Source organism: Strongylocentrotus purpuratus, unplaced genomic scaffold, assembly GCF_000002235.5.
Source record: "Strongylocentrotus purpuratus isolate Spur 01 unplaced genomic scaffold, Spur_5.0 spur5_scaffold_4, whole genome shotgun sequence".
NCBI lineage: Eukaryota > Metazoa > Echinodermata > Echinoidea > Camarodonta > Strongylocentrotidae > Strongylocentrotus > Strongylocentrotus purpuratus.
In genome coordinates, this window is record NW_022145610.1 from 32,781,691 (window position 1) to 32,849,720 (window position 68,030).

A 68,030-nucleotide genomic window follows, 5' to 3' on the forward strand; every position below is an offset into this window, starting at 1 on the left:
TTAAATATCTTTTCATTGAATCTCAACTACTTTAGGATAGGTTGAACTGGTGATATAATTTCAGTATTTCACCAAATGTCTTTGATTATTGTTTCCAGATGACTGAAAGTTTTAGATACTTAATGTTCCACAAGAGTTGGCATAAAGTTCATGAAAGATATTAAAAAGAAGACTTCTTATATTAATCATTTTAAACAAGATGTACATTAAATAAAAATCGATTTGACTTACCACTCCCAATTGTTTCAAGGAATTCTATCTCATTAATGTCCAGATGAAAGTTCTTGGGTAGCGATGCTCTCAGTTGTAACACATTTATTTTCTCTGCAAAGAACCAATATGAAAGGAACATTAGTATTTCTACATTTTCTAGCTGACTTTCGTTAGTGATGTGCAAATACACTTTCAATATCAACCATGAGTTAAACCTTAGTGGTATATAAACAAATTAAAAACAAATAAAAAAACATCCACTATTATCATTGTGGTTCTGGATGTTATCATCCTTTTCATAAATATGTTTACAGGAAGGAAATACAAGGCAGATTTGGCAAGAGTTGCATACTAAAGTTATATTTTTAAATTAGTGTGACATTTCTTGAAAGATATGTTTCTAATGTTTTCTTCATTAAGTCTATTGTCTATGTTCACAATAATATCAGACAGTCATAGATGTATACGAATTTGGCCAAGGGGCTGATGTCTTTTCCAGTTTCTCAAAATTTGCAAGACATCAAAAGTTATGATACTTCATTATCGTGTAAATGTAACCTTGTCATCAAAATATACTACATAAGGTATGAATTTACAAAATAGATACCCTCAGTCCTCAAATATAAGATGACAACACCTGAATTCGGTGGTATTTTGGCATCTCAAGGGACTGCATCCCCCCCCCCCCCAACTCTCCGTCCCAATCTCTGTACAGTTAACACCTCCTACAAATATGATTACGATAATCACCTTTTGTAATACATCGTAGTCTGCCCAAGGGAGATGGAACAGACACATAGGAACCATCTACAAAGCAAAAGCAAAAGCAGCAAATAAATAGAACTCTTGTTACACATGTGCCTTCTAGGAGCAAATAAACATATCGAGCAAACTGCTGCAAAATACGGTGCTATTATACAAAATTGACTAAAGAAATTGCAATGAAAAGTCAACAGAGATACAACTACCGGGTAATATAAATAATGCACTGTTTGCAAAAACAAAAACAAAAGTAAGACAAATTCAAAAAACATAGTAAGATTCAAACCAAAATAAGGGTAGAACATTATCTCCAAACACACGCACACATAGTGAGATCATATTGCAAGATCTTTTAAAACAATTCATAATATAACCACAGATAAATACTTTTTAAATTACAAAGGATTACTATAAGTGATTAGCAAAAACAAAACAAAAATTCCTCAAATGTGAGGGGAAAGACAAAAGTGCATTAACCTCCACCTGGCTGTGAGTAGTCTCCACAAGCAGACTCATCTTGGGGTCTTTTGTGATGCTTCAGTAACGTCACAATGGCATCATGACCTACGGGTTACAAGTAGACAAACCAGCAAAGACTCATCAACATGAAAGCCAAACATAACTACACTGTGAAATACACATCGTAATTTAATTCAACTGTTGTAATGGATGATTTGTATACATTTCCTCAACTTCCTTGAAATTTATAGTTTCAAATAATTGAAGCCTATAATTTTCGCAGCTCTAGCTGAAGACAATGATGCCAATTCAATTGAGCAAATAATTGTGGTACATACACTTTTTATTTCCACCTTTCACATTTCACTTTCTCACTCAAAAACTCTAGATTCTTTTAGGAAGAAACCTTACTGCAATAAGGAAAGTTACACGGTCACAACTAGTTTCCAGGACAGGTATTCTATATGACCAAAATGCTCTCGAAAATAATTAGGTTTATTTCTATTATTCATTTCAACAGGGTAGACCTGTAGGTAGTTGAAATACTTTTTTACTTGGAGGCCCTGTACAACATTTCACTCATAAACTTTGATCATGTGATAATTTCATTCAGTCATTTTCAATTATGCATTTCCTAATTTGTGAAGAAGGTGTGATTGCGTACGACATATGCTCATCCAAAGAAAAGAACCATATACTCTGTTATTTATGAACTGTTGAGAATACTTGTATCATAGCTGCACTATATATACTTATCTATCATTATCCTTCTTTAATAAACAAATGTGTAATTCAAAATATTTCAATGTTGAACAAAGCCAGTGAATACCTCTTTGGTAAGCCCAGACTAAGCAGGTCTGTTCCTGGTCTTTCTCAGAGTCCCCATTCTGCTCCGTAGCGACTAGATTCATGTCTGCCCCTTGGTCTAATAGAAGCTGGACTAAATGGTAGTGCCCATGGTAACAGGCACTGTGAAGAGCTTTAAACGAATGAAAAACAATGATTTTTAAGGAGTTAATCAAGTAGTAGGTCCCACTGGGGTTCTGTGTGTGTAGTTTTATGCTATTCTCTATTTTCTCCACTCCTTATCTATTAGCCCATATTTTAACAAATGAGCAAAGTCTCATCTTACAAATGCTTTTAATTTTAGAGTAGTAAGGCCAAATAAAATAAAAAACATGTTTAGTGTCCTGCCTTTTTGAAAAGTAGGAAGGAGGAGGCCCTTTTTTTTCTTTCAAAATGGCCGCTCGGTAGATATTCCCTGACAGTCGGGCTATTTTTCAAGATGGCCGCCGGCAATTTTTTTTTTTTTTTTTTTTTTTTTAAATTCAGAATTAGATCCATTTTAGCAGTGTTTTTAATGTTTTTTCTTTAAATTAAAAAAAAGAAAAAAGAAAGGATAAGGAGGCGGCCCTAAACAAAAGGAAGCGGGCGGGGACGCTAAACATGTATATTTTTGTTAATGGCCTAAGGCCTATGTTTCCTCTCAATTACCTGTGTGTCCGTCTCTGCCTTGCGTGTTGATGTTCACACCTTCCTGACTCAACAGATACTTCACAAGCTCTATATTCTTGCCGTACGTACATGCGCTGTAAAGAAAGACAGAAGAAATCATACCATTAAAGAATTGAAGATATCATCTGTTTGGAGCCAGAAGAGCATTAACTTACATACTTTAATACAGAATTAACACCCTTCTGGCTCTGAGCAGATGATATGAAAAACACAAAAGATATCATAGTAAAGGCACAAACTCCACCCCCCCCCCCCTTATATAAATAATAACATTTTTTTGTTAAAGTAAAGGGGGATAACAATTCAGAATTATAATTAAGGTGAAATTTGTTTTTATGCATTATTAACAAGTTAATGAAGAATTCTTGAGAGTGAAAAGAAATATTCTCTATTGGATTAGGATGCAAAATTTTGTTTTAGTAGACACAAGTAATTAGGGGGGGGGAGGGATGGCACAATACTTTTTACATAATGCATTCATTTGGACTGTATCATTTTAGAATAGATTGAATGTACCATAAAATCATGAGATAAACAATGTTTTCTATCACAAAATTTAAACATAGTTCAAGCTATTCAAAGTTCAAATTAAATTTTAGTTCAGGAAAACTGCAGCTAAATAACAGTAGCAAATACATATCAAAATAGTAAGTGTAACATATAAATGCCATACCTGTGTAGAGGTGCTTCACTAAATATATTCTCCACCAGCAGACTGGTAGGTCCTGTCTTTGTGATTAATGACTTGACAATATCCAGTCTCCCTGTGTAGCATGCTCTGTGGAGAAAGGAACAGACTGGTAATCATTTAAATACAAAGTACATACTTGAATGGGTGTAATACACATCATATCATGCCTCTCCAGTACAACGTCAATGAAGTAGACGTCAGTTCACACTTGTCAGTTTTAGGAGCAGGGTAAAAAGAGGCAAAACGATGGATAAGTCGTCTTCAATATTGTTTTGAGAGTGGCATTGTGGTAAGAGATTAAGGTATCGCTGCAAAATGCTTTGTGGCCTTTGGGGCTTTGAGACCTGAATGTAATTATATTTTATCTACAGCACATAGACAATCATTTCATATCTTAGACTTTATAAGAAAGCTTTTCGAGTGATTGATACAACCCCATGAACTCCCCCCCAAAAAAAAAAAATAATAATAATAAATAAAATAATAATAATAATAATAATAATAATAATAATAATAATAATAATAAAATTAATGAATAAATTTTAAAAAATTAATAATAATAATAAATACAATATACAGAATAATTCTCTAAACACAGAGTAATGTTTGGGTACTGCACACAACAACAAATGGCACTTACAGGTGTAAGGGTGTATCCCCGTATATATTAACTTCATGGGCTTTGGTGCCTAGGTTAGGCTGAAGAAGATAATCGACTGTGGTCAGGTGACCTGCTCGGCAACTGAAGTGGAGCGGCATATGCTGCTCATTGTCTTGAGCATTCACTGGAAAAAAAAGTTTAAATATCAGATGCGATGACTCTCAGTCATGGTAAATTTAGCAAAGTGAGAAAAAGAGGGAAAGGGAACAAATCATTGAAAAACATTTTGTTAATTATAACAGAAAAAAGGTTCATTCCATGATGAAACTGTAATGAAACTAGGAAAGAAAAATATAATCTGGCAGTTCAAATCATATTGACTTGGGTATGATTAGATTTCGATATTATTTACATTTTTTATTCCACAGGCTTTGCATTAATAATAATAATAATAATATAATAATAATAATAATAATAATAATAATAATAATAATAATAATAAATAATATAATAATAATAATAATACATTATATTTATATAGCGCTTATTTCAATGTTCCTAAGCGCTTTACAAAGTTGTACTTATATAATAATACATTCAATAACTATAATTAATATATACTAATCAATCTACAATTAATTCATTCAACAAGTTAAGAGAGCCAAAAAGCATCGATCCCATCATAATAAGTGTAGAGGAACAGCATGCTATCTTACCATCAGCCTTGTTATTGCGACGACCTTTGACCAGAAGCTCTGTGATGCTCTGGTGACCTTTGACACAGGTCAAATGAAGGGGCACATCACCGACCTCACCAGACAGGTTGATGTCAGCACCGTGGTTTATAAGACATTTGACAACCTTCAAGAGGATGAGAGGGTTATTAAACTAGGTGCACACACTCTAACAAGCCACAAGCCTGGCTTTCATTGTGTTCACCATTTTCCAACTATCCAGTTGTGTTTTTTTTAATGTAGTTTGTCAATACTGAATTATGTATTATATACCGGTAGTATACTTTTCCCTTTTCTTCACCTTGTTTCTCATTGAATGCTTTACTTGTTTTGTTTTCTATCTTCTTAATCGTCTGATTGAAATGGCAGTTTTATGTTTTTATTGCCCATTGACTGTTTTTAACACACTCTTTTAGTTGATGTTGGAAATTGGAAATAAATGATTTGAATTGAAATTAGAAGGGTCACGTACTGCCTACATGGAGCTATCCTCATGGGTTCTATGTTCTTTATTGACAAACCAAAGTACAACAGAATAAAGCATACTGTACTATGATGCAAATCCAGGACAATTGTCTACATTTTGTGATATGGCTCAGTCACTCTTGATTCGGAGCCCTTCAAACTAAACCAGCTATATATAAAGCAAAAGAGTTTGAATTCTGCATACACTGCTAATATTACGGTACTTAAATATAACCAGCATACAAAACAAGCATGCACAATACATGTACATTTTCAGTAATGCTCCGAATCTTTTAGGTACTTGAAGCTGAGAAGACTAAGGGGTGTAATATTAACATTAGCTCATTAATTTGGCTTATGCCAGTTTGCTTAAAGGGAGTGTAGCATGACGAGACTACGTGTCTTTCCCGTGGCCAGACACTGGATCAATCAGGTATAATATGACTACAGACGAAGCTACCTCAGTATTCACGTGCATGCAACATACCCGAAATCGAAGCGTGAGGAAAACTTTGATCTGTTTCGCGAACGCTACCACGCGCTGACCGTTAGTCAAGTCCATTCGTTTCAGGCAGTTGTCCAAAAGAAATCGTACATGTAGATGGCGTTAACCAGTATTTGTAATGCTACACCCCCTGTAAATACAATCACTTGGATATTGCCATTGCCAAGCCAGGTAAATGTGGACTTACCAAGTACTAAATTGGGTACCAACCAAGAATAACAATTACATTAAAGAGGAACTTATCATTTTCACTTAACATTTTTATGAGGAAGAAAATGAGCACTCCTACCTTTTCATGGCCAAAGTAACATGCTATATGGAGCGGGGTGAACTTGACTGTGTCTCTGGCATGAATGTTTGCTCCACACTTAATCAGATGTTCCACAATCTGTTAAATAGAGAACAATTCAATTCCCTTACAATTTTAGTATCATTATGCACATGGAGATTTACATCATAATGCTCATTTCATATTGCCTCATCGATAGGGGTAGCTGGGTTATACTACATGTACATTTACCTAATATGCAGATGTAAAAAGTAATTCATTAACACTTATTTAAGGTCAAAGTGTAAACATGTAAACTTTACTAACGGATGCTGGAACTCTTCATTTGCCATGCAATAATCCCACTGTGCCTAAATACAAATAGCTCAATAAATTGATATACCAAAAGCTTTTAAATTGTTCAATGTTTTCAGAGTAAAACTAATCTCCTTACATGTTCCAATGATTATTATGTAAGTAATGGAGACCAGCAAGGGGTAATTAGGCAAGCTTTTTATCTTTCATAGAACTATTATTCTTTTAATTGGACCTTTTGTCTTGTACAGATTAGCATGTGTAGCAAGCAGACGACTGTGCAGAATTGGCACTGGTGGCATGTGAAAAGTTAAGAGGTCATAATACCTCTTCATTTCCATTCAAGCTTGCAATATGCAGGGCAGTAACTGAGCTGTAACCAATCACTGTAGGGTCTGCTTCCTCTAACAGTAAGTCCTTCACCAAGTCTACATCACCCTGTGAGCAAGAAAGAGAGATGGGGAGGGAGAGAGAACGAGAGAGATAAGGGGAGGGAAAGAGAGGAAGAGAGAGGGAAAGAGATGGAGAGAGATAAGGGGGAGATAAGGAGAGGGATGGAGTGAGAGGGGATAAAAAGATAGTAAGACATTGAGTGATGGAGGTAAAAAAAGAGGGGGGGGGAGAGATTGTGTGAGCTCCAGCATGGACCAACAACTTCACAATCTCCACTCCCTGGGGAGTATTCCAGCTAGCTAAACTAAACTATGAGTGACTATTGATGTAACATACCTGAAAGCAAGCTAGATGCAATGGTGAGAAGCCGTTCCTACTCAGACTACTGACCCTGGCTCCAGCATGGACCAACAACTTCACAATCTCCACTCCCAGGGGAGCATTCCAGCTAGCTAAACTAAACTATGAGTGACTATTGATGTAACATACCTGAAAGCAAGCTAGATGCAATGGTGAGAAGCCATTCCTACTCAGACTACTGACCCTGGCTCCAGCATGGACTAACAACTTCACAAACGGTTTCGACCCTGCAGTAACGAAAAAATCAAAAATTTGAGTCCTCATTTAATATAGCTTAGTAAGTAAAATGTACAATAAAACTAAACGTTTTCAGACATAAAACTTGTGAAAATTGGTAATGAAATACTGTTGGGAAACAAGATACTTTCGCAAAATGTACACATACTTTGATAGACTGCAGTTCAACTTTTTAAATGTCAAAACTGTCATGAATCGTAACAATTTGTGACATTCATGAAAATTCGATAATTTGTATGAGCAAAAGATTTTTTAATTTCATAGATGACTCACTTTTACAAAAAAGTATTTAATGTTTGAGGAACTAATCTCACACTGCAAAAACAATAAAAACACACAGTAAAAACCTCTAGAGTGCTCAAATGAAACAGTGACTATTATTTGTTATTCCATTTGTTTAAACAAAAATTGGAGATGGTCTTTGAAATCAATGAGAAGGCAAATGAAAAAAGATGTATAAAAGTAGATCAGATCATATCAATCCTTCATGTTTTCTCAGCCTTTGAGTTTAAGATTTAGATTCATTCATGCTTGATTGCCTTGGGTTTTTTTCTTGTTATTTACTTTTTTTTCTCCATATTTTGTTTATTACATAGGTATAAATGTTCATGTCTTGACAGAGAAAAGTTTGAACATCTAAGCTCCCTCAAAATGATCTCTCTACAAGAAAATAATCAACACTTGGAGACTGGTGCACACACTCTCCAGGATAACCATACCTGTTGATATACAGCTGAGATGTAAAAGAGTGAGTCCAGTCTCTGTTTTAGTGACCACACATCTCTCATCAGCTAGCTCAAGTACCCTGTCTGTATCACCAGAACTGCAATATAAATAATAGTCATATATTAATATGTGTTATACAAATTTAAATCTATTCTTAAAAGATACACAATGTAAATCTAATTTGTTTTCATTTTAACAGCCATGCCTAATTGTGTTCTGTGGCAATACTGCATACATGTTAATATCAAATTATGCATATATATACATGTATCATAATTTTAAAGATAAAGACCAGTTATGGTCATGCGATTGCATTGTGAAAGAAACGTTGTGGAATCGATCAGAAAAGGTTGATCATCCAGCATATAAGTATTGGTGTGTACTGCAAGGTTCTGGAATCATCAAAATGATAAGAAATTTGGCCAAGTCTTCGTAAAGTTACAAACACTGTACACAGAAAGATGTATATGGGACTACGCACACGTGCGCGACACGTGCGTTTATCTCTCACAGTCCAATAGATAAACTAATTTACCAAATATATCAATTAGTAGGCGGTTTCCCGGCAAAATTTTTATCATCATGTATTAGTCAAAACATATTCTTTCACATGATTGGTAATAAGAGCTTCCATTTCATTTTTTGAAATTGGGGCGTTTCTAATAATGGTCTTTACCTTTAAAACAAAAGAATTGTTTTTAAATGCTTTCTTTTTTCTTTTTCACAGCCTTCTGCCGAGCACACAATATGAGCTAATTTGTAGATACAATCTGCACAGGGCAGAATAATTGAAACTTGTATTGAATTGAATTGAAACAGAATTGTAAAACCTACCAAGTCGTCTAGACGAATAATGGAAACATGCTCGTGACTGTAACCATCATTTATAAATACACTGTTGGTACATTCTATGATACACAGGCGGAAGTATTCTTTTCAAGAGGGCAAACAAAAGGTATTCATGAAACACCTCCATGACTTTGCCTTTGGCATTAATATTTGTAAGTATTCAAAGTGGGACTTCTCCATGCTTGATCTGTGAATATTGGGGAATTTGTACTGTGTGCTACCTACAAACTGGTCTATTGTTAACTAATGACCTAAGGAAGTATGCCGAGCATATCTCACTCTTTTTTATTCTTTTCTTCCCTTCTCTCCATATGGAGACTCTATTACAGCACATAGACATAGAGACATATTTATAAGTACATGGCATATTAATATCATTATTATTGTCCTTGATGGTATCTAAGATGCAAAATAATGTTGATCTCAGTCTTACCAGCATGCCTTCTGGATCCCTGTGTATTGCTCAATGTCTTTGGGATCGAGATCCTCTTTCATTCGAGTTTCCAGCACGGCATAGCTTTCACTGATCTTCTTATGCCATTCCTCTGATGATAGCATTCAATGGAAAAGAATATTCACAATAATTATATTCAAGTTCAAACTTGTAACAATAATAGGCCACATATCTACCAAGTAAGGCCGGTGCTCAAGGCACTTTAATATCACCCCAGCTCCGGTACTACTGGTAGGCTACTGATTTTGGTGCTCACACTATTCAAGGAATTGCTACCTACCAGCACAAAGTTAATACCTCGGTGGGAAGAGGCAAATGTAGACTTAGATGTCTTGCCAAAGGACATTTGTGCTACGGCAGAACTCGAACTGACATATCTACTACGACTACGGCACCTCTACACACCTCTAATACATACATGTAAAGTGTGGCATTCTTACAAGTACTGTCAAACAAAAAAGACAGCAATTTTCCAAAGAGAAATTTCCAGTATGAATGTTTTACTTAATATAAATAATCATGCCCCCCCCCCCCTGCCCAACAGAAATGTTATAAAATATGCAATAATGGTTTTTATGTTAACAATACATCAATTAACTCTTCTCCATATTCTACTGACCTGCACAGGAAGAAGTGGGTCGTGACTTGTAAGCACCCATGGCATCATGGGAAAAAAATCTCCAACCGATACCGTCACTTCAAAGCACTTATGAGTCCATCTTTCACGTTCTGCATGCAAGAAAGAACACAAACATGAAATCATTGGTTGTATTGTCTACGTCTACGTCTATGCTGGTACTCGTCAAAAGCCTTTTCAGCAACTAAACGAGGATATTTTGGTGTGGTGTCTCTCATAGTGGTCATGATTGATTAGTGCATAGTGCGTATATACAAGTTGTGCGAGTAAAAACAGATCCTCCTATGATTTAGGCGCTGATGGCTCCCTTGAACTTCTCCACAGAGGGCAGTTCAATGAAGTTGGTAGGGAGCTCATCCCAGTCCCGGAGTGTTCTTGGGAAGAAACTTTGCCTGTAGCTGTCAGAGTTGGAGCTGGGTCTCATGAATCTGTGTCGGTGTTGCTGACGTGTTGAACGGAGTCTTGGTTGGATGTATGGCCATCTCATGAAATAAATCACTCATAAAAGGCGTGTTCAGATATGGCATGGTCAAGCACCTCAAAAATTGCGTTATTTTATGTGTCAATGATCGGCAACTGCATGCAAGAAAAACCTGTGCATATTCACTGTGTTATAAGATAAACAAAAAGTTAAGCTTTCATCATTTACAAAAAACGCTACCTTTTAGTACTACCTTTTACCTCCTCATATCTGAACGAGGCTCAAGTTTACAAGCGATTTGTCTGCGTTTACGAGGATATTCTCGGTTATGCTGACTATCATTATTCTCGGACCAGCGCCCCTACCGATCACTGGAGCTCATAGTGGCGCATGCATCGCAGCCGCTGAGCCGCCAGCTATAAATAAATATGTTATCGAAACAAATAATATTGGAAACTTGACTCGCGTTCCTTCGATGAAATCCGATGCATTGAATATGTAGGCAATCTTCAGTAAGGGCGCTGGTCCGAGAATAAGGATCATCTGCAAAAACAAGGATTGTCTTCGTTAACGCGGACAGACGTGTCCTCCCCCCCCCCCCCCCCAAAAAAGGATCTTTCGCATTTTCGCTGATGATTTTGATTTCCACGATGCATTTCTTACTTACGCAACACAGAGACTTTCATGTTATGAACAATAAATTCTCAGGAAGACGGACAACCCATACAAGAAGACGGTGAACCTGGGGTATTTTATTACTCGGCATCTATTTTTCGCATTGCTCGTGGCTCCGGTTTTGATTGTCATTAAAAAAAAATCAAGAACGAAACAAAGTTGAATTTGCCGTCTTCATTGATTCCCCTCTTTATGATTTGAATAATAAAAATAGCAGTGCTGGCCTATAGCGATTTAAACAAAGCCCTATCTGTGCACTCGAAATCGATCGTGAATTAAGAGCACGGTGCCCAAAGTTACACCGCCGATTGTCACTTACCTACATGAAGTGCATAGGCATAGCCATACCCATACTGCAATACCAATAGGTGGGACAATGTTAATTTTAACACATTCGAAACATGCATTGAAACTCAGACTTATTAATACTTGTTGGAGAATATTTTACCATAAAACTTAAGTTACGATTTCTTCAAATATCATAGCAAATATTTGCACTTTTACTGAATAAATAGGGTCTAAAGATCCGATTTTTTAATCAAAACTTAGAGCTTACCTCCCGAATTGCCAAAATTCAGTTACTACGGTATGGCTCAATAGACTAATTATAATTGGAAGAAAAAAAATCAAAGGCCGTGCGCGGTGTGACCGCGTAGAATGTTACACGCACCGATCGTCCGCCTATTAGAGATCGATCGAGAGCGGACGATCGGTGCGGATTTTATCCGCGCAGAATGTCCGTGTCGGACATTCCGTGCGCGCCTCAAATGTCCGACGGACAATCTGTGCGGAAGAGGTCTCGCACCAATAGTCCGCCTGCCGCACCGAATGTCCGTACTCTAGTCAATACAAGTATAAATATATGAAACGACTGGATAACCCATATTCAGCTTTGCCAGCTAGCTAGGGATGACACTACAGGTCTTCCCGGCGCGGATCAAGGGGGGGGGGGGGGGGAGGGCCTTGACCCCCAACCGCCAACAAAAAATGAAGAGAGAGAGAGGGAGAAGGTAAAGCGGAGAGTAAGGGAAAGGAAGAAGAGGAAGAAGAAAAGAAAATGGGGGAACAAAGGAGATCGGGGGCGAAAGGCCTTCGCCACCCCCCCCCCCCCCCCCTCAGCAAAAGAGAGAGAGAGAGAGAGAGAAGGAAGGAAAATAAGGGAAAGGGAAAGAAGAGACAAAGGGAAAGGAAGAAGAAGAAGAAAAAGGGGAAAGAAGAAGATCGGGGGGGGGGCGAAAGGGCTTTGCCTCCCAGGCTGTTGCCCCCCCCCCCCAGCAAAAAGAAAGAGAGAAGGAAGAGAAGGGAAAGAAAAAGGGGAAAAGACGAGATAAAGGGAAGAAAAGAAAAGAAGGAAGATATCAGTTGCAGTTTACCCGCCAACAAGTTGGGGATTGGGGGGGGGGGCAAATGGCCCTTGTCCCCCCCCCCCCTTCTACAGCAAACTTAAAAGAGAGAGAAAAGAAGAGAAGGGGAAGGGGAAAAAAAGAAAGGTACGGAGATCAATTGTGATTTTTCCCACCAACGCGGTGTGGATCGGGGGCGAAAGGCCTTCGCCTGCCCTCCCCTGGCCCCTCAGCAAACAAAAAGAGAGAGAGAGAGAGAAGGAAGGAAAAGAAGGGAAAGGGAAAGAAGAGAGAAGAGGAAAGGAAGAAGAAAAGAAAAAGGGGTCCGACAGGGCCTTGCCGCCCATGCTGTTGCCTCCCCCCCCCCCCCCCCCCGCAAAACAAGAGAGAAGGAAGGAAAGGGAAAGAAACAAAAGAAGAAAAGAAAAGAAGGGATATCAGTTGCAATTTTCCTGCAAACAAGATGTGGATCGCGGAGAAAGGCCTTTCCCTCTGCCCCCCCCCTCCCCGACCACCCCCTCCCCGCCAAAAAAAAAGAGAGAAAGAATGGAAAGGGAAAGAGGAGAGCCAAAATGGAACACAAAAGAGGAAGAAGAAAAGAAAAGGGTGAAAAGAGGCAGAGATCAGTTGCGATTAATCCCACTAACATCGTGTGGATCGGGGGGAGGGGGCGAAAGGCCCCTGCCTCCCTCAGCAAACTTAAATGAGAGAGAGAGAGAGCGAAGTAAGGGAAGGGAAAGGGGAGGGGGAAAGAGGAAGAAGAAAGGTAGGGGAGATCAGTTGCAATTTGTCCCGATTTGTACCCCTACCCCCCCCCCTTCAGCAAAGAGAGAGAGAGAGAGAGAGAGAGAGAGAGAGAGAGAGAGAGAAGGAGAAGGGAGGTGAAAGGGAAAGAGGAGAGAAAGGGACAGAAACCAAAGAGGAAGAAAAGAAAAGGAATTAAGGAAGATCAGTTGCGATTTTCATTGGCTCTTCTATCATCATTGTACAACTATCATTGTACAAATGTATTTATATATTCATTTATTTATTCCTGTTTGATAACAAAAATATGAATATAAACTCACAACAGCAACAAAATTAAATGTAGAAGGAAACTATCTTGCTGGGAGCAAGAAGCGCAAAAATGATCATGCATTTGCATGTACATGTAAGTGTATCATTAATATCATTCGTATTGTTTAATTACATCTTGTGAAATAGTATGCATTCAAGCTTTTGGGATTTTTTGTTGGTGTATTTGTATGAAAGAAAGCATTTTGAGCTTGTAATGCACATGTTGCAATTTCAGGTGCAACTTAGCGTTCAAATATTTATTTAAGGGAGGGGCGGTATTGGGCAAGCGAATCACTTAAAGAGCACGCAAAGCGCTCCCTAGGTGGGGTAGGGGTGGGTGAAAGGCCTCCCGCGCAAAGCGCGGTAGCTTAGACGTTTCATTAAATTATTATGAAAAGAAGACGATTTGTTGTACCGTTCTCGACTCTTAATCCTTGTCTGAATTCAGTTTCCCCGTCCCACGCGAAGCGCGGAAGCTTAGACGTTTCATTAAATTATTATAGAAAGAAGACGATTTGTTGTATACCGTTCTCTATACTCTTAACCCTAAGTGTCTGAATTCAGATTTCCCCCTCTCGTGCGAAGCGCGGGAGCTTCGACGTTTCATTAAATTATTAGAAAAAGAAGACGATTCATTGTACCGACTCTAAATCATTGTGTGAATTTTCAAAAATGTTTCTTTGTCCGATAAAAAGTCACAGTACGAAGGGGAAAAAATTGCTGGCCGACCGACATAAAAAAAATCCCACCGGCTTCAACCTCACACCCCCTTTAGCGACGCCCCTGAATGAAGGGTGGCCTGAGCGGGTAGGCGTGGTTCTAAACTTACAGAGACACTTCGATAAAGACACCCTTATTTCATGATTGCGTGTGTTGAACTGCCCTGGGCTTTACAACTTTAAACCTCCAGGGTTTATTTTGCATAAATAGGTATTTACATGTTCATTTATATAATAAAAGGAAATAATGAATATTCAAATATCATAGGTAGCAAATAAAGGATGACTAACAGAGGAATGACAACAAACAGATAGGAGAGGATGATCAAGCATAATGATGTGCACCAATCTATAAATGTGAATTACTAAGTAGCCTGTTCACACTACAGCTCTACAGTAACAAAGCATTTGTAGCCTTAATTTTAAGCAGTTGAAGAAATTAATAAAAGTAGGCCTACTTGAAGAAATCGTTAAATTGTAAGATATTCAGTTTATTTTTATTAAGTAAGACAAAGTACTAGGTGTTAAAATAACACACATTTAATACCTTTGGAAAAAATAATACCCCAGGAACGTGAAAAACAAAACTTTTATTGTAATGCCTATAAACGGACATATTTAAAAACTGAAATGTGGCACCACCCAAAAAATATACTTCTTTAATTTGCACCTGTAAATAAATTCTTTGTTCCTCGTCTATGTCATCGCGGCGAAAAATTTCAGACTTTTCTTCTTTTGAGGTGCACATGCAGCCTCAGACAAATGTGCCAAAGAAGTTTTGTCTTCTTGTGTTCCTGGAAACAAAGTTTTGGGCAATATTTTTCAAGTCCAGTTTATCTGTACGAGATTTATATACGAGTAATATTAAGCTTTGGTTGAGCTTTCTTTGGGTCATTGTACTTATCAGATAAGTTTTGATCCCTTTCAAGACAGAGAATGTTCTCTCGCAAGTTGCCGTTGTAACCGGGATGGTAAGGTAAATGAGAAGAAGAATGTGTACCTCTGAGAATGATCTCTTATAGATTGGACTGTTGTTGAAAATCTCACAGATTGTTTTAATGTATTTGATAGGTTTCCTCTCATCGTCATACACGTCTTGGAGGTTTGTTAGCTGCCGAGTTAATGCTACAAAGTCAATATCTCCGGCATACACTTCCCTCAACTCATCAGCACGAACAAAATATTGGGGGGGGGGGGGGGCTCAATGATATCTGAGCCCCCCAATATATATTTTTTTTTGGGGGGGGCTGTGCCCCCAAGCACCCCCCGGTTCCTAAGCCTATGTACAGGTCAATGAAGTCTACTTTTTGAAACTTAAAGGGATTGGGTGACTTTGTCTCAGGTTCTGAAACAAAATCCTGGAATGATAGTTAGGGCTAGTTCTGATCGGAAAACGACCCAAATATCGGAGTATGGCTAGCTGCCCCAGGGCCTTGTCCTATATACGGATCAGGGAAAAAATACTTTAACAATTTCGGGGGCTCTTTTTGGCATTTCGGGGGCTGATTCGCCCCGAGCCCCCGTGTATTTTCCCCTGATACGGATAAGTGAGCGCCTTGATTAGTCCACTTCTAACTCGTGTTTTTAGCCCTTCTTTCTTTTCTTTTTCTTTTCCTTTCTTTTTCTTTCCTTTCCTTTCTTTTTTTTTTCAAAGAGGGGGGGGGGGGGCGGGTCCGTCGCCCCCCGTATGTCCGCGCCTGAGTGACACCCACATAAACTAACCTTATTTATTACCGAACAAAAATAAAGAAAGAGCCCCTCGACACCATAGGTCTAAGTAATCAGCCAGTTGCTACCCCCCCCCCCCCACCAAAATAAACTTTAAAAGTGAATTTTTTGTTCTAATTTGATGCCAGTGATTTACAGATGCTGCTGAAACGGTCTAATTTTCCGGGATTTTTCCACACTTTTTAGTAAATTATACTTTTTATGCGTTTGTGGGAGAATGACAAATTTCAAAATTTACAGTCAGGCAAGAAATGTGCTTATTTACTATTTAGAGGCCTACTACGGCGGGCTTGGGGGCTCAAGCCCCCCCCCCCACCCCCCCCCCCACACACACACTTTTGAAAAAGTATATTAAAGAGAATTAAATAGAAAGAAATAGAAAAGAAAGTATGCTCATGTGACCGTAATTAAATGCCCATACCCCTGTGCTTCAGGGGCTCTGCCCCCTGGACCCCACCTTGGGACCTAAGGCTGGCCCCTGGATGCTAATCTGACCTTAATTTTAATGCCTAAAACCCCTGCGCTTCCGGGGACTCCGCCCCTTGGACCATACGCCATTATTAGTGACCTGCCAGTGTTATGAATAAGGTATTAAAATATGCTCATCTGACCGTAATTAAATGCCCCTACCCCCTGAGCATCCGCCAATTTGTGCTACGCTCTACCTTATCTTAAATACTCTAGCCTCCCCCACTCACTTTCAACCCCATTTGTAATCACTTTTATTTCCCATTTAACTCCTTCATTAAACCTCGAAACGCCCCCAAATACTTGGAGCTGGGCCTGTATCACGAAGTATAATCGATTACAACAGTTGTGGGGCCGATATCACGAGTATGCCTTCATAAAATAAAGGTTTTAAAGAAAATATTCACTTCTACTTTCAAAAGGACTGGCCCATTTGCTTTAAAAAAATTGTAGAGTTATTATTATGTAATTTCTAGAAAAAATGTCAACCACATCATTTACAATTAGTCTAAATACATTGATTTGCCGAGTTGCTACCTGCACGTAAAACAATGGGGGGACAAAATGTGTGGATAGCAAACCGCACGGATCGTCCCTCGGACGATCCGTGCGAGCAGAAAACCCGCATATTATGTCCGACGGACAAACGAAACTGGTAGGACAAACGGCGCGGTCACACCGGCCGACCGACATAATCCATCTCACCGACTTCAAACTTCTGCATTGATATAGTACACGAGGATCGAGTAAGAATACCGACACATCGGGCCCTTTCTTACCCCCTCAACGTGGTGACTCCACCCAACATCCCCCTCTCTCTCTCTCTCTCTTACTCTCACCCCTCTTCTCCCAGGCTCTGAACTCCACCCCCTCTCTCTCTCTCTCTCCTCTCTTTCATCCCCGTTTCTCTCGTTTCCCTTTTACCTTCTTTTTTCATTTCCTTTTCTCCCTTTTTTTTCTTCTCCTTTCCCTCTCTCCTTCCTCTTTTTCTTTTTTCTCTTTCTTTCTTCTCTTCTCTTTCCTTTCTGTCCTTTCTTTTTCTTTTATTCTTTTCTTTTCTTTCCCTTTCCTTCTCATTTTCCCCCACAGCAGAGCAATTTTACCGACAATATCCTAACAGGTGAGGGTGCGTGTCTCATCCCCCCCCCCCCCACACCCCCCTTTAGCGACGCACCTGGTTGTTATCACAATATTCCTTTTAAATAAAAGAAAGGCAATTCCTCATGCTTTCGCACCTCTCTTCTATCTTCATTTACTTCTCTTTCATTTTTCCCGTTCTCCTTTAACTCAGAAAAATTCTCTCTTTCCCCCTTTTTTCCATCTTTTTCTTTTGTTCTTCTTGTGCTTTTTTTTTTTTTTTTTCTTCTTTTTTTTTTTTTTTTTTTTTTGGGGGGGGCTACACGCCTGACAAGAGGGAGCTTATATTATGCTCACTGCAAAATTGCGTGCCCCCCCCCGCCCTTTTCCCGGCAAAAAAACACCTTCTTATAATATCATCTCCCTTTCTTTCTTTTTCATTTCTCATTATTTTCCTCCTCCCTCCCCCCCCCCCTTTTCCCTCCTCCGTCTCCTTCTCCTTTCTTCCTTTTCCACTTTTTCTCTCCTCTCGCTTCTCTTTCTTCCTATCGCCTCCTTTTCCTCCTTTCCCCTTTTCTCTCTTCCCTCTTTTCTTCTTCTTTCTCTCTTCCCTTTTGTTTTTTCCCCTCCTTTTTCTTTCCCACTCCTTTTTCCCCCTTGGGGGGGGGGGCACGTGCCCCCTGTGCCCCCCTGCATCCACCACTGAGAATGATTTCAAAAAGTACACAAAAACCTCACAGGTTTCATTGTTCATGTTATTTTGTCTGATCCGAGCTCTAGCTGATATAGGTTCATCTGGGTAGGCTATGCCCCCCCCTCCCCGATCTACACCTTGTTGGCGGGAAAAATCGCAACTGATCCCCCTACCTTTCTTCTTTCTCTTTTTTTCCCCTTTCTCTCCTCTTTTCCTTTCCCTTCCCTTCCTTCTCTCTGTTTTAAGTTTGATGAGGGGAGGCAAGGGCCTTCCGACCCCTTCCGATCTACACGTTTTTGGCGGGATTAATCGCAACTGTTCCCCCTTCACTTCACCCTTTTCTTTTCTTTTCTTCTTTCTGTTTTTGTTCCTTTTAGCTTTCCCCTTTCCCTCCCCCTCCCTCCCCCCTTTTATACCTTTTGTAGTCTTGTTGGACAGAAATCCACAAGGCCATTAGGCAATTACCTGATCAATATGCTAATTAGGTTAATTATGCTAGCAAGGCTAATTATTTTTCATTCAACATGAATTACCTCTGAGATAAATATTGGTTGTCATAACGAAAATACACATACAAAAATTGTCATTCCCGATTTTTCTGGATGAAACTAGACCTATATCAATATATGCAAATATGTTAATTAGGCTAATTGTACTACGTCTAAATAGAATATCTTCTCATGAATGAATGTGTCTTTAACAAGTGATTTACAATGTTGCATTGCACCATTTTCAGGCTTTCTAGATAAACAATGAGAATGAAGTACACATGAATCAGCTCATTATGCTAATCAGCTACTTAAGACGATAATAAATCAATTGTAATATGAACTGAATATTAGCCTTCCTCTCATCACGGTCTTGGGTGGTTGACTTTCAAATCATGTTATCAAAATTTGTTCCTGTGTTGCCCATTCATAGAAGACATATTTCATTTCTCAACATTATATTTATGCATGTGAGGGGAAAGGAAACTTAGCCCTTTGACCTTCAGCCATCTTCTCGCAATGTTACTGATCAGAATGTGGAGGTGTAGTACTACTATGCATAGCTTGCGACTCACTCTCCTACATAGGGTCTCTATTTTAACATCCTATCCAAGGGACAGGGTGTTTTCCACTGTAACATCATGTTCATATAGGGACAATAAGTGTCTATTTTCCATTCTCATAAGTGCCCTTTTAAATTTTTAGTAAATGCCCCTTTTTACTTTTGATAAGTGCCCTCTTCGCCTCTGATGATTGCCCTCTTCAAATCTGGGAGGTGCCGCTTTTACTTTGACAAGTGCCCCTTTGCCTTTGTAAGAAGTGCCCTTCCCCTTTTAAATTTGATAAGAGCACCGTATATTTTACATGTGCCCCTTCCCTTCCTGATAAGTGCTCTTTTCATCTCTGATGAATGTCCCTTAGTAGCTCTGATAACTGCCCCTTTTCTTTTTAATTCATGCTCTTTTTCCTCCTTATAAGTCCCCCTTCTCATTATTACCCCTTTTCATCACAGATAGGGGCCCCTTTTAATTCAACATGTGCCTCTTTTTCTATTTAATAAGAGCCAGTTCCACCCCTTCTCATAAAAGCCCCATTTCACCTCTGATAAATGCCCCGATTAAAATCTGATCGGTGCCCCTTTTCTTTCAACTAATGCACATTTTCCTTTATTCTCATAAGTGCCCCTTTTCACTTCTGATAATTTCCCTTTTAACAATAATACGTGCCCTTTTACTTTCTAACAAGGGACCTATCCATCCCCTTTAAAATGCCCCCTTTCACCTCTTAAAAATGCCCCTATCAAAATTTGATCGGTGCCCATTTTCCGTCGACAAATTCCCAATTCCCATTTTCATAAGTGCCTTTTTCATCCCTGGCGTGTGCCTCTTTTTATAAGTGCAAGAAGTGCCCAATTATCACCTCTGTTAATTGCCCTGTGTACTTTGACACTGCTTCTTTTCTTTCCTAATAAGTGTCTTATCCCTTATTCAATTGTTACCCACTATTTCTGTATTGTTTGACGTTTTTCATCTGTTTTTACCTTTTGTAATTATTGTGCAGTGATTTCATCTTATGAATTTAGACGGAAAAAACTCATCCTGATGGGGGTGTAAAAGACATTTTTTCGCACTGCGACCTCACAAATCTTGTTTCCATCCCAATACCTCTCCGGACAGTAACTAGGCTTATGGTCCGGTCCAACTACGTTTGTTTTCGGTGTTCTGAAAGTTTCAGAAAATCAAGATTGTTAATCAATACGAGTATTCTGAGGTATGATAATTCCTGGAAAAACAAAAAACTTTAAAACTCTGGAGATGTCATCTATTGAAATGTCCCTCTCAATGTGTCTCAATTTTCTCTGTATGTTTTTTTCATTTGCTCTCTCTCTCTCTCTCTCCCCCCCCCCCCTTCTCTCAATCTCACAATTGAACTCTGTTCCCTCTCCTTTCAATTTGCTTCCCTCTCGCTTTATGGCTCTCTACTCTGTTTCCGCTCCCTTTCTAACTCTATAATTGTGTTTTATTTTTATTCGAAATGTCAAAATTAAAAAAAGCATTCCCAAAATATTGGTAATTTTACTTGTTTTGTAAATAGTCTATGTGTATTTTGAAATTTTATAATGAAGTCCCTCTGAAGAGGTAAAGAGAAAAAAAACCTCTATAACTGTGTTGCAGCATGCATGCACCCTTGCAATGTTAATGCAAAAAAGGGATTTGTTCGTATTTCAGCAAATATTTATTTTGCTCTTGAAAATAATAAGATGTGAGACCATTTGATAACATCTTTTATTTTGAATTATTCAATCAATCAACAGAATCATAAGGCCTAAAATATGAGCTCTTTTTGTTTACAATTCAATTGTTCGTTACACGCAATCAATAGGCATAAAACACGAGCTTTTTTTTTTATAACATTTCATTTTCAATTCAATCATTACACACACTCCGATAAGCCATAAAAAGCTCATTTTATAACACTTATTTTCAATTCAATCATTCATTAAGCAAAATCAATAGGCGTAAAATATGAGCTCATTTGTTAACATTTCATTTTCAATTCAATCATTACACAGTCACACAATCTATAGGCATAAAGTACGAACTCATTTGATTACATTTTGTATCCAATTAAATCACTCTCAACTTCTAGGAAATTTGAAATGTCAACAATTATGCTAACTGATAGTACATACATGGAAGTCTGAAATAAGAAGGAAAGTAGACATCAAAACCGTGTGAACTTAACATTTGTGAAAATGACCTGGAATATAACAGATTCATATGCTTCAAGCCCTTTTTTTTTTACACATCTTTCAAACAAATGTGTTTGTTTTAAAGATTGTATGACAGCTGGAATCCAACATGATGATTTAAGCGAAAGTCATACATATTTCATTGTGATTTTAATTTTGACAGAAAATAATGTATCAGACTTCAAAGGTTAAGGAACATTATTAAACATGACACTAATTTAACAATCCATAGATAAGTAATTGGCAGCCTTAATTGTCATATCAATGTAGATTCCACTCATTCCACATTATGTCACACCAAGGAGTTATAACACTCCTTGGTTATACAGTATGCATTCATCTCAAGAACAGTAAATAAATAGTATCATATTGTAAGCTCGGATTTGATTCAATTCAAGACTTTATTCCAGACTCAGCTGCAAGGGCAGAGGTCCATATAACATATTTACATGTAGATATTACAATTCACAATCATAACGTGACTCTTTTTCGCATTATATTTAACATCATTGTCTTAAACATTTAGCAAGCTCTGTGAACCTGCAGTTGATGGACTAAAACTAACAAGATCATCAGCAAATAATAAATTATTTACTTTGGTACTTCCAACAAAACAGCCAGTACCACAGTTATTAAATTTTACAGATAAATCATCCATATAAAGTATTATTATCTTAATAACAGTACATAAATAACACTACATAAAGAGTATCATATTGTAAGGTTTTGGTAATATACAGCATGTATTCGTCTCAATAACACTACATAAATAGTATAATATTGTAAGGTTTGAGACTTTGAGTAACACATATTATTTCCTTTCATACATCTCGTGGGCAATTTATTACTAAAATTATCCTATTGTAATGTTTGGAGTATGAACACAATATGATTGGAGGGGGAACAGAGTGATATATAATTATAAAGACTACATGATGAGAAAACATATACAACACATGGGCAATGTATCATACGGAACATATTTATTGTCAGGTTTGGTTTATACATGTTCTATGAATACTTTCTAAACTAATGTGAAAAGCATTCAGTACATAGAAAATCACATTGTAAGGTTTGAGTTATATACCGAATATAACTTTCATTCATCTTTCATACTGTGTTACTGAAAATATAACATTCCTAAGGATTGAGTTTCAAATATAAAAGTTTCATACATCTCAGGAGCAATGTGTTACACAGGAATATTGTAAGGTGAGCAATGTATCATAAAGAAGTGGCAACAAATACATCACATAAACAATGTATCATAAAGTAGTGGCAACAAATACATCACATGAACAAGGTATCATAAAGAAGTGGCAACAAATACATCACGTAAAACAATGTATCATAAAGAAGTGGCAACAAATACATCACATAAACAATGTGTCATAAAGAAGTGGAAACATATACATCACATAAACAATGAATCATACAGAACAACATATTTATTGTAAGGTATAAGGTATGTACGTATACACAATATCAAAGAGGAGGGTCAAAGTGACTATAATTGTTTTTAAAAAAGGTGTAGAGGAAGTGGCAACAAATACATCACATGAACAATGTATCACAAAGAAGTGGCAACAAATACATCACATAAACAATGTATCATAAAGAAGTGGTAACAAATCCATCACATGAACAATGTATCATAAAGAAGTGGCAACAAATACATCACATAGGCAATGTATCATAAAGAAGTGGCAACAAATACATCACATAAACAATGTATCATAAAGAAGTGGTAACAAATACATCACATGAACAATGTATCATAAAGAAGTAGCAACAAATACATCACATAGGCAATGTATCATAAAGAAGTGGTAACAAATACATCACATGAACAATGTATCATAAAGAAGTGGCAACAAATACATCACATAAACAATGTATCATAAAGAAGTGGCAACAAATACATCACATGAACAATGTATCATAAAGAAGTGGTAACAAATACATCACATGAACAATGTATCATAAAGAAGTGGCAACAAATACATCACATAAACAATGTATCATAAAGAAGTGGCAACAAATACATCACATGACTATTGTATTATAAGGTATTGGAAAAATATACATCACATAAGCAATGTATCATAAGGAAGTGGAAACAAATACATCACATGAACAATGTATCATAAAGAAGTGGCAACAAATACATCACATAAACAATGTATCATAAAGAAGTGGCAACAAATACATCACATAAACAATGTATCATAAAGAAGTGGCAACAAATACATCACATAAACAATGTATCATAAAGAAGTGGCAACAAATACATCACATAAACAATGTATCATAAGGAAGTGGAAAATATACATCACATGAGCAATGTATTATAAGGACTCAGAAAAATATACATCACATGAGCAACGTATTATAAGGAAGTGGAAACATACATCACATGACTATTGTATTATAAGGTATTGGAAAAATATACATCACATGAGCAATGTATTATAAGGAATCGGAAAAATATACATCACATGAGCAATGTATTGTAAGGAAGTGGAAAAATATACATCACATGAACAATGTATAATAAGGAATTGGAAACATATACATCACATGAGGAATGTATGATACGGAACAACATATTTATTGTAAGGTATGTAGGTATGTACGTATACACAATATCAATGAGAAGGGGCAAAGTGACTTGAATTGTAGGAAAAAAGATGTGGAGGAAGTGGCAACAAATACAACACGTGAACAATGTATCATAATGAAGTGGAAAAATATACATCACATGAGCAATGTATTATAAGGAATCGGTTCGGAGAGGAAGGAGGAGTACAAACATATCTAGGACTTTATTTCTCCATCAAGAGCTTGGTTAGAAGGGCAAAGGACATATCACTGCAAGTATTCCACCATATAAAGAGCAGTTTGGAGAGGAAGGAGGAGTACAAACATATCTAGGACTTTATTTCTCCATCAAGAGCTTGGTTAGAAAGGCAAAGGACATATCACTGCAAGTATTCCACCATATAAAGAGCAGTTCGGAGAGGAAGGAGGAGTACAAACATATCTAGGACTTTATTTCTCCATCAAGAGCTTGGTTAGAAGGGCAAAGGACATATCACCGCAAGTATTCCACCATATGGAGAGCAGTTTGACTTTATTTCACCATCACGAGCATGGTCATGGGGCGTTCATACATAAAATCCGGGGCCCTTATGGTCAGTAAAACAGACATTTTGGGAATTTCTCTCGTACAGTTCCTATGGTGCTAGGATATTTCTCACCAGCCGTAAGGGTGTTGTGGTGCTGAATTGGCTGCTCCCAATTCTCCTGGCGTTTTAATCTGACCGTTAGGGCGTAGAAGGCTCGAAAAGGGCCTGTGGGCCCCTCAGGCTTTATTCTGTCAATTCTTAATGTAGAATGCAGCTTTCAATACAGGAGACGCAGATGTCAGAGGACACGTAGTTCAGTGCACCGCACGGCACCCAGTCGGGCGCCTTGAAGACCCTGGCTGGGCCCCGGGAGCCATGGGGTGCATCTGTTCATGGTACGGAGCCTGTAAGCTTACTGGCCGTCATCCGGCCGGCACCATTATGGGAGCGTTGCATTTTCACTCGATCAATTTTCACCGGGCACCTCCTTGGGGCCGCAGAATATGTGACCACACATGCCGTAGAAATGAAAATCGGAAGAATCCAGTATAGTCTATAAGATCCAAAGCAAGCTGCCGGGTAGGGAAAAATCATATGGGGTCAGGTGCAAATCTATGACCTAGGCATAAAGAGGGCCAAGAACATATCACTGCAAGTATTCAGCCATATAGAGAGCAGTTAAAAGAGGAAGGATTGAGGAGTATAAACATTTGGAACATACAGAACATATAGATGGCAACAGGGGTGAACATTCTCGACAATATTTGTTCCCCACCTGTGATAGAAATGGGAAAGGGAAGTGGGGTCAAAAAACAATGTATCCCATAATCACTAGCCATTGTTGAATGAATAGGGGAACTAAGGGCATGTAATACAATCTGTGCTCCTAACGTTGCCCACTTGCGACAGAAATAAAGGAGGAATACGTCATACAATTTGTATTCCTCTACTATTGATGGAAAGAGGGGAGGAATGCATCACACAATTTTCATTCCTTTACTATGTGGAAAGAGCAGCCAAGGAATGAATCACACAATTTCATTCCTTCACTACTGTTGTTGGACAAGGCAGAAGAATATATCATATAACCTTTTTCCCACTATAATAATGGAAAGAGGAGAACGTCACAAAAACTTTATCAGCTCACTGCTGATGGAAATTAGAGCCTATCACAATCTTTATTCCACCATTGTGAACAGAGCAGAGGAACACATCAAACAATTTTTATTCCTCCAATGTTGCTGAAAGCTAGATCAGAGGAACGCATCACACAATGTTTATTCCTCCAATGTTGCTGAAAGAGCAGAGGAACGCATCACACAATTTGTATTCCTCCAATGTTGATGGAAAGACTAACGCTTCATCCAATTTTTATTCCTCCAATGTTGCTATAAATAGAGCAGAGGAATGCATCACACAATTCTCATTCCTCCACTGTTGCTGAAAGAGCAGAGGAACACATCACACAATTTGTATTCCTCCAATGTTGATGGAAAGACTAACGCTTCATCCAAATTTTATTCCTCCAATGTTGCTATAAATAGAGCAGAGGAATGCATCACACAATTCTCATTCCTCCACTGTTGCTGAAAGAGCAGAGGAACACATCAAACAATTTTTATTCCTCCAATGTTGCTGAAAGCTAGATCAGAGGAACGCATCACACAATCTTTATTCCTCCAATTTTGCTGAAAGAGCAGAGGAACGCATCACACAATTTGTATTCCTCCAATGTTGATGGAAAGACTAACGCTTCATCCAATTTTTATTCCTCCAATGTTGCTAATAGAGCAGAGGAACGCATCACACAATTCTCATTCCTCTGCTGTTGATGGTTAAGATGGGAGAAGCGCATCATACAATTTTTATTCCTCATTTGTTGGTGGAAAGAACAGACGAATGCATCACAAAAGCTTAAATCCCCCACTGTTGATGCAAAGAGGCCAAGAATGCATCATACATTTTTTTGCATCTTTACCCTGTTGATGAAAAGAGCAAGGAACGCATCACACAATCTTTATTCCCCTCTTTTGATGTAAAGAGCATTGGAACTCATCACAAAATTTTCCTTTCTCCACTGTTAATGCAAAGAGAGGAGGAATCCAAGCATACAATTGTTATTTCTCCATTGTTGCAGAAAGAGCAGATCAAGGAATGCATAACACAATCTATATTTAGGAAGAGGGGAGGAAAGCACAACAACGTTTTACTTCCTCAACCGTTGATAGAAAGATGGCAGGAATATATCACACAATTTTTATTTCTCCATTGGTGGTGGAGGGGTAGACGAACGCATCATACAATTTTTTTTCCTCCATTTTTTATGTAAAGGGGGAGGAATGCATCATATAATCTTTATTCTTTCTCTGCTGAAAAACTGGAGGAACATACAACACAATCTTTATTCCCCCACTGTGAACAGAGCAGAGAAACACATCATACAATTTTTATAACTCCTTTGTGGCTGAAAGAGCAGAGGAATGCATCACACAATTTGAATTTTCATTCCTCACGTGTTGCGGAACGAGCAGAGGAACGCATCTCACAATATTTATTCTCCCAATTTTTGTTGGAAGGGGGGAAGAATGCATCACATAATCTTTATTCTTTCTCTGCTCAAAGAGTGGAGAAACATACAACACAATCTTTATTCCCCCACTCTGAACAGGGTAGAGGAACACATCAAACAATTTTTATTCCTCCAATGTTGTTGAAAGAGCAGAGGAATACATCATGTAATTTTTTATTCCTCCAATGTTGATGGAAAGATGGGAGAAGCGCATCATACAATTTTTATTCCTCATTTGTTGGTGGAAAGAACAGACGAATGCATCACAAAAGCTTAAATCCCCCACTGTTGATGCAAAGAGGCCAAGAATGCATCATACAATTTTTTTTTATCTTTACACTTTCAGTAGAGATTTTTTTTTCATCTTTACACTGTAGATGAAAAGAGCAAGGAACGCATCACACAATCTTTATTCCCCACCTTTGATGTGAAGAGCATCGGAACGCATCACAAAATTTTCCTTTCTCCACTGTTAATGCAAAGAGAGAAGGAATCCAAGCATACAATTTTTATTTCTCCATTGTTGAAGAAAGATCAGATCAAGGAATGCATCACACAATCTATATTTAGGAAAGGGGAGGAACGCACCACAACATTTTATTTCCTCAACCGTTGATAGAAAGAGGACAGGAATATATCACACAATTTTTATTTCTCCATTGGTGGTGGAGGGGTAGACGAACGCATCATACAATTTTTTTTCCTCCATTTTTTATGTAAAGGGGGAGGAATGCATCATATAATCTTTATTCTTTCTCTGCTGAAAAACTGGAGGAACATACAACACAATCTTTATTCCCCCACTGTGAACAGAGCAGAGAAAGACAACATACAATTTTTATAACTCCTTTGTGGCTGAAAGAGCAGAGGAATGCATCACACGATTTGAATTTTCATTCCTTACGTGTTGCGGAACGAGCAGAAGAACGCATCTCACAATCTTTATTCTCCCATTTTTTGTTGGAAGGGGGAAGAATGCATCACATAATCTTTATTCTTTCTCTGCTCAAAGAGTGGAGAAACATACAACACAATCTTTATTCCCCCACTGTGAACAGGGCAGAGGAACACATCAAACAATTTTTATTCCTCCAATGTTGCTGAAAGAGCAGAGGAATGCATCACACAATTGTTATTCCTCCAATGTTGCCGAAAGAGCAGAGGAATATAGCACACAATTTTTATTTCTCCAATGTTAATGGAAAGACTAACGCTTCATCCAATTTTTATTCCTCCACTATTGCTGAAAGAGCAGAGGAACGCATCACACAAATTGTATTCCTCCAATGTTGCTAATAGAGCAGAGGAACGCATCATACAATTTTCATTCCTCTGCTGTTGATGGTTAAGATGGGAGACGTGCATCATACAATTTTTATTTCTCCATTGTTGGTGGAAAGAACAGACGAATGCACCACAAAATCTTAAATCCCCCACTGTTGATGCAAAGAGGCCAAGAATGCATCATACATTTTTTGTTTACATCTTTACTCTGTTGATGGAAAGATAGGAGGAACATATCACACAAACTTTATTATTATTATACAATTTTATTTGTATTCCTCCTCCATAGATGAAAAGAGCAAGGAACGCATCACACAATCTTTATTCCCCACCTTTGATGTGAAGAGCATCGGAACGCATCACAAAATTTTCCTTTCTCCACTGTTAATGCAAAGAGAGAAGGAATCCAAGCATACAATTTTTATTTCTCCATTGTTGAAGAAAGAGCAGATCAAGGAATGCATCACACAATCTATATTTAGGAAGAGGGGAGGAACGCACCACAACATTTTACTTCCTCAACCGTTGAGAGAAAGAAGGCAGGAATATATCACACAATTTTTATTCCTCTATCGTTGGTGAAAAGAGTAGACCAACGCATCATACAATTTTTATTCACCCATTTTTTTATGTGACGGGGGAGGAATGCATCATATAATCTTTATTATTTCTCTACTGAAAGAGTTGTTACATACAACACAATCTTTATTCCCCCACTGTGAACAGGGCAGAGAAACACATCATACAATTTTTATAACTCCTTTGTGGCTGAAAGAGCAGAGGAATGCATCACACAATTTGAATTTTCATTCCTTACGTGTTGCGGAACGAGCAGAGGAACGCATCTCACAACCTTTATTCTCCCAATTTTTGTTGGAAGGGGGGAAGAATGCATCACATAATCTTTATTCTTTCTCTGCTCAAAGAGTGGAGAAACATACAACACAATCTTTATTCCCCGACTCTGAACAGGGTAGAGGAACACATCAAACAATTTTTATTCCTCCAATGTTGTTGAAAGAGCAGAGGAACGCATCATGTAATTTTTATTCCTCCAATGTTGATGGAAAGATGGGAGAAGCGCATCATACAATTTTTATTCCTCATTTGTTGGTGGAAAGAACAGACGAATGCATCACAAAAGCTTAAATCCCCCACTGTTGATGCAAAGAGGCCAAGAATGCATCATACAATTTTATTTTTATCTTTACACTTTCAGTAGAGATTTTTTTTTAATCTTTACACTGTAGATGAAAAGAGCAAGGAACGCATCACACAATCTTTATTCCCCACCTTTGATGTGAAGAGCATCGGAACGCATCACAAAATTTTCCTTTCTCCACTGTTAATGCAAAGAGAGAAGGAATCCAAGCATACAATTTTTATTTCTCCATTGTTGAAGAAAGATCAGATCAAGGAATGCATCACACAATCTATATTTAGGAAGAGGGGAGGAACGCACCACAACATTTTACTTCCTCAACCGTTGAGAGAAAGAAGGCAGGAATATATCACACAATTTTTATTCCTCTATCGTTGGTGAAAAGAGTAGACCAACGCATCATACAATTTTTATTCACCCATTTTTTTATGTGACGGGGGAGGAATGCATCATATAATCTTTATTATTTCTCTACTGAAAGAGTTGTTACATACAACACAATCTTTATTCCCCCACTGTGAACAGGGCAGAGAAACACATCATACAATTTTTATAACTCCTTTGTGGCTGAAAGAGCAGAGGAATGCATCACACAATTTGAATTTTCATTCCTTACGTGTTGCGGAACGAGCAGAGGAACGCATCTCACAACCTTTATTCTCCCAATTTTTGTTGGAAGGGGGAAGAATGCATCACATAATCTTTATTCTTTCTCTGCTCAAAGAGTGGAGAAACATACAACACAATCTTTATTCCCCGACTCTGAACAGGGTAGAGGAACACATCAAACAATTTTTATTCCTCCAATGTTGTTGAAAGAGCAGAGGAACGCATCATGTAATTTTTATTCCTCCAATGTTGATGGAAAGATGGGAGAAGCGCATCATACAATTTTTATTCCTCATTTGTTGGTGGAAAGAACAGACGAATGCATCACAAAAGCTTAAATCCCCCACTGTTGATGCAAAGAGGCCAAGAATGCATCATACAATTTTATTTTTATCTTTACACTTTCAGTAGAGATTTTTTTTTAATCTTTACACTGTAGATGAAAAGAGCAAGGAACGCATCACACAATCTTTATTCCCCACCTTTGATGTGAAGAGCATCGGAACGCATCACAAAATTTTCCTTTCTCCACTGTTAATGCAAAGAGAGAAGGAATCCAAGCATACAATTTTTATTTCTCCATTGTTGAAGAAAGATCAGATCAAGGAATGCATCACACAATCTATATTTAGGAAAGGGGAGGAACGCACCACAACACTTTACTTCCTCAACCATTAATAGAAAGAGGGCAGGAATATATCACACAATTTTTATTTCTCCATTGTTGGTGAAAAGAGTAGACGAACGCATCATACAATTTTATTCACCCATTTTTGTATGTGACGGGGGAAGGAATGCATCTTATAATCTTTATTATTTCTCTACTGAAAGAGTTGTTACATACAACACAATCTTTATTCCCCCGCTGTGAACAGGGCAGAGAAACACTTCAAACAATTTTTATAACTCCTTTGTGGCTGAAAAAGCAGAGGAATGCATCACACAATTTGAATTTTCATTCCTCACGTGTTGCGGAACGAGCAGAGGAACGCATCTCACAATCTTTATTCTCCCATTTTTTGATGGAAGGGGGGAAGAATGCATCACATAATCTTTATTCTTTCTCTGTTCAAAGAGTGGAGAAACATACAACACAATCTTTATTCCCCCACTCTGAACAGGGTAGAGGAACACATCAAACAACTTTTATTCCTCCAATGTTGCTGAAAGAGCAGAGGAATGCATCACACAATTTTATTCCTCCAATGTTGCTGAAAGAGCAGAGGAATGCATCACACAATTTTTATTCCTCCAATGTTGCTGAAAGAGCAGAGGAACGCATCACACAATTTTTATTCCTCCAATGTTGCGAAAAGAGCAGAGGAATATATCACACAATTTTTATTTCTCCAATGTTAATGGAAAGACTAACGCTTCATCTAATTTTTATTCCTCCAATGTTGCTGAAACAGCAGAGGAACGCATCATGATTTTTTTGTATTCCTCCAATGTTGCTGAAAAAGCAGAGGAACGCATCACACAAATTTTATTCCTCCGATGTTGCGAAAAGAGCAGAGGAATATATTACATAATTTTTATTTCTCCACTGTTAATGGAAAGACTAACGCTTCATCCAATTTTTATTCCTCCAATGTTGCTGAAAGAGCAGAGGAACGCATCACACAAATTGTATTCCTCCAATGTTGCTGAAAGAGCAGAGGAACGATCACACAATTTGTATTCCTCCAATGTTGCTGAAAGAGCAAAGGAACGCATCACACAAATTGTATTCCTCCAATGTTGCTAATAGAGCAGAGGAACGCATCACACAACTTTCATTCCTCTGCTAGCTGTTGATGGTTAAGATGGGAGACGCGCATCATACAATTTTTATTTCTCCATTGTTGGTGGAAAGAACAGACGAATGCACCACAAAATCTTAAATCCCCCACTGTTGATGCAAAGAGGCCAAGAATGCATCATACAATTTTTTTTAATCTTTACCCTGTTGATGGAAAGATAGGAGGAACTTATCAAACAAACTTTATTATTATTATACAATTTTATTTGTATTCCTCCTCCATAGATGAAAAGAGCAAGGAACGCATCACGCAATCTTTATTCCCCACCTTTGATGTGAAGAGCATCGGAACGCATCACAAAATTTTCCTTTCTCCACTGTTAATGCAAAGAGAGAAGGAATCCAAGCATACAATTTTGATTTCTCAATTGTTGCGGAAATAGCAATCTCCACTTTTGATGGGAAGAGGCTAGGGGAGGGACACATCACAACATTTTCTTCCACTCCGCTGTTGAATGAAAGCAGGGAAGAACGCATCATACAGTTTTCATTCCGCTACTGATGAAGGAGTGGAGGAGCATATCAAACAAATTATATTACTTCACTGTTAATTGAAAGAGCACGGGAATGTATTACAATCTTTATTCCTCCATTGTTGCATGAAGAGCAGAAGAACGCATCACACAATCTTTAGTACGTCCAACATTTGTTAAGGGAAAAAGGGTGGAACGCATCATAATAATGATGGGAAGAGGGGAGGAACACATTACAATTTATTATTCCTCCGCTGTTGATGGAAAGAGAGGAGGAACGCATCATACAATTTTCCTCCCTCCACTGGTGGCGGAAAGAGCAAACTAATATATCTCATTCTTTTTTCCCCCATTTTTTATGTGAAGGGGGATCACATCACAAAATCTTTATTCTTTCTCTGCTGAAAGAGTGGAGGAACATACAACACAATCTTTATTCCCCAACTGTTAACAGGGCAGAGGAACACATCATACATTTTGTATTCCTCCATTGTTGACAGAAAGAGCAGAGGAACGCATTGTACAACTTATATTCCCATACTCTTGATGGAAAGAGTAGTAATGCATCATATAGTCTTTATTCCCTCACCAATGATGTAAAGAGCAGAGTAACATATCACAAATTTGTTGTTCCTCCATTGTTAGTGGAAAGAGCAGAGGAATGCATCATACAATCATTATTCTTTCCATGTAGATGGAAAGAGAGCATATTACACAGTTTGTATTTATCCACTAGTACAGGGAGAGGAGGAATACATCACACAATCTTTATTTCCCAACTGTTGGCACACAGAGAGAGAGAGAGAGAGGAGGAATGCCACACACAATTTTTTTCTTCAACATATTCCTCCATTGTTGATGCATGGATATGCCCCTGTGTACATTTCAGACTCATTGCTTATTTATCACCCTCAAACTAATTTGCAATCATGCAGGTAAATACCTGCTTGAGAGTCCACGAACATGCTCTCTTCTAGGTGATCAATCTTTTACTGCCTCTGCATCAAGATTGCGGAATGGTCTTCCCAAATCCTTCGGTCTTGTCACCAGTTATTCACTTTTAGAACACAACTAAAGACATACCTATTTCGGATTGCTTACAATTATAGTCACTGCTTTTTTGTCTTTCCCAGTTAGAATCATGAACAGACATTTTTGGTAGTTTTTCAGTCTCATCAGTGCCTTTGATTAGGCAACTAGATATTGGCGCTTTATAAATTCCTGGATTAGATTGATGCAAAGAGGGGAGAAATGCACCACACAATCTTTAGTCCCCGACTGTTAATGGAAATAGTGGAAGAAGCATCACACAATCCGGGATAAAGGGGAACAAATCATTGCAAAGACAGGTATACATTTTCTTGTCACCATACAATTTCACAGATTATAAGAATAATAATGATAACAACGAATGAAGAGATTGAGGAAGGATTAATGTAATGACATTACAAGGATTCACAACAGCAGAGTGAGGAGAGAGAAAACTCTGGTTTTAGGACTGGACTATGCTTGATTCACAACCAAGCTGGTGCTTTTTGCAATCAGTCTATTTGGAAAACTCCAATTGTAAACATTGGCAAGAAGGAAACATGAAACTTTTCATAAAAACTTTTATCACGGAAGGCCGGTGGATGAAAAACAAAACATTGAATCAGTAATCTTTGCTGCCATGGCAATGTTTGGGAATGGGCAATGACGAGAAACATAGGGGAGCGATGGCATAGTTGAAAGAGTGAGCAATGGTATTGGAATAATTTTGCTATTCTCCAAGATGTATGAAGGAGAAGGACAATGGATTGCAAAACCCAGCAATTGTTTACGTAATTGCAAGTGGAAGGTTTGGAGTACGTGTACAATGAAGTGTCAATAGGGTAGTAGTAGGGTGATCCTCAGTTCAAAACAAAGTTAATGCACTGAAGCCCTTTCGAAAGGTTCATAGCCATGCAATATTTCTTTGGTGGAAGAAAAATATACATGTATGTATATGTAACATTGCATATCACGGCGATTGTATCGGTGGTGGATGGGAAGAGAACCTTGCAGGGATAAGAGGAGAGGAGTTGGTTACATAACGAGGACATAGAAGCGGCATGGCTTCCAAGAGGAATGAAAGCCTACTTCTGGCCTTGGAGGTTTGTAATGCACCGAAGGAGGAGGAGGTTATGTAAGACCTCGAAGGAGGAGGAGGCTCTGTAAGGCCTCGGAAGAGAAGGAGGAGGCTCTGTTAGTCCTCGAAGGAGGAGGAGGAGACTCTGTAAGGCCTCGAAGGAGGAGGAGACTCTGCAAGGACTCCGAGGAGGAGGAGGCTCTGTAATGCCTCGGAGGAGGAGGAGGTTCTGTAAGGCCTCGGAGGAGGAGGAGGCTCTGGAAGGCCTCGGAGGAGAAGGAGGCTCTGAAAGGCCTCAGAGGAGGAGGAGGAGGCTCTGTAAGGCCTCGGAGGAGGAGGAGGAGGCTCTGGAAGGCCTCGGAGGAGGAGGAGGCTCTGTAAGGCCTCGGAGGAGGAGGAGGAGACTCTGTAAGCCCTCGGAGGAGGAGGAGACTCTGTAAGCCCTCGGAGGAGGAGGAGGCTCTGAAAGGCCTTGGAGGAGGAGGAGGCTCCGTTAGTCCTCTAAGGAGGAGGAGGAGACTCTGTAAGGCCTCGAAGGAGGAGGAGACTCTGCAAGGCCTCGGAGGAGGAGGAGGAGGCTCCGTAATGCCTCGGAGGAGGAGGAGGCTCTGTAAGGCCTCGAAGGAGGAGGAGGAGACTCTGTAAGGCCTCGGAGGAGGAGGAGGCTCTGTAAGGCCTCGAAGGAGGAGGAGGAGACTCTGTAAGGCCTCGGAGGAGGAGGAGGCTCTGGAAGGCCTCGGATAAGGAGGAGGAAGCTCTGTTAGTCCTCGAAGGAGGAGGAGACTCGGTAAGGCCTCAGAGGAGGAGGAGGAGTCTCCGGAAGGCCGAGGAGGAGGAGGAGTCTCCGGAAGGCCGAGGAGGAGGAGGAGGAGTCTCCGGAAGGCCGAGGAGGAGGAGGAGGAGTCTCCAGAAGGCCGAGGAGGAGGAGGAGGAGTCTCCGGAAGGCCGAGGAGGAGAAGTCTCCGGAAGGCCGAGGAGGAGGAGGAGTCTCCGGAAGACCCGAGGAGGAGGAGGAGTCTACGGAAGGCCGAGGAGGAGGAGGAGAAGGGGTCTCCGGAAGGCCGAGGAGGAGGAGCTGGAGTCTCCGGAAGGCCGAGGAGGAGGAGGAGGAGTCTCCGGAAGGCCGAGGGGAGGTGGAGGAGTCTCCGGAAGGCCGAGGAGGAGGAGGAGGAGTTTCCGGAAGGCCGAGGAGGAGGAGGAGGAGTCTCCGGAAGGCCGAGGAGGAGGAGGAGTCTCCGGAAGGCCGAGGAGGAGGAGAAGGAGTCTCCGGAAGGCCGAGGAGGAGGAGGAGTATCTGGAAGGCCGAGGAGGAGGAGTCTCCGGAAGGCCGAGGAGATGGAGGAGGAGTCTCCGGATGGCCGAGGAGGAGGAGGAGTCGTCTCCGGAAGGCGGAGGAGGAGGAGGAGGAGGAGTCTCCGGAAGGCCGAGGAGGAGGAGGAGGAGTCTCCGGAAGGCCGAGGAGGAGGAGGAGGAGTCTCCGGAAGGCTGAGGAGGAGGAGGAGGAGTCTCCGGAAGGCCTCTATGGAGGAGGAGGCTTTTTAATGCTGTTGTTTATAAAATAGTTTTTTTTAATTTCAAATAGAGGAGATTGAAAAATGGCTATTCTAATCTTGAGGGAGGGGTGTAACAAATGATGAAGTTGGAAAGATGGGGTTCCTATCAAGAGGCTAAGATGACATACATCTCTCATACTGGTAGTTAGATTGCACTCACCCATCTGTTCCTAATGTTCTGTCCCCTAGGAATGCCTCTCCCATAAGAGTGATCCATGATCCAATGATGCAGTCAGAAGTCTCTGCTTGAATCCATCAACATCTCTCCTGAATCCTGCTTGACATCTAAACTGATCAGACTCAAACAACAAGTTAGACACTGAATAGATGATGCAGGTTTCAAAGAGCCAACTAGGATGGACAGTCATCTTTCATTAGCATTTAATTGCCATCAATGCACCATTTTCTCTTTCCCTAAAATAACCAAAATGTTTCCATACCCCCGTGTAACACCCAAAACCCCCTGTTACCCCCATGTTACCCCTGCTACCCCCGTGTTACCCCCAATTCCGTTTTTACCCCCCAATACCACATGTTACCCCCAATACCCCTGTGTAACCTCAATACCCTAGCCCTCAATCCCCCTGTTACCCCCATGTTACTCCTATGTTACAACCAATCCCAATGTTACCCCCAATGCCCCTGTTACCCCCATGTTACTCCTATGTTACAACCAATCCCCATGTTACCCCCAATGCCCCTGTTACCCCCATGTTACTCCAATCCCCCTGTTACCCCCATGTTACCCCAATCACCCTGTTACCCCCATGTTACCCAAATATCCCCTGTTACCCCCCACGTTACTCCATGTCACCCCCTTGTTACCCCAGTCCCCCCGTTACCCCCTTCCATAACACAAACCCATCACATGTTTGACAAGTCTGATTACTAAAACCTTGGGAGAATTGTGTTTGGATATATACAAATTACTTTAATGCTATGTCTGAGAAAATACTTGTATGGTTGGGAATATCTACTATTTGAAGAAAAAGATTAGCATATATAAGAGAGAAAAGATGAAAGGATGGATGGAAATAACCTAGATGGAAATGAAAATATATTATAAACAGAAATCAGACCCCACCCAGCCCCCCCCCCCCAAAAAAAAAAAAACAACAAGAACATGATCTTCTAAATGAATACTTCCAAGAAGGGAACATTGATCTATTTCTAACTCTAGTGACTATTGTTCCAATTATGTTTCAAATTTTTGTTGATAAAAAAAAATATGTATATCAATTATAGCACTTTCTGTAGATATAATAGCACAACACAATCACTATTATTGTGCACTACACAATGTATGCACCATCTCTGCTCCCTTGGGAGTGTTTGATATGCATGACAGAAAGGAGCTCCATGTATGTTAAAGAGCTAGTGCTATTAAAATATTCCATCTTATAATTATTATCATCATTGCTGTTTATGAGGAGGCGCGATAGCTCTGTTGGGCCGAGCAGTGCATGGTCTCGTAATCTGGTGACCCGGGTTCAAAATCAATTTGATGCGCTAAAGTGCCCTCTGGTATTGGTAAGGCATTAACCCTCATTACCAGGTCCCTCGGAGTGGACCTAAAGCCGTCAGTCCTCTGGTTGCTTACTAACAAGCATTTATGCTTTCTTAGCAGTCAGGTAAAATAACCACCACTAAACTAAATTATGCACACACTGGTGAGGGGTAATCAAAACATTACATTTGGTGTAGTCCACATATAGCTGGCTACTACTTGGCATGGGTGAAATTACCTCATGCCAGTTGCATGCTGTACAGCCAAATTTGAGAGTACTGTAATGTCAATGACCATTCCTTATTCTTTTTTGCAAGTCAAACTTGATTGGGGTAAAACACTTAATCTATGTAGCTTTGCAGGAAGGTGTTTCTGGCATGAAGGTGTTTCTGGCATGCAGGCATGCGGCCATGTTTGCTTTGAACAGGCAACCTCATCCAAATTGATGAAGCATTCTATATAGCATCTTTGAAACCTCAGAAAGATGCTTATAATCATCACCTCTCAAATTCCAGAAAGAAGTTTTTTCCTGAAACAATATGGGACCTAGCTCTTAATCAACATCATTTGGATATTAAGATCTGATTCTTAATCAGCAAAGTAAACATTAACCTCAATTTGGGGTTATGCCCTGCCAGTCATAAGATTGTCTAGTCATACAGATGAAAGGCTACAGGGTACGCTGGTCCTAACTGTCATTATTCATAAAAATGTGTTAAGAATTCAAATAATTTATCCTTGAAACTAAAAAGAAAATTAGGACATGTCTTGTCCTTCCAGAGAACATCAAGGAATTTTCCCACAAAAATCAGCAAAGTCTGAATGAGAAAAAAACCTGAGAATATTCCTGAGTGAAATAGCTGTGAGTCAAGAACATGGGAGTATTATGTGAATCAGAGGTCAAATAATCTCTCAGACAATGCATAATTGCACTGTCTTCTAAAACTCCTGTTTTACTTCAGAGACTAGACAAAGACAAGAAAGTTTTGTTTTTGCAAAAACAGTAGGAGCTGTAAAAATGCTGACCTAGATGACAATGACGGTCGATGTACGTATCATACATAATATTCATCACAATGAAGTTGGAATGATGTGGCAGGAGAGTCAGTCACATTGATGTGATTAAAAAATGACAAGAAGGAATTACTGTGCTTCTAATAGCTCCCATTTATTATTATTATTATCATTAAGTATTTTGCGTCACCTGTGCCTGGGAGGCGAAAAGCGAACTGAATCACTGTAACCCTCGGATCTCTCCTCCGGTATAACCGATTGGGGGTGTGTAGGTGGATCACTACACCAGGGTTTTCCCCTACTCTTATACGAATAGTGCAGTGGGTTCTTAACGTGCAAAGGTGGTGATTCTCCTCTACACAGGGGCTCCATTTAACGTCCTATCTGAGGGACAGAGTGTTTTCCACTTAACACAGCAACAATGGGAGGGGCACGTTAACACACAATGCAGGCTTCAGTCATCCGCCTGGGTTGGATTTGAACCCAAGATCTTTGGTTCGACAGGCAGACACTTTACCGACTGAGCCAACTCGCCTCCTTGGGGGAACATATCAAGCATATATGACCCATCCTATTTTGAAGCTTTTGTCAGAATAACATATATATTTCAGTCAAGCATTATGAACAAATTGAAATTAATATTCAAAAAATTGCAATGTGGATGCTTTTGATAGAGGAAGAAAAAGTGGGAGTTCTATCTATTAAATGCCATTTCTGTTGGCATAAATCATTGCAATAGAAAAGGCAGTGGTTTCAGACTGGTCTCCTAGCATACATGCATTACAGATTGTTGGTATCAATGACCACTAAACATCATGTACAACAATGTCCTTTGGCAAGACATTGATCTACATTTGCCACACTCAGCCCATGTGATGTAAATGGGTACCTGGAAGGAATTAATTCCTTGAAATGCTAGAGCGTTGTAATGGCAGCCGTGCTAAAGCCAGGGTAATAGTCTCCCTCTGTGCCTTAGAATAGTTTACTAGATTGATGGCGCATAACAAATGCTGTAGTATTATTATACCAGCTCAGGGTAAACTGAAAGTTCAGACATGACGTCAGATGTGATTTACAAGGTGCAACTAAATGACAGTCATACTTCTGATATGATTCTGATATACTCCATCATCGCTTGGCATCAAATACTCAAGCATGAATTGCCCTGAACTGATGAGGTAGCCAAGATTACCATGACAACTGGTACCAATAATAATGATAATTCTTGATAAAGATTTATACATGTATATCAATACAGTCAAATTCATCATCCCTCTTTCATCAAGAGTAAAAAAAATGATGGTGAACTCTTCTAAGATGTTCTACATGTATATGTTACATCTTATAAAGGAGGTGTGGCAAAACTTGGAGGATAGCTGAATATGAAAAGGCTACATCTTTGTGCAAACCAGACTGCATAAAGCAATTGCTTTCATGCCAATCTGGGCTACAGTTCCCACCGCTCCGGGATGGGAGGTCAAACGGAGGGCCAGTACACGAAGGAGCCTTTCTCATGAATTTGTACATGACTTTGTCCATGACTTTGTCCATGACTCTCTGCATTTTGAATCAAGGGTACACATGTAATGCCCTCTATGATTTGGATTCCTTCCACATAGTGACTTAGACACTCTGAAACCAATTAAAAATCCTCTGTGGAATGGAGGAACCAGTAGGGAATTTGGATCAATCTGCCCTTGTTTGGGATATTTATTTTGATCATGGACTTTATTATCATTTTATCCCGTTTTGCTTATTTTCTTAGGTTTAGTTTCTGCCTATATACAAATTGCATTGTTAGAATATAGAATGTTGAATTACAATTATATCAAGAAATGTAGGAATGAAATGTAGAAATGAAATGTAAGAATGACATGACATGAAATGAAATGGTCTGACCTTTGTCATTATAACTAGTCTGGAAAATAGGTAAGAACTTCAACCCCCTCCTATCTTACCCATCATGTTTTACTAATCCTGCTAAACTGTGTCCAATGTGTAATCTATATATTCTAAATATTTCTTATAATTTTGTTCAATTGATAGAGGAAATGTGATCCCATTAAACCCTCCTGTTTTAACTCTCTTCCAATCGTGTCCAATGTGTAATATATAAATCCCAAATAATTTTTTTTTGTACCACTGATAGAGAAAATGTCATTGCATTTGCAGGCATTAATGCTACATAAAAGTATGACTTCCTTACCTCCCGTTGACTCTAAGAACCTGCTTATCATCTACCCAGTGCCAACCTGTTGCGTGAATCATCACAGTTCAGGTGTCAGGTAGGACCCAGAAGAGTAGTTGGTGACTTCAAACACAGACTTCTTTCTGCATCATCATCACATGGATCACACCATGGAAGAGACAACCTTGGAGGAGCAGAAACATGAGGAAGAGATGGGTTTGTGCAATCCTTCTACCAGCAAAGACATGTGTGACCCCTTGGTCTCTAGATAGGATAGGGGTGAGAGAGGGAACGAGGAGGTGTGCCATACGATTGGAAGGGATGAAGGGGGGGGGGGGTCTGGTATGGGAGGAGCAGGAGAGTGTGGTTAGGGAGAGGTTATGGGAGGAATATAAGAATCATGTTCTTGTAAAGGCACTATATAAATACCAATATGTATGTATGTACAGGTGTATGTATGAATGTATGTATTCATTATAAAGAAAAGAAAAGTTATGGGAGGAATATAAGAATCATGTTCTTGTAAAGGCACTATATAAATACCAATATGTATGTATGTACAGGTGTATGTATGAATGTATGTATTCATTATAAAGAAAAGAAAAGGGCCCATTGGGTAGCCAATAATGGCTGCACTTGTGAATCCACATGTATTATGCAAAAGGGGAAAAAGAATTTAAAGCATGAGGCTCTCTAGAAAAAAAATTAAAGTATAGTCACTTTGCCCATATTCATTTCACCAAAAAAGTGTAAAACGATATGTTTCTAATGATTAAAGTTAAACAAATCATGGGATATAAAAATTAAGTTTCCATTACAATGTGTGAGTCAGTTAAAGTAACACAAAAAAAAGTTAAACAAAACCCAGCAGTAGACATGTCCATGCTTTATCCCATCACTGTAAGCTCCCATTTTTTTTACATTTCTTTTATTTTGATATTTTTTTGTATTTTCTGTTAATATCCCACAATGTATAATAATAATAATAAATCAGTGAAAGGCTATCCATGGTGTTTCCCACAGATAGGGCCAGTATTCCATCACAACGTTTATTGAAATGAGGTCTTGCACATATACTTTTTTTTTATAAAGACAACATTTCAATAAATACTCATTCAGTCATCACAAAAAGGATGTGAAATAATGATATATACATACAATATATACTGTTAAACAAATGATGGGAACAGTTAACATTGCAAGAGAAAAAAAATGTGTGAGTGTATATAATGATTAATGAAGTATAACAAGCAAAAATGAACTATAGGATATTGGAAAATGTTTTTTTTTAACCTAATGTACACTTTGCTAAATATGAAAAAGTTCTCTCTTCAATAAAAAAAGAGATACACTGTACATAAACGTGCACCATGTAGTATCAGAGATGCATATATATAAATATGCATGTATATGGAATACTGGCCCCTAAGAAGACACTTGACCCATGCCAAGTTATACAAAAAAAATCATAACAGTGAATATGAAGGAGGCTAGAGCACGGTCCGGAGGCTACGGCCAAGAGGTCATAGTGTAAAAGAACTAAAAAAATCTGTGGGAAACACCATGAATAAACAACATTATCAAATAGAATGAAACGTAAGCTTACATAATAATGATGAATGCTGAGATGAAGTAGTTCTATGTTGATGGTGATGTTGGTGATGGCGACTATGATGACTGGATATGTAGATGTCTGTGTAGATGGCGAAGATGTGTGTAGATGAAGGTGTAGTGGCGAAGAAGAAGACTGGAGATGACGAGAGGAAAGACTGGAAAAGCTCACGATTCAGACGCTGTGAAAGATAAGACATAATTGGAATCAAATTTCAATTCAATACTTTTGACATACTGTACATTTTCTGTTTATACAGTGCGTCCCAGAAAAAACGAAACCGAGAAGTATCGATGTTCTATCATAACTTAATCACAACTATAATTAATGAATGATACATATTTGGAAAGCTTAGGGTCTCCTCTCTCATGTGATGCTACTCAGATGATGCATATTTCACGCATGAGTGATTAAAAGCAATTTGAAGGAAGGAAACCAAAAAGACATTTGGCGGGCAGTATCTGAATTTCGAAGAAAAAATCACATTTCTAGAAAGTTGAGTTTCTGCCCTTTCATATGACACCTCAATCAGGAAAAGTGAGCCAGGAATGACAAAGTTCTGTTTGTTTAAAGTAGTGCTTGCATTTTCATAATTTTATTAAACGAATTCGTTTTCACTGGCTGCCTGCCGTATCAATAAACGAAATTAACAAAAGACTTAACTCCGTTTCGTTGACAATCAGCCGTAGACGAGAGTCTTCATGCATGGCTGATTGTCAACAAAACGGAGTTAAGTCTTTTGTCAAATCTGCTTTTTGCTACGGCAGGCAACCAGTGAAAACGAATTCGTTTGTTAAAATTATGAAAATGTAAGGGCTACTTTAAACAAACAGAACTTTGTTATTTTTCGCTAATTTTTCCTGATTGAGGTGTCATATGAAAGGGCAGAAACTCAACTTTCTAGAAATGTGAATTTTTCTTCGAAATTCAGATACCGCCCGCCAAATGTCTTTTTGGTTTCCTTCCTTCCTTCAAATTGCTTTTAATCACTCATGCGTGAAATATGCATCATCTGAGTAGCATCAACTGAAAGAGGAGACTCTAAGCTTTCCAAATATGTATCATTCATTAATTATGGTTGTGATTAAGTGTTGATAAAAAACAATACTTCTCGGTTTCGTTTTTTCTGGGACGCACTGTATAAACAGAAAAAAGTCATAGTAAAGTTATACCAGTAGGTAGATTATATGATTATTAAATGTAATTTCATGAATCACAACCTTTCTATTACATGTACATGTAGTTTTTATAGAATATTATACAAGCTTTGACCCCAAAACACCCACATTCTCTCAATATCTACATTAAAGATAAAGACTAGTTATGGTCATGCGATTGCATTGTGAAAGAAACGTTGTGGAATCGATCAGAAAAGGTTGATCATCTAGCATATATGTGTACTGCAAGGTTCTGGAATCATCAAACTGATAAGAAATTTGGCCCAGTCTTCGTAAAGTTACAAGCACTGTACACAGAAAGATGTATATGGGACTACGCACACGTGCACGACACGTGCGTTTATCTCTCACAGTCCAATAGATAAACTAATTTACCAAATATATCAATTAGTAGGCGGTTTCCCGGCAATTTTTTTATTATAATGTATTAGTCAAAACATATTTTTTTACATGATTGGTAATTGGGGCAGTTCCAATACTGGTCTTTACCTTTAACAGAATCCCTGACCCTGTCTAAAAGCTGCATTACAATGATTTCAAGTTAACAGTTGTTAATCAAGCCTTGTAAAATCAAGGATATTGGGCTATTTTAAGAGAAATTGTTCCACATTGGAATTAAAAGAATGAGAGAGCTCGTAAATCTTTTTTCACTTCTACCCCAATTCAGTCTTCTTTCATGTTCCTGAAGCTATCAATAAATTAAATTCAATCATCTTCAGACTATTATCCCTTTTACAATAAAATGACAAGCTGATTGTTTTAGTTGAAGCATGATGGAGAGATTTACTCACGTGACCACCGGATCATATGGCAGCCTGTTGTATGAGATCTGTATAAATAAAAAGAGATATAAGTAACATGTGATATTTGAATCTATATCAAACATATTTATGAAAAGTTAGTGTGCAATCAGTAGCATATGTAGCTAAGGCATCTGGGCATGAACCCCAAAATTGTATGTTGCCCCAGGTGCCCCCCCCCCCCATTTGAAATTTTGAAATTTTGTAAGATCGCAATATAACATAATTATCATAATGCGAAGGAAAACTTCAATTCAATTTGATAAATTTTAATTGACAAAAAAACACATTTAATTAAGACATTAAACAGAAAGTAAATATAAAATGGACCGATCATATACAAAGTAGCTAGCATTTGATTAGATAACAAATAAGGTTTCAAGGTGTTTATTGTAATTATTATTCCATTGTTCTCCGAGTCAATGATGTTGTGTACCATACCATAACAAAAATCAAAGAGCATTGTACCGCTAGAAATCATGCACATGCAAGGAAGGACGGTATTAAATAAAACCAACATTTTTCATAAAATTTTGCAAAATGTAAATGTAAATATTTATAATTTTCTTAATAAATATTTATCAGTTGTTCCTCAAAATTGTCAATTTCACTTGTCACTTTATAAATTCTCCTTTTATTTCTACTCATCAAAAATATCAGGGTGGATTTTCCCATTTTATTTCCGTAAGCTTCAATTAGTTTCTGATATTGATGATTGTTCCAAAGAGACTATGTCAGGCTCCACTGACTGCCTCTACACAGAGACTGAAGTCTTGATTGTACTGGTTAGTGAGGGGAGGTTACGCAATGCAGTTTCTGTGTGATTGCCGATATCATTGTGCGCAGTAGCTTCAAGAGAATTACATAATGTACTTGTAGGTTACCTGAAATTAAGTCCTTATTTTTTGATGTTTTACAAATATTTTGGATGTAATTTTATAGAACAGTATTTGAAAATAAGATCTACTTTCTTTCCAATCATTATTTTTTTTCTAAATCAAGCTACATTTAAGTCTAGAAAAACATAAAGCAAACTTGTCACCGGATTCTGGCAAAAAGTGCGGCAAGGTTACCCTTTATGTATGGGGATCAGTTTTATTACACACTTCCGGATCGATCCCCATACCAGACAATCATTTCTGTCCACTTATATTTAGACTATAAATTTTTGTCTCTTTTTGTTCGTTAGCCTCTTATTTGGGTAAGGTCGGCTCCTCTCTTTAATTTTCGGTCTACTTTACATTGATCGAGTTCAGAATTTTCAGATCAAAACAAAATCAACACAGCTATTAATCACACATAGGTGCATTACTATCCTGGCTGTGTAGTAAAAGCTGTGCTTTTGATTCTCAACATTTTAAACACCACTGTACAAAACTCAACTGATTTCACTCAAAATCAGTACTTTAGTGACAATTGATGACATGACTGTGTAGAGTCTATGCAATAATGTGTGGTGTGTATATTTGTGTATAGGTATAATAATACCCGCCTCACAGCAAGCATGCAGTGCTAGAGGTCAATACACATTAGCATTGACTCTCTTAGACTGAAGTACGGCCTATGCCGTACTAGTGGAACAAATGGTTCGGTTCGGCAGGACCGAGATGAATGAGATATGCAACGAGATTTTCACTCTTTACATCCTCATAAATGCACTTTTGCTGCAATATTACAATAGGCTAATAAAACTATAAAAAATAACAAACAAATATGGCTTTGACTTACAATAGCTTGCTCATTTATATCCTAAATTAAAGGTAATACAAAGTTTTGGTATGGGGTCATGAATTTGGTTCAAATGAACATATTAGAAGCATATGCAATCCTACAATATACAGTGATCATTGTCGCGGTCGAAATCAAGTCTAAAATAATAAATTTGTAAATAATAAACTCTTTATGTTGTATAGCTCCCTCTCAAGGTCAAGATATTAATAAAACTATAAAACAATGTTTCTTGACCAAAATCGACCGATTAGCTATTCCCGTTTGGAAATTATACATAACACAACTACATATTCTGAGATTTTCATAGTCGCAGCTACCATTGTACGGCCGTAGGCGCTATTTGAAATTTATCACAATTTACCGGGAGCATCAGTAAATTTTTATATTTGATTTTTCTCGAAGGCAGAAGTGTTTTAGGGGTTAAATTTTCTAGTGCTTATAATACATCCACATAGGCATCCAAATACATCAAAATTGTAAAGAATCACTATCCACCCAATTTAAAAAAATTCCCAAAACTTTGTATTACCTTTAATGATTAATCCGAGAAAGTCTCATAGTCGACATGATTCGTTGTCATCCATCTTTAACGGTTTTAATTAATGAATATTATTTTTTTCTTTTCGAACGTCCAATAGCTACGTACTAGTCAACCTAGTGATATATGAATATTCATAAACCCAATACGAAACGAGTGCTCTGATTGGCCATTCGCTTTGTTTTGGTAGGTACGACCCGGAAATATATCGGCCGGGTGATGTCATAGATTACTAATTTGAATGGATGAACGGTACGTTTCACGGTTCGGAGAAAAAAATTGGATAAATCATATAAGTAAGTCCAAAAATTTCGCATTTGTATGATAGGTCAATTATTATTATTTAGTGTAAATAGGAGTACAATACATAGATCTATAGACCCTAGACCTACTTAATTTATATCTGATTTATAAATCAGAAAATCTAAATCTAAATAGTGAAAATCATATCACCATAATTAAGTGGCAGCTGGATTGGCCAGATTACCCCCACGGTACGAGATCTCTGGGTTACCGTCTGTATATGGGGAATGTCAACAAATGTCAGTTTTATTAAAGAAATGACCCATATCAGACGGTTATTTCTGTCTACGACTCTCTACGCTTTGCTGGACAGGCTGGAGTGGCTTGCTCCTAATCATGAACAGTCAACATCTTTTTTAATTATCATTAATAGCCGAGGATGTCATTTAAGTATAGTCTCTGCTTTCCAGTTTCATACGCCCAAAATAGATCTAGACCTATAAAAAGGCTATAGGGGGCCTACATAAATTATCATGAGCTAAAAAGTAATACTTACTAGGGAACAGGCCTAGCCTAACAAAAAGTTGAACGTATGGGGCTTATCTAAACTTAACTTAAAGAGAGTATCGTCATTGCACGAAGATCATTTCATTCGCTCTGTGATATTTAGACCAATCGAGACAATCACTGTTAACATTATCATTTTAATACATACTATTACAACAAAATTCATAGTAAATTACAATAGACATCATCATAATCTCATCTTCCAAGCACTAGTATTCAATAACTCACCGCAAGCACAGCAGACACAGTTTGCTGGGCCTGCAATACACCAGTTTACAGTTGTGTGCGCCATTTTAAACAAGGCCAATGACCTAGAGGTCATGTATTTATGCGTAAATTAAGATTGCGCCCATGCAAATTATGATGATATCACTGCCTGCGCGCTGCCTTGTGCGCGCATATCATCATTTGCATGGGCGCAATCTTAATTTACGCATAAATACCAGAGGTCAGAGGTTATTGGCCCCAATTTTTGGGCCAATAACCTCTGACCTCTGTCTGCGCATGCGCACTGATACAACTGTAAACTGGTGTCCAGTTTACAGTTGTATCAGTGCGCATGCGCAGACAGAGGTCAAAGGTTATTGGCCCAAAAATTGGGGCCAATAACCTCTGACCTCTGGTATTTATGCGTAAATTAAGATTGCGCCCATGCAAATGATGATATGCGCGCACAACGCAGCGCGCAGGCAGTGATATCATCATAATTTGCATGGGCGCAATCTTAATTTACGCATAAATACATGACCTCTAGGTCATTGGCCTTGTTTAAAATGGCACACACAACTGTAAACTGGTGTATTATATGCGCATGCTCATATCCCAAAACAAAATAGAGCTTGTAATACTAATAGGCCATTTTCGTAATGTAACCAAATTTAATGCATAAGTCTTTGTAAAGTGCCTCAATACAAATTATTTTATTCACCTGATGAGAATAATAATATTTCGATAGAAATAATCCGAACTGCATACATTAGTTGTTGCCTGGTTGGACTTGGTATGAAATAATTTGTATTGAGGCACTTCACAAAGACGTATGCATTAAATTTGGTTACATTACGAAACTGGCCTATTGACTTTTGACACCCTCTGACAATGTAAAAGGTTACGTAATAATTCAAGATTTTTTTTTCAAATTGGAATAAATCAAAGAAAAGCCCATGAAAGATGGACACATGCATGATCATTTCCATGTGTTGGTGCACTCCGCATTCAGTGCGCTTATTACTTTTGTTGTTATTGAATAATATTCAAAATACCCAGTGCATATTTTCTAGTTTGGTGTCTTCTGTATTTAATGCCATTATATTTAAAAGTGTCTTATAAACGGCCTCCCGGCTAGCTGTTGGGAGAATTTTCGGCAAGGGGGTGGGATCGGACTACATATTTTCCAATCAACATTGCCGTTAAATACACTTCGAGCAAATTAAGCAAACACGAATAGTAGCTATATATATAAGCCTAATTTTGTTATTATAAATTGAAAAATTTGGGGTCGTTTGCAGTTGGTCACATCTATTTACATAAAAGGTTGTTGATAAACAAGATAAACGGTGAAGAAGAAACAAAAATTGGTCATAAATCCCCGAGTTAACATCCAGGTTATTTGAAGAAAACTGATTTGCGTTCATCCCGCACTCCCCCCCCCCCAAAAAAAAACCCCACCATAAACACAACTGTAATGAAATCGATGACATGTCCACCATTTAGATTAATGATTATACTTACAATGTTGCATGCAGTAATCATGCAATGCGTAATTGAAAACGAAAATTCCATTACGTTTGCATTGAGCGGCTTTCAATGTGATCGCTAAACAGCGACGGGGTCGGAGATTGATGAAAGCTTCCATTCTGTTTAGAGAATAAATCAAACATTATAATCCGTATGTCATCATCATTTATCAAGTCGCTCTGAGAGAAAACATAATTAGCAAGAGATCAATGTAGGCCTTTATATACTCAGTGACATAATTATATTGTAAACATATCAAAATGAACAACAAAACGTTTTTTCTTTAAAAGTTGAGCTGAATATATATAACGTATAATTTAGTAATTGACTAAAATAAAAAATCTATCTAATTAATTTTTACTTATACACGGTACACTGCAAATTTGTTATGTAACGACTTTACACAACATTGGGTGGTAACCCAGGGGTTGTCTTAAGTTGTGTATAAAAAAATACACAACTTTACACTACAAATTCGTTATGTAAAGTAGTGTATTTTTTTTTACACAACTTAACACTGAACCACGCAATAAAGTGGTTACACAACGAATTTGTAGTGTGGTCTTCCATGATGCCTCGTTTGGTAACAGCAAAATGCAATGACAATCATGAATATAAATCCATAATATCATAACAAAATAAAACACAGAATAAATCATAATGCATGAATACAATTTGTTGGTATCCTTGTAATAAATGTGGACTTTTTAAACAAAAAATACTGTTGCATATATTTGTAATATCGTATTACATGGTAATCTGTTCTTAAATCAAGTGAAATATAATCTTAACTTTTTATACATTTTTTGAATAGCCTCATAAAGTTGTTTCTGAAGCTCATAATTTTTTATAAGCAAAGTAAAAAGACAATCTTGGCTCAACATATAGACTCACATGCACTTGAGATACCAAAAGTTCTATAATATAAAACTTTGGGTATCTCAAGTGTGGATATGCAAATATTACAAGATTGAATTCCTTGTTAGGTAATAAATTTCCGTTGATTTGAATTAAAATAGCATTTGAATATACAAGCTAAATACTAATGAACATAATTATCAATATATTTTAAACTGATAACGAATGATGTCATTGATTTAATTTGAAAAGCTTCATGTTATCCTACATTATGATAACTATGAAGCAAATTCCATCAGGATGAATATGAAAACTGCATGTGCAGTTGGATTGTAAACGCATCACGAAACAATGGTGTGATCAGGCGCGTACGCAGGATTTTTTCAAGGGGGGCGGGGGGGGGTTTAACATTTATAAATCGGGCCGAAAATTTCGCAACGACTCAGCCAGCCGCTGAATAAGCGGGGGGGGGGGGGGGGGGGGGGGGGGGGGGGGTAAGAGGAATTTTTTTTATTTTTTTGGTCCCCAAAAAATCGCAACGACTCAGCCGACCGCTGAATAAGGGGGGGGGGGGGGGGGGGGGGGGGGGGGGGGGGGGGAAGAGGACACTTTTTTTTTTTTTGGCCTCGAAATTTGAAAATTTGACATTTGGCTCCGTTGGGGGGGGGGGGGGGGTAAGGTCACCTTTTTAGGTCAGCCATGGGAATTTTTTTTTTTATAATTAAAAAAAAAATCAAAGGGGGGGGGGGTTTTTAGGGGGTGATGGGGGGGGGGGGTTTACACACATAAAAATACCAAAGGGGGGGGTTAACCCCCCCCCCCCCCCCCCCTGTGTACGCGCCTGGGTGTGATTAACACAAGATAAATGCTTTGAAATATAATGAGAAATAAAAGTAAGAGTTCAAGGAATAGAATCCTCTCGGCATTCAATTTCCCCCCGGTCCCCAACAGAAAAAATCTTCTGTGTGCCCATGTCTTGAGCCATAATGCATGCATGGTCGTACAGAGAATTTTTTTATGTTGGGGACCGGGGTAAAATTCAATGAATTATTGTTCTTCCTTTAAAAATATGATACCTTATCTGCTCAAGAAAGTCAGCAGAGTCTCACATTTTGGCGGGACCTTCAACAGAACGGGATAATTGTTTTCATGTTTAAAGGGCATTTCAATGCTTGCAAAATCTATAATTATGCGTGTTTAGTAAAAACAATAAGAAAATCAGTGTTCTGATTAAAACAAAAGGATGGGACAAACAATAAGAAGATGTCTCTCGAAAACGCTTTTGAGAACAATTGGGGGTATAATTATGTCCACCTTTCCCAACCTAATGATGCTCTTGGTCTATTCAAATGTTTATAAACATTTCCAATCCTTTGATTAAAACTTACACTACTGTACTTTAAAAAAAGATAGATAAAAACTGTTCCAAAACATACGCGGCATCGTCGGCGAAGTTTCTCCGATGTTGGTGGCATATTCTTGTTGGGTGCCTTGTCTTCCTTTTACATCGGTGCCCCTTCTGCGTGTTGCACAGACATCTCAATGCCGCTGGCATCACTCGTGGCATGATGATCTGGAGAAGGGGATGAAGAAACATTAACAACACATTATTAATACATAAATAAAGTATAGACCTCAAATAAGGTTGATGATTATGTTCGATGTGGTCTCTCATTCTATTATTCTAAAGAAACTAATTTGTTCATGTTGGTTTTGATGATTCAAGTTTACGCTTTTTTCATGTGTATCTAACTCCGTCTGAGGATATCATATTTTTTCAGTGAACGGTAATAGTTTGTTAGATTACAGTCACTTGCAGGAGAAGTACAATGGGTCCCTTGCTATTTACTATTTATCATTTTGTATAAATGATATCTCAAATGCTATATACAGTTTAGTACCATTCCACTGTAATACTGATTTTAATACAATTGAGTATGTTTACGTCTCTATGGAGATTTAAAACGGATTTCTAAGCGGATGACGCGCAATGAATTCTTGTCGAATCCTAAGAAATGTGAATTAATTTTCGCTGCAAGGCTTTATAATATAAAGCCTTCACTTTTCCAACCTCATCTTGATTACGGCTCTGTTGTGTGGTTAATGCATGAACAAATTTAGTTCATGTGATGTGTGTTCCACAAAATCGAGCACTTTGCAATTTATTACGAGTTGAACGTAGGTATATTACTGTTTTATTTATTTTTTATGTTGCATGGATGCCTCCCATTACTAATTTGTTCTAAATTTTCTACTAAGACAAGTAAATATTCTCTTCGCAATTATGACTGTAAACATTTATCTTGAATAAAAAATAATGTGACCTTTTTAAGTATAAGAGTAGTTTTAGACATTTCAATCCATTACATTGTGATATTAACCGATGAATAGACAACCTTGCTCACGTCTTTGTTAACTTAATCAGCTCTATCTATTTTTTGTTCACTGGGGGGGGGGGGGGGGCGCTGGGTTCAAATGGTAAGTCTCATAGTTTTCTCGATAATTTTCATTTGTTTTGTCAATTATATGTCATTAGTTGTTTGTTTAATAATGCACATGGGCTCCCTGAAAAGTGGTCTATTTTGCCGGGCTGATTGTGAGCCTGATTTTACAGTGTTTATATACATACATGACAAAATAATAGTTAACCGATTCTTTAAAGATATTACTCCTTGCTTCGACTGTGGGAGAATACAATGTTACTCACGAACTATAATTTTTGTTATTTTCAACTGATTTCACAGATTTTCAAATTCATAGCCTCACTCAGAATTTAAAAGGAATACTGGAATACAACAAAACAGTTGTCAGAGGGCCTTAGGTAGCATGTTTACATCCAACATTCAAGGGTTCTGAAAAGTATTCCCATTCTGAATCGTACGTAAACATTGTCTAAAAAGAAATACTATACAAATTGAAGATACATACCGAAGTAATGTGTACGAAAAAAGTCTGATATGGCGATGGCTGAAACAAATGAAAGAGAGAGTAATAAATGATCAAATAAAAAATTCATTCATAGGCCTATCACTTACATTATAGACGCTCTATAGTGCAAATGATGAAACCACATAAACGCGCTAACTCAAAGGTACAACATGATTAAGGATAGGGCATAACAAAGGGAAGATTACAGTTGATTGTAGTCCTAATTGAACAGATAGGTTTTAATATTCTTTGAGAATGCTTCTACGTATTACGGCAGAACCATTTATTTGACAATATTCCTGTTAGTTCACTAACCAGGTTTTCAAAAAAAAACTTCGGTATCGGATAGTCAATGTATTATAGCACAATGATGGAAAAGCTGATGGGGTCGATAAATAGAATTCCTTTCCTTCTAAATTTTAACCTACTAGGGTATCTCCTAAACGGTTTGCTTTAGAAACCATATAACCATATATACATGTTGTTTAGAATTTAATTGTATATATATCCTTAACGAATCATTACAGTTGTTTTTTCCTTAATTAACCTTGAAACTTGAAACAAATTAAGAGAACTTTCATAAAAAAAGAAAAGAAAAGGAACATTATCGTGGTTATATTCAAAAGGAAAACAAATTTGAATATACAAATAAATAACTATATTCTTTCATAACTTTCAAAACAACTTAAGAAAATGAAAACTTGATTTGCCCATAAATACACCATGATTGGCTAAAAAAATAAAAGTTACAATATTGTTTTTTACAATATTATTGATATCATGCCCCTCATCTTTGTAGAACTAAAATATCCATGAAAATTGGTTCAAGTAGTGTTTATTGAGCAATTGGGAAGTAAAAGTTCACTATCTAAAAATCAGGTTATCCATTATGAGTATTTGTATACATCGGCCCGATTAAAAATGTTAAAATCCCCCCCCCCCCTTGAAAAAATCCCGCGCCTGGTGGTCAATATGTAATATGTTTACTGTAAAGAAAACGAAAATCTTCATCCTATTTATCAGTCAAGTTATAATAATTACATATATTCACTATTTTTTGCATGGAGATCCTTGTTTCTTATGGATAATAATAATTGAATTCATATACATATATTTACACGAATTAAATTAACATAATATGTCGGTGATTTGTTTGAATAAATAATGCGACCAAATAATGTATCTAGTTCTCTGTTTCCAAGTTACTTCCATGAAAGAGATATGCATTCAATTACAAAAGGACCTCGTATAAAATTAAATGTTTACATTGTCCGCTGAATCAATCGTAATTATCACAATGAAAGAAACAAGAGCATGATAAAGCTTTTAGTCGTCTTGCTTCTATCAGAGCTTTAAAAATAATCAATAAGGAGTTACACATTCACATTCCGAAGATTACGTGACAAATCATTACGTATCGTTGCATGCACACGGACATCTCCAATCACGCATAATCATTCATTGAGAGACAGATAAACAACTTGATCATTATTTCTATTCATTACGATAAAACAACTGAATGAGGATATGTCTCATTATCTCGTAACGACATTCTTAAGAGTCTTGGTTGAAATAATCTAAATCAAAGTTCATACACAAGCATATTGGCAATATGGCGATAAGCAGTTTTGTTAACATAATATATCACAATAGAGAACATCATTACAAGATCATATTTTGATCAAATACAAACATACATGCATAATGTTAAAATAAAAGTTCGTCTTTATACCAGCAACCTAGCAACAACCTGACAGTATTTTATGATAAAATAAGTTCTCGATTAATAATATATCTCTCCTACATAACACCAGTACTGTGATAGCATACACACGTGCATAATATTATGCTACTAGAAACAGTAGAGAAGATAATAATATATGTACTTACCAAATACGAAGCGAAAAGGGAACTGAAGAAAACGCGCGAATTCGGGGGTCCAGCAGTATCTTGATCGCTCCATTGTCCCTATTCATACAATTAAATCTATTATCATGATTTCAAAGACTTTCACATACTTGGCGTTTAAACATGTTAATCGTTTCTAAGCTGTGAGACTGAACTCGTATATATTCATTCTTGGTCTATATCAATTAACGACACTCTTCTCATAATGTGCATCGTCACCAGTCTCGTCCATAGTTTGGAAGAACTATTCTATGGTTGTTAACAATCGGAGCATGTAGCCATGGTAATACAATTCGCTAACCATGTGACGACGAGAAGAGAAGATGGGTGAATTCCCTGTTCATAACTAAGCCAAAGTCAGAGCATCTATTGATAGACAACCAGCTATTGTGTATTGTGCAAGGTGGAAAAAGTAGAACGGTTGAATGTCGTTCATAATTATGAACATTGCATAATGAAAGAATGGAAGCGCTTTAATACGTTCCTTAATAAAAAAAAAACTTTAAATTCGAGCGAGCGTAGAGAGCGAGTTTTAGATGAAATTTGAGAAAAAAATTGCTTTCAGCCGCTTTAAATTGGGGGCTCTGAGGCTCTGAGGCTCTGAGGAATCCATTTTTTGGGGATGATGATGAATTATAAAAACATCTTTTCATAGCATTAACGGTTATTGTGTCTCTTAATGTTTTAATGTGAATGAGATTTGGCAATGTTAATGCTGTTGCCGTCGAACACACCTTCATTGGTTACCTTGCCATTCTGTGAAGTTCAAAGGTCATGGGGTTTAAGGTATAATAGGTTCAAATATGCTTCTTTTATAGCAGATGAGTAGATTAGCCTACCCAGGCGCGCTGGAAGCACTTTGGGATTGGGAGGTGGGGGGGGGGGGCAAACGTTACATTGGGCTCGCCTTTCAGAGGCAGTGGCGTAATGAGCAAAAGAGTTTGGGGGCAGAAAAATCTGTACCACCACTCTTACATATTAAATGCAGGCCCCGTGGCAGTGGAACGTTTTTAAAAGTAACGATCAGGAAGAGCATATATATTCGATGTTAGTGTCGTCAATCCCTGGCTGGGAGACGGTCACCTGTGAATGATGAACCTACCGGGCCCTGCCCCTTAAATTGTAGGTGAACGGAACGCCCAGTCAGATTTCTATTTAAAAAAAAAATTGTATTGAATTGTAATTTAAAATTGTTTTTATTTGTATTGCTTAGTCGATGTTAGTGTTGTTAATTCCTGGCTGGACTCTGAGATGGTGATCAGTGAATGATGAACCTACCGGGCCCTGCCCCTTAAATTGTAGGTGAACGGCACGCCCAGTCAGATTTCTAATTTGTTTTAAATTTGTATTGCTTAGTCGATGTTAGTGTTGTTAATTCCTGGCTATTTTTAGGCTAGGAGATGGTGACCTGTGAATGATTAACCTACCGGGCCCTAGTGAAAGGCACGCCCACTCAGATTTATATTTTTTTAATTATTTGTATAGCTTAGTCGATGATAGTGTTGTTAATCACTGGCTGTAAATAAAGAACTTACCGGGCCCTGCCCTTGAACTGTAGGTGAACGGCATGCCAAGTCAGATTTTTTAAAAATAATTATTTGTATTGCTTAGTCGATGTAGCCTTTATGTTGTTAATTCCTGGCTGAGAAAATCTGTATTCCGTTAGATCACAGTGATACCAACGGAATACAGATTTCCTACAATATTTACTTGTACATTTAGGAAGATATTATGCGAGGGAGCGTAGCAACCGAGCAAAAAGTTTTTTCGCATTTGTATTAGTCTAAACGCTGCACTCTTAGGCCCTCCAGAGCCTAAAAGTGTGTTAAAGTCTTTAGTCAGTATTTGCTATACATTTTTAGGGCACTTTTCAAATTTTCCGGTGGGGCGACGATCCCCCCTAAATCCCGCCCATACCCCCTAGGGAATAATTTGTTGGACATCAAATCATTTCACATACACTCTCTCTCAAGGATAATTTTATGGAACAAAGGGTTGTCTTGGGAATTACTAAATCTATCTTAACGGATGTGGTCTAGGGGCCCGCATTAGGAGCCCTGATGGGTTGCCAGGGCAGAGCTTCCCATTTTTTTTAATTATTATTATTTTTTTTTTGGGGGGGGGGGGGGTCCAGGGGTGGAACCCCCTCACGTTCTAGAGTTTAAAAAAAAAATGAAAATCAAGATGGCCGTCACGAACGATAGAAATGGTAATTTCTCCTTGAAATTCACACGACCTCTATAATTTCATTTTGTTGAAATAAAATTTATTTCAAATTCATAGTACAAACTCAGTTGGCGGATCCAGGAATTTCTAACGGGGGGGGGGGGGGGCACAAAATCGCATGGGGTGAAATATATGTAAAACGGCGGAGCGACCAAGCAGGGGTGGGTCTGGGAAAACCACATTAGGCGCATTTTCAGGCACTTCCTGGAGTAATATGACGTTAAATTCCGCGCAAAGCGCAGAAGCTATGACGTGCATTTAATTATAAGAGAAAGAAGACGATTTCTTGTACCGTTCTCTACTCTTAATCTTGTCTGAATTCAGTTTCCCCCTCCCGTGCGATGCGCAAAAGCTTTGACGTTTCATTAAATTATTGCTCTCAATCCTTGTCTAAAATCAGTTTCTCCCCTCCCGCGCGAAGCAGCTTTTACGTTTCATTAAATTATTAGAGAGAAAAGAGACGATTCGTTGCACCGTTCTCTACTCTTAAACTTCGTCTGAACTTAGTTTTTCCCCTCCCGCGCGAAGCGCGGAAGCAGTGACGTTTCATTAAAGTATTAGAGGAAGAAGACGATTTGTTGTACTGTTTTCGTTTCTTAATCCTTGTCTGTATTCAGTTAACCCCCTCCCGCCCGAAGCGTGGAAGCTTTGACGTTTCATTGTCTGAATTCTCAAAAATGTTTCTTTGTCCGATAAAAAGTCACAGTTCGTAAGAAAAGAAAATTTGCCGGTGTGACCGCGTAGAATGTTACCCGCACCGATCGTCCGCCTATTAGAGATCGATCGAGAGCGGACGATCGGTGCGGATTTTATCCGCGCAGAATGTCCGTGTCGGACATTCCGTGCGCGCCTCAAATGTCCGACGGACAATCTGTGCGGAAGAGGTCTCGCACCAATAGTCCGCCTGCCGCACCGAATGTCCGTACTCTAGTCCACACGTATACATATTCAATACAAGTATAAATATATGAAACGACTGGATAACCCATATTCAGCTTTGCCAGCTAGCTAGGGATGACACTACAGGTCTTCCCGGCGCGGATCAAGGGGGGGGGGGGGGAGGGCCTTGACCCCCAACCGCCAACAAAAAATGAAGAGAGAGAGAGGGAGAAGGTAAAGCGGAGAGTAAGGGAAAGGAAGAAGAGGAAGAAGAAAAGAAAAGGGGGGAACAAAGGAGATCGGGGGCGAAAGGCCTTCGCCACCCCCCCCCCCCCCCCTCAGCAAAAGAGAGAGAGAGAGAGAGAGAGAGAAGAGAGAGAGAGAGAGAGAGAAGAGAAGAGAAAGAGAAGGAAGAGAAGAAGAAGAAGAAAGGGAAAGAAGAGACAAAGGGAAAGAAGAAGAAGAAGAAAAAGGGGAAAGAAGAAGATCGGGGGGCGAAAGGGCTTTGCCTCCCAGGCTGTTGCCCCCCCCCCCCCCAACAAAAAGAAAGAGAGAAGGAAGAGAAGGGAAAGAAAAAAGGGAAAAGACGAGATAAAGGGAAGAAAAGAAAAGAAGGAAGATATCAGTTGCAGTTTACCCGCCAACAAGTTGGGGATTGGGGGGGGGGCAAATGGCCCTTGTTCCCCCCCCCCCCTTCTACAGCAAACTTAAAATAGAGAGAAAAGAAGAGAAGGGGAAGGGGAAAAAAACAAAGGTACGGAGATCAATTGTGATTTTTCCCACCAACGCGGTGTGGATCGGGGGCGAAAGGCCTTCGCCTGCCCTCCCCTGGCCCCTCAGCAAACAAAGAGAGAGAGAGAGAGAGAGAGAAGGAAGGAAAAGAAGGGAAAGGGAAAGAAGAGAGAAGAGGAAAGGAAGAAGAAAAGAAAAAGGGGTCCGACAGGGCCTTGCCGCCCATGCTGTTGCCTCCCCCCCCCCCCCGCAAAACAAGAGAGAAGGAAGGAAAGAGAAGGAAACAAAAGAAGAAAAGAAAAGAAGGGATATCAGTTGCAATTTTCCTGCAAACAAGATGTGGATCGCGGAGAAAGGCCTTTCCCTCTGCCCCCCCCCCTCCCCGACCACCCCCACACCCCACCCCCTCCCCGCCAAAAAAAAAAAGAGAGAAAGAATGGAAAGGGAAAGAGGAGAGCCAAAATGGAACACAAAAGAGGAAGAAGAAAAGAAAAGGGTGAAAAGAGGCAGAGATCAGTTGCGATTAATCCCACTAACATCGTGTGGATCGGGGGGAGGGGGCGAAAGGCCCCTGCCTCCCTCAGCAAACTTAAATGAGAGAGAGAGAGGGCGAAGTAAGGGAAGGGAAAGGGGGGGGGAAGAGGAAGAAGAAAGGTAGGGGAGATCAGTTGCAATTTGTCCCGATTTGTACCCCTACCCCCCCCCCCCCCCTCAGCAGAGAGAGAGAGAGAGAGAGAGAGAGAGAGAGAGAGAGAAGGAGAAGGGAGGTGAAAGGGAAAGAGGAGAGAAAGGGACAGAAAACAAAGAGGAAGAAAAGAAAAGGAATTAAGGAAGATCAGTTGCGATTTTCATTGGTTCTTTTATCATCATTGTACAACTATCATTGTACAAATGTATTTATAACATTTATTTATTCCTGTTTGATAACAAAAATATGAATATAAACTCACAACAGCAACAAAATTAAATGTAGAAGGAAACTATCTTGCTGGGAGCAAGAAGCGCAAAAATGATCATGCATTTGCATGTACATGTAAGTGTATCATTAATATCATTCATATCGTTTAATTACATCTTGTGAAATAGTATGCATTCAAGCTTTTGGGATTTTTTGTTGGTGTATTTGTATGAAAGAAAGCATTTTGAGCTTGTAATGCACATGTTGCAATTTCAGGTGCAACTTAGCGTTCAAATATGGGTTACGCACGGCCAGGCATTAGTGTAGGAAATCTTCAAATGTTAATCAGGTATATGACTAAATTACTTGTCTGTTGCCTAACGAAAAAAATTATATCTAGTCAGGCCTGAATTGAGTCGCAAAACAATCATTGTGTTAAAAGGAAAAAAACATATTTGATGACATTCGAAATTCCCAAATAACCGATACGATTGGAGAGCGAGTACTCGTTTTGTTTTTCTTCAAAAATTACTCAACTATAAATAGCTGGCCCGGATACTTGAGCCTCTCACAAAACGCAAGTATAGGCCTGATGTGTCGTCAGGGGCGTCGCTAGACCTTTTTCAGTGGGGGGGGGGGGGTGTTATAGAGGCCAACGATTACCGACAAAACAAGCCACCAATTACCAACAAAATTAAATGTCCCAATATCTACAAATGTAACCCTATAAACCCGAGGCCAAAGGCTAAATTGTTATGCGCAAATGGTCATTTTCGTCGACGACATAAATATACAAATTATTTCGTCAACTTAGTAAGCATCATAGCTATATATTTTAATGCAGGCGCGTAGGTAGGATCTTATTTAAGGGAGGGGCGGTATTGGGCAAGCGAATCACTTAAAGAGCACGCAAAACGCTCCCTAGGTGGGGTAGGGGGTGGGTGAAAGGCCTCCCGCGCGAAGCGCGGTAGCTTAGACGTTTCATTAAATTATTATAGAAAGAAGACGATTTGTTGTATACCGTTCTCTATACTCTTAACCCTAAGTGTCTGAATTCAGTTTTTCCCTCTCGCGCGAAGCGCGGGAGCTTCGACGTTTCATTAAATTATTAGAAAAAGAAGACGATTCATTGTACCGACTCTAAATCATTGTGTGAATTTTCAAAAATGTTTCTTTGTCCGATAAAAAGTCACAGTTCGAAGGGGAAAAAATTGCTGGCCGACCGACATAAAAAAAATCCCACCGGCTTCAACCTCACACCCCCCCCCCCTTTAGTGACGCCCCTGAATGTAGGGTGGCCTGAGCGGGTAGGCGTGGTTCTAAACTTACAGAGACACTTCGATAAAGACACCTTATTTCATGATTGCGTGTGTTGAACTGCCCTGGGCTTTACAACTTTAAACCTCCAGGGTTTATTTTGCATAAATAGGTATTTACATGTTCATTTATATAATAAAAGGAAATAATGAATATTCAAATATCATAGGTAGCAAATAAAGGATGACTAACAGAGGAATGACAACAAACAGATAGGAGAGGATGATCAAGCATAATGCTGTGCACCAATCTATAAATGTGAATTACTAAGTAGCCTGTTCACACTACAGCTCTACAGTAACAAAGCATTTGTAGCCTTAATTTTAAGCAGTTGAAGAAATTAATAAAAGTAGGCCTACTTGAAGAAATCGTTAAATTATTGTAAGATATTCAGTTTATTTTTATTAAGTAAGACAAAGTAATAGGTGTTAAAATAACACACATTTAACACCTTTGGAAAAAATAATACCCCAGGAACGTGAAAAACAAAACTTTTATTGTAATTCCTATAAACGGACATATTTAAAAACTGAAATGTGGCACCACCCAAAAAATATACTTCTGAGATCCTCCTTTGTCTTTAATTTGCACCTGTAAATAAATTCTTTGTTCCTCGTCTATGTCATCGCGGCGAAAAATTTCAGACTTTTCTTCCTTTGAGGTGCACATGCAGCCTCAGACAAATGTGCCAAAGAAGTTTTGTCTTCTTGTGTTCCTGGAAACAAAGTTTTGGGCAATATTTTTCAAGTCCAGTTTATCTGTACGAGATTTATATATGAGTAATATTAAGCTTTGGTTGAGCTTTCTTTGTGTCATTGTACTTATCAGATAAGTTTTGATCCCTTTCAAGACAGAGAATGTTCTCTCGCAAGTTGCCGTTGTAACCGGGATGGTAAGGTAAATGAGAAGAAGAATGTGTACCTCTGAGAATGATCTTTTATAGATTGGACTGTTGTTGAAAATCTCACAGATTGTTTTAATGTATTTGATAGGTTTCCTCTCATCGTTGTTGTTGTTGTTGGTAAATGTTTTGTGGCGTTCATTCATATTGAATATATACGCCATAAATATCTTCAATTTTATAAGAAAATCAGTTAAAGTCTTTATTAGAAAAATGAGAATAAAGATTTGTAATGAAATAATTAATTAATAAGTAACGCAATTTATTGGGAGTCTCTGGATGGTTTTCAACTTCGTGTTTCTGCTTTTTTAAAGTTTAATCTGGTCAGCCCGGTTTCGATTGCATGGAACCTAGCTTTGCTCGATTTGAAACAGGCTCTCATCGTCATACACGTCTTGGAGGTTTGTTAGCTGCCGAGTTAATGCTACAAAGTCAATATCTCCGGCATACACTTCCCTCAACTCATCAGCACGAACAAAATATTGGGGAGGGGGGGGGGGGGGCTCATGATAACCGAGCCCGGCCGAAATATTGGGGGAGGGGGGGGGGGGGGGCTTAATGATATCTGAGCCCCCCAATATATATATTTTTTTTGGGGGGGGGGGCTGTGCCCCCCAAGCACCCCCGGTTCCTAAGCCTATGTACAGGTCAATGAAGTCTACTTTTGAAACTTAAAGGGATTGGGTGACTTTGTCTCGAATCCTGGAATGATAGTTAGGGCTAGTTCTGATCGGAAAACGACCCAAATATCGGAGTATGGCTAGCTGCCCCAGGGCCTTGTCCTATATACGGATCAGGGGAAAAATACTTTAAAAATTTCGGGGGCTACTTGTATGACTTTCGGGGGCTCTTTTTGGCATTTCGGGGGCTGATTCACCCCGAGCCCCCGTGTATTTTCCCCTGATACGGATAAGTGAGCGCCCTGATCGGTCCACTTCTAACTCGTGTTTTTAGCCCTTCTTTCTTTTCTTTTTCCTTTCCTTTCTTTTTCTTTCCTTTCCCCTTTTTTTCAAAGAGGAGGGGGGGGGCGGGTTCGTCGCCCCCCGTATGTCCGCGCCTGAGTGACACCCACATAAACTAACCTTATTTATTACCGAACAAAAATAAAGAAAGAGCCCCTCGACACCATACGTCTAAGTAATCAGCCAGTTGCTACCCCCCCCCCCCCCACCAAAATAAACTTTAAAAGTGATTTTTTGTTCTAATTTGATGCCAGTGATTTACAGATGCTGCTGAAACGGTCTAATTTTCCGGGATTTTTCCACACTTTTTAGTAAATTATACTTTTTATGCATTTGTGGGAGAATGACAAATTTCAAAATTTACAGTCAGGCAAGAAATGTGCTTATTTACTATTTAGAGGCCTACTACGGCGGGCTTGGGGGCTCAAGCCCCCCCCCCCCCACACACACTTTTGAAAAAGTATATTACAGAGAATTAAATAAAAAGAAATAGAAAAGAAAGTATGCTCATGTGACCGTAATTAAATGCCCATACCCCTGTGCTTCCGGGGGCTCTGCCCCCTGGACCCCACCTTGGGACCTAAGGCTGGCCCCTGGATGCTAATCTGACTTTAATTTTAAAGCCTAAAACCCCTGCGCTTCCGGGGACTCCGCCCCTTGGACCATACGCCAATTAGTGACCTGCCAGTGTTATGAATAAGGTATTAAAATATGCTCATCTGACCGTAATTAAATGCCCTACCCCCTGAGCATCCGCCAATTTGTGCTACGCTCTACCTTATCTTAAATACTCTAGCCTCCCCCACTCACTTTCAACCCCATTTGTAATCACTTTTATTTCCCATTTAACTCCTTCATTAAACCTCGAAACGCCCCCAAATACTTGGAGCTGGGCCTGTATCACGAGTATATACTAGTAGTGAGTTGGTTGATGTACGAAGCCACGTACAAAAGTATAATCGATTACAACAGTTGTGGGGCCGATATCACGAGTATGCCTTCATAAAATAAAGGTTTTAAAGAAATCACTGGCATCAAATTAGAACAAAAAATTCACTTTTAAAGTTTATTTTGGTGGGGGGGGGGGGGTAGCAACTGGCTGATTACTTAGACCTATGGTGTCGAGGGGCTCTTTCTTTATTTTTGTTCGGTAATAAATAAGGTTAGTTTATGTGGGTGTCACTCAGGCGCGGACATACGGGGGGCGACGAACCCCCCCCCCCCCCCTAAATCTATGAATGAAATTCGTACATAGCAACCAGCGTTAAGTGCATTGTGAGACAAAATGTATTAGTGAAAGTATAGCATCGTTTACATGCACATTTCTTTGGTTGGTATGCAAATTGCATAACATCAATATCCTTTAACACACTGGGGAGTAAGAATTCCAGTACAACCCTTTCAAAACTTTTCATAACCAGTGAAGTGAGGGCTATATATAGGCCATTTTCGTAATGTAACGTAATCAAATTTAATGCATAAGTCTTTGTGAAGTGTCTCAATACATATTATTTCATTCACCTGGTAAGAATAATAGTATTTCAATAGACAGAATCCGAACTGTACATTAGTTGTTGCCAGGTTGGGCAAACATTATGGCTTGACCTACCTAGCAACACTTATATGCAGTTTGCATTCTGACTATTGAAATACTATTATTCTTATCAGGTGAATGAAATAATTTGTATTGAGGCACTTCACAAAGACTTATCTATTACATTTGGTTACATTACGAAAATAGCCTATTGGTACGTCTGAAATCATTTGGCTGGGAAGCTTAAGGTGACTGGCTGCTGGGATAACAACAGCTCAGTGACTTTCAGCAATTGAGCACATAGTTTTGATCGAGAGATTCATGAAAAAGAGTACGTGTGACACTATGAACATCTCGGACAATGAAAGCGGACAAAATATACAGTTCCTCAGGTAGACAAAGGAACATCCCTTCACTGCTATTATGTAAAAATGTGTAGAACAGGTGAATATGCATGTGACACCTGTTCTACACATGTTTACATAATAGCAGTGAAGGGATGTTCCTTTGTCTACCTGAGGAACTGTATATTTTGTCCGCTTTCATTGTCCGTCATGTTCATAGTGTGAACTGGCATTGCTAGTTGCTATACGCACAAACTTTTGACAATTTTCCACAGATGTTATCGGGTCCCATTGCTTTTCTAGGGTTGCTTCTCTTGAAATATTTCACAACATCTGTTAGCTCACAACATTGGGGAAGAGTCTTCATTCCTCAACTCTGTACATATTGTATATAGCTATCTCATCATTAAAACTTTTAGTATCAAAACGGGCATAGAATCTGTTCAACTCATTTGCAGTGTCATGCAAATTACCTCCTGCAAAGTCTCGAATAGTATTTTGTTTCTTTTTGCACCCTGTCATTGTTCGCATACATTTCCATGCATTTTTTAGTATTATTTGTTCGGAATGCATTTTCAAGTTTTTTCTAGTATACACTTTTTGCTTCTTCTATTTCTGTCTTAATTTCCTTGTTCAAATTTTTGAGATCATTTTCTTAGTTTCTCAAAAAGGCATTTCTCTTTTTCTTCAACAAATCTTTTAACTGTTTCTTAACCCAGGAGTTTTGATTCGGAAATATTTTGACATTTTCATTATAAACATGTAAATCTTGACAAAATAATATGTAACCATTCACAATTTCCACCGCTTCATCTTAGTTAACAGCACTTGATATTAACATGTCCCAGTCAGTAAATATCGAAACAGGTTTGAAGATTCTTGATTGCAATCTCAGGATCTCATCCCACTATTTTCACTTTCTTAACCTCGTTTGATTAAAGGGATAGTTGAGTTCTGTTGCAGAGGGCGCTACACAAAATTTTTTTGTGAGATAATGAAAAACTGAGTGTCAAATTTGAAAGAACGTAATATTTAAATGACAAAATCATCTTTGTTTGATCAAAATCGGTTCAGAGACGGCTGAAATTTAACGATTTCTAATACTAATTGTGTACCGGCCACCACAAATATTAGATATTTGAAAAATTTGAAAAAATCGTTGAAAAAAAACGAAATAACGCCTTTACGATTTTTTGTTGGCATTTTCTTGTTGCTTATATTACCCACAATTAGCCGGCTGATGTATTGTTATTTTTGATTAAATAATTATTCAACGGTCAGCGTGTTTTTTTGAAAGTGGAGCTGAATTGGTATGATCGTTCGTATTGGCTAAATTTCACACATTTTGGGGTCTAAAACTACCTTCATAGCAATTTTAGGTTCTAAAAAGGGCACTATAAATGTCATAGATAGGAATAAGAGCAACAACCATGCACTTTGAAGGCATTTGCGGTCTGAAAACAGAACTCAACTATCCCTTTAACTGTTTGTATTTCGGCAGTAAATGAACAGTTACATGATCAGATTTCCCTATGCTTGGGCGTGCAACTGATTTATACCAATCTCGCGGACGGAGCAGTAGCACACTTGCTCCATTTGTTTGCTTGTTTGGTTGTTGGCTAGTCTATTTCGATTCCTTTTACGTAACATTCAGATCGAGCCATACAGGCAGGGGGTGTTGAAAAATTTAGGTTTATGTCATCTTCATTTGGAAATGACCACGCCCACCTGCGCCCCGCATTAACGAACCGTACCAGGTACTCGCATGCTCTCGATCTCTTTGGCAGCTATGCACGCACATTTAAGCGCACGCGTCGTCATTGGTAGCCGTGTTAGTCGTGGGATCGAACTTCGAAGCTCCAACTTTCCAGCCTTCTCCTCTTAAATTAAACTGTAACCATGCCGAACCTTGGTGATATATTCCCTAATTTTGACGCTGATACCAGCGATGGAACAATCAAGTTCCATGATTGGCTTGGTAATTCGTAAGTATCTCATGGCAATGTTCTAAAATAATGTTTTGGTTTCAATGCAAGGACGGCCCATCTACCGTGTATGTACATGTATACCGCTCCGCCTCCCGCTCCCAGTGGGCACTCCCTGGTACACTGGAATCTACTCTGACTATATCTCGAACCTTGATGTATTAATTCATATTGCAGCTCACTCTGGAAGCTATACTGGGATGGGTGCACGTGCAGTCAATGGCAGACAGAGACATTGAAGTTAAAGAGAATATTATCTATAATCTATAGGCCTGTAGGCTGTAGATCTAGAGTAACAAATTGAGAGGTGCTATAGCGCTAGCCTAGGCTACGTGAAAGTGAAAACTTGGCTGCTCATTTAACAGGAGCTGAAATCCAGCAGGATCAGGAGGCTGAAAAACTAGACTACCGGTAACATACGATATGTGTGTTGAACTTTGGCCCTGAGTTGTTAAGCTGGAATGTTTTACACGAATGAGCTCAGAAAAATGTGTGAATGTTGCAAATATTACTATCTACACTGTTGCTTCTAATTGTAAGGTGGTAATTTGTCTTCACCTCTTTTCATGACATGAGTGTGACAACATGTATGATAAATGATCTTGGGAGTGTTTCACAAAGACTAAGATCGACTTTAAGTTGGCAGGCTGTTTTAAATGCCACTGTTTGCTCTCACCATGTACTCGTATTGGTCACAAACAAAGCTACATAATTTACCTCTTTTAATTGTTCATTATGGAAGGAAAAAAGATTATCTAAAGATCATGATTGAGAGCCGAATGGTGAGAGCAACCAGTGGCATAAATGGCCTGCCATAGTAAGTCCAATTTAAAGTCGATCTTAGTCTTAGTGAAACACTCCCCTAGATGGATAAATTTTATAATTATACATTTTCTTTTCAGAATTTCTTTTCAGAACTTTATTGATCAATGTAAAGAGTTATACTTTCTTATAGAGATTGATCAAAAAAGCCCCGAGAAGATTTTTTTCTTCTTCAAATCTATCACAAATTAGTTGTTAAAAAAATGTTATGATGGGAAGTAAAGAAAATTATTCAAACATTATGGGCAACAACGTGTATCGAACAACATTGCTTTTAAGCTGTGAACATGCATGACTTTCAATTTGTTTATGTTAAAAATTTACTCCATA

The 68,030-nt window shown here is 38.5% G+C and overlaps 2 protein-coding genes and 1 long non-coding RNA gene across 8 annotated transcripts in view; 1 reads left to right on the plus strand and 2 right to left on the minus strand.

Moving 5' to 3' along the window:
* The window catches only part of LOC576866 (serine/threonine-protein kinase TNNI3K), a 19,377-nt gene extending 7,477 nt beyond the window's left edge, over nucleotides 1–11,900 (minus strand). Inside the window, exons 1-15 of one of the 2 annotated variants that reach the window (XM_030997851.1) lie at nucleotides 11,837–11,900; nucleotides 10,167–10,276; nucleotides 9,527–9,638; nucleotides 8,238–8,341; nucleotides 7,411–7,508; nucleotides 6,856–6,966; nucleotides 6,235–6,333; nucleotides 4,958–5,102; nucleotides 4,281–4,425; nucleotides 3,623–3,727; nucleotides 2,929–3,023; nucleotides 2,264–2,413; nucleotides 1,459–1,539; nucleotides 964–1,020; nucleotides 232–324 (exon numbers count right to left, since the gene is read on the minus strand). In XM_030997851.1, coding sequence (XP_030853711.1) covers nucleotides 232–324; nucleotides 964–1,020; nucleotides 1,459–1,539; nucleotides 2,264–2,413; nucleotides 2,929–3,023; nucleotides 3,623–3,727; nucleotides 4,281–4,425; nucleotides 4,958–5,102; nucleotides 6,235–6,333; nucleotides 6,856–6,966; nucleotides 7,411–7,508; nucleotides 8,238–8,341; nucleotides 9,527–9,638; nucleotides 10,167–10,206 — 1,435 coding nt within the window. In that variant the 5' untranslated portion in view covers nucleotides 10,207–10,276; nucleotides 11,837–11,900. Of the gene's footprint in view, nucleotides 1–231; nucleotides 325–963; nucleotides 1,021–1,452; nucleotides 1,540–2,263; nucleotides 2,414–2,928; nucleotides 3,024–3,622; nucleotides 3,728–4,280; nucleotides 4,426–4,957; nucleotides 5,103–6,234; nucleotides 6,334–6,855; nucleotides 6,967–7,410; nucleotides 7,509–8,237; nucleotides 8,342–9,526; nucleotides 9,639–10,166; nucleotides 10,277–11,836 lie in introns of both variants that reach the window. The other variant, XM_777134.5, reaches the window with a different exon arrangement.
* A 13,004-nt stretch (nucleotides 11,901–24,904) lies between these two features.
* On the minus strand, nucleotides 24,905–51,826 carry LOC105440371. 4 transcript variants are annotated; one of them, XR_004066373.1, is made up of 4 exons: nucleotides 47,898–47,944; nucleotides 44,582–44,619; nucleotides 42,607–42,793; nucleotides 24,905–25,305 (listed from the first exon to the last, which is right to left on the minus strand). It is a non-coding gene; the product is annotated as an uncharacterized LOC105440371 (long non-coding RNA). The 4 variants fall into 4 exon arrangements; XR_004066372.1 differs by lacking the exon at nucleotides 24,905–25,305 and adding an exon at nucleotides 40,206–41,184; XR_004066371.1 differs by lacking the exons at nucleotides 24,905–25,305; nucleotides 47,898–47,944 and adding exons at nucleotides 49,401–49,525; nucleotides 51,701–51,826 and having other exon boundaries at nucleotides 42,315–42,793.
* Nucleotides 51,827–66,687: 14,861 nt separating this feature from the next.
* The window catches only part of LOC579284 (peroxiredoxin-6), an 8,609-nt gene continuing 7,266 nt past the window's right edge, over nucleotides 66,688–68,030 (plus strand). Inside the window, exon 1 of one of the 2 annotated variants that reach the window (XM_030997050.1) lies at nucleotides 66,688–66,878. In XM_030997050.1, the coding sequence (XP_030852910.1) occupies nucleotides 66,793–66,878 (86 nt within the window). In that variant the 5' untranslated portion in view covers nucleotides 66,688–66,792. The remainder of the gene's footprint in view (nucleotides 66,879–68,030) is intronic. The other variant, XM_030997049.1, reaches the window with a different exon arrangement.